The 72089-nt window shown below is 40.5% G+C and overlaps 1 protein-coding gene across 2 annotated transcripts; it reads right to left on the bottom strand.

The window, feature by feature from the left end:
* Nucleotides 1-12837: 12837 nt before the first annotated feature.
* zbtb21 (zinc finger and BTB domain containing 21) lies at nt 12838-66161 on the bottom strand. Of its 2 annotated transcripts, none has more exons than XM_041211298.1 (2): nt 66050-66161; nt 12838-18920 (listed from the first exon to the last, which is right to left on the bottom strand). In XM_041211298.1, the coding sequence occupies exons 1-2, from the start codon at nt 66149-66151 to the stop codon at nt 15672-15674; spliced, it is 3351 nt and encodes a 1116-aa protein (XP_041067232.1). In that variant the 5' UTR covers nt 66152-66161; the 3' UTR covers nt 12838-15671. The 2 variants fall into 2 exon arrangements, with proteins under 2 accessions (XP_041067232.1, XP_041067233.1); XM_041211299.1 differs by lacking the exon at nt 66050-66161 and adding an exon at nt 19628-19691.
* Nucleotides 66162-72089: the final 5928 nt, after the last annotated feature.

Here is a 72089-nt window from a genome sequence, read left to right as displayed (position 1 = left end):
AATAGGCCCATGAAAACCTCCGAAGGATTGCAGAAGGGAAACTGCCTTCCTGGGACACTGATAAACATCTCAGGGCAATGTCCACTTATCAATTTACTTATCAAATCAGGGGAATGGGCAGCTATACCTGGTAAAACGAGTGCCATCTGGGAGACACTTGCATGGGCATGCTAGGGTTGGCTCCATATTATCCTCTTCTAAAGGTAGAGGAGAAACCTAATCCTCTTTTTAGAGTGGAAAGCATTGGGGTAGCAAGTCAGGGCCAGGTGTCACATTATGACCAACGCCCCAGGTATGTGGCACAAGTGGACGAGATTACTTTGGTAGCCCTGGTTTTGTCTGGGTGCGCTCGGAGAGGGGATACTTTTGTTTGCTTGCAGGATGTAACTGAAAATGCAGCACCAACCCGCGGGTTCACTAGGAATCAGGAAGGGTCCAACTGCACAGTTATGGTGACCCAGGAAGCAGAGTTCCCTACACCACCACCTTGTCAAGAGATGTTAGAGATTGGCAATAAATGCCAGCCTTGCCAGCAATGTTCACACCCCATGAATGAATTTTAGAGAGTGCTAAAGAAATGCAACTTCTTGTTACTTTGCCTCAATAACATTTTTCTGACATTGGTTCAAGTGCAGTAATTAGCAACATTATTTACAACTACATGTGCGATTCTATGGGGCAATATCAACAAATGTCCCATCACTCTGTCACACAATTAATTTTTAATTTTTCCTTTAAATCACGAAAAAAGATTTTTTAAGCGTTCACTACTAAACCTGCCTATGATCATTTATCACCGTGGCCGGGATTATTCACCTAGCAGCAGTCTTGGTTGGGATGGTGAGATGACAGTAGGCCTCACTGGCTGCATTTTCTATTATTTTCTGTAAATATGCCCAACATTGAGCAGGATTGTAGAAGGGGGTGATGGATAGAGGAGTGGGATGAAAGTGTTGCAATCACTGAGGACATGATTATTGTGGTGGAGAGAATCTAGGATGGAAGAGTTATGTTGTGATCTTATGCTGTTTTGGGTCTCTTAAAAAATAAAAATGGTTAAAAGCACAGCGGCAGCAGTGTGTACCATCTACAAGATGCACTGCAGGAATTCACCAAGGCTCCTTTGGCAGCACCTTCTGAACCCATGACCACTACCATCTAGAAGGACAAGGGCAGCAGATAGATGGGAAAACCACCACCTATAAATTCCCCTCCAAGTCACTCACCATCCTGACTTGGAAATATATCGCTGTTCCTTCACTCTCTCTGGATCAAAATCCTGGAACTCCCTTCCCAACAGCACCGTGGGTGTACCTGCACCACATGGACTGCAGTGGTTCAAGAAGACAGCTCACCACCACCTTCTTAAGGGCAACTAGGGATGGGCAATAAATGCTGGCCTAGCCAGCGAAGCCCACATCCCATGAATGAATAAAAAAAATTAAAATTCCCCCTTAAATGCAAAATACAAGAATTAAAAAAGACAAAAATCTGTTAAGTTTGAAAACAACTCATTTATTACCATGTCTTTATAAATGTATTACACAAAGACATTGAAGTCAAGTGGTTAATTCGAGAGCAGAACAGTCAAAAGCCTAAAGCTATTGGTTAATCTTTGGTGTCTTTGTGAGCACAACTACTGCATGACAACGTACAATCGGTATTCTTTGTTTTCAAAATACAGTGCTTCAAAATAACCACACCCCATTTAGCAATTTTTTAAAAACTCAATTAATTTATAACCCTTTCTCGTCCAGACAAAACAAAAAGAGGTCCAATTCAGGTTAAAAGATAAGGAACTTGAAGCTTTGTACAGTTTAATTTTGTGCCTAAATACACAAAATAAAAAAAAAATCTAGAGGCCAGAACAATGACAAATGTTAGACTCTTCAAAGATTTAGTCAGATTTTGCAGGTACCTTTTTGACTTCATTAGTAAATAAAGTTATAAAGTAGCAACACTTTTGATAATGAGTTTGAAAGGGCTCAAACAAGTTTCCTTTCTATGCAGTCAACATGTTCTGAGACAGAAAGAAAGCAACATAGATCAAAATGATCTCAAGTTTAAAATACATTCCACATGATCAGTAGTATAGTCTAACATTAAACTTTTCAGATGGACACTGGCATGTAATGCAACCACTGTAAATACAAGTTGACATGCAAAAAATTCCAAAAGGTATAGTTATGATTTAGTTTTTTTTAAAAAATGAATTGGGCAAACAAGCCAGGAAGACTATCAACTGTAAAAGGATTTAACAAAAACATTTCTACAGCAAAGAATCCTTAGACATTTCCAATTCTTCTATGCCAGAACTCAGTGAGACACTTGTGAATATAAAGGGAGCTTTCAAGTGTGATAGGTCTGAACCTATCCTCACCCAAGGGCTACTAATGAAAATGGACAGGAAAGCTGGTTAATTTTCCTTGTCCAGCCCAAGTGCACTGATGGTCAGTTATAGTTCCCAGCTGTTGCCCCGGCACCAACTTCCTGCACAGAAAAATAAAAGCAGGATGAAATCTGGTCTTATTTGAGACCCTTAATAACTTTAGAAAGATGCATGGTTTTTTTTGTGAATTGGCTGGTTCAGAGTTCAGGAAGCCTGAACAAGACTATAACTTTTACAAAGGCTGCGCTCTATTACAAGTCAATATTATATGTGTCGATGCTTTAATTCACTGGGCCTGCAGTGTTATCTCATAGTTTTTACATACACAAAATAACAGGAAATACAGAGGAAGAGCCATTAGATGGCAAACTGAATATCCTAAAAATAATCCTCAACTGAGTTAGTGACCATGTTGCACAATCCCTCCCTTCACCCCCTCCCATATATATTTACATCATAAACTTGAAGATAAAATTAACAAGTGTACAATAAAAATAGTTCATGAAAATCAGAAGTTCTGGAATTACACTGCAGGCTATGTTTGAAAGACAAAGGCAGACTGGAGTTTAGGCCTAATGAAGGTCTACATAAAACATAAACTCATCTTTCTTTGTCAGATGCTGATCGACCTGCTGTGCTTTGCCACCATTTCTCCATTTTAAATGTCAGATTTCCAACTTTTGCAGTTTATACTCATCAACAAAAATAACTGTGTTTAAGTAGATTTACGGTCTGTTTCAGTCCCTCTGAAGGATAACTTACAAGTCCCTTCTTTCACGTCTGAAATAAATTCCATGTTCTCATGACCAATGATTTACTCCCTACACAATGATCTCTTCCGGGCTGCTTGTTGCATTTTTGCACATTTTTAAAAGTATTTTACAAATCATAATCACTCAAACTAAGTGTTTTTTTTTAAGTAAATGTATGTCCAGTGAGGAATCATGCCTCAAAAGTATTGTTGGGGAAAAAAACCCTTCAGCATTCCAAAATCCACATCTACTCAAAACTAGACGCAGTTTTATTTTAAAATGGTTAGTGTTCAAAGGGAAATGCAGGATTTAAACATCTACATTTTTTTCACATGAAGTTAACTGAAATTATATGTCACCATTTTATTTATTAAAAATTTTAAAAAGTCATGAAGTGAAATTAGTCAACAAATTGCATTTATATAATACATTCAACACAGTAAAATATCCCAACATGCTTCACAGGGGCACAATCAGACAAACTCCAGTTTCTGCAGCTACAATATGCACCATTCCCTACTCCAATATGCTAATTCCTGACTGAGAAGACAAATGGAGAATCAATGTTCCGTGTCTTCACCCAGCACTTTTTAGCTGAGTAGGTGGTATATAACAATGGAGAATTTAGGCAAATGCTAGGGAAATGTATACATTTTTAACAAGATGGAGAAGGGAACAAAGGAGCATTGGAAGGCGACTGGATTATCAAATGCCAAGCCCCTGATCTCTTTATAGTGGCAGCCAGATGCCTTGCTATAGTGAGAATGCAGATACTTTTCTCAGCGTAAAGAAAAAACTCAAGAGGCAGTTTACTCCAGCCCACTCTTGCAGGTGCTTTCAGAATGGCACCAACAGAATCTTGGAAAACTTCATTCTCCAGGTATGGTGCATGATTAATGCGAAACAGAAATTAAAAGGATACTTATCCATCTCCCACCCCCTTCCTTTATATACAGTTATGCAAACTTGTTCGAGTTTACGTCATCTCAAGCTTTCATATAAATTTTTTTAAAAGTGGTCAGTTTTTGCTTGTTCTAGGGTATAACTAATGAATACTTCACTGACGCATTTAACTTCTGCCCTTCTAACAGTTCATGGCCTTATGGAGTAAAATAGGAATCCAAACGGGGAAAAGTAGCACAACCATCACTTCTGTTCTGGGTATATTACTGAAATCTCTGCATTGGGACAGAAAACTCCAAATGCTAAGTCCTGGAAACAATTAGTTGAGCTAGTTCATTTTGGTATTTCTCAGGTGGGAAATTCAAACCTTATTCTGGCAAAAAGTGTTGCATTACAGTCGCACAGAGTTCAATATCACATAGGGTGGGAATGGGGTTAAAAGGAGAGGAACAAATGAAACATGAAGAGGGTAGTAGAATTATGATCTTTTATGTACAGGGTAGAAGCGGGGGTGGGTTGTGACCATTACTCTCAAGTTCAGGGACTTGTACTGCTCCTGATAAAGTTCAATTACTGGGAAAACAAAAACCTTCACAGCACAAGGCATTTAAGAAGGTGGGGGAGAAAATGACTTGTTTAAAGAAAAACTTTCAGTGTCCAGTTTAAATTTGGTTGGAAAATTCTGGCTAACCCACAGAAACCTGTGGACTGTCTAGAAATGGAACAATTGGCAACCGAAGCAATGGGGTTTCCGGAATTGATAGGTAGCCTCCTTTCTAGACAATTTTGAGCAGCATTGACAGGGAACTTAAATAAAAACAGACTGGTCCAGGCCATCTTATCCCACCCACCTAACTTGTAGGAAGGGAACACTGAAAAATTGCTGAAATGGAGAGCGTATGTGGAGTATGGTTATAAGCACTGAACTGCATGAGAAACACAGAACCTTTCTTCATGGTCTGGTTGCAATATGAATCATTTAAACAGGAATATATCATTTTCCCCCTTTCCCAGCAGGGGGAAAAAAAATCATCAAAACATTTCTGGAGAGAAAAAAAAATGAAAACCATCTGTCACAATATTGAAAAACACAAAAAAGTTAACTTTTTTAAAAAGTCACTGCAGAGTCATGTTTAGAAAAGTAAAATCTGAAGGAAATAAAGTTACAATAATTAATCCTGACAAATTTCTATAAAAATCTCTTACAACTATACCATCCCAGGTCCCAAAATCAATAACAATTTACTTTCTTGTTATTGCATAGCCAAACATTATTATTTCAAACAGGGACATATTTAACTAAGTACAAATACTGCAATACATTCATTGAATTTCTAAAAGAAGAACATTACATTACACCTGTACGCCATTCAATTGTGAAACTTATCCACAGGCACTTAGATACAACAGTCATCCACCTCTCTATTTATGCAGTGAATCAATCAAGTTTAAATAAATGATCCAAGTCCATTCACCTGTTAAATTTTGTTTTCTGAGGGACATCAGGACTGTGAAATAAATACCTTTTACCATTTGACAATAAGTTTCAGCATCAAGCATTCCAAGCTCAGTTACAGCACAGACTGGGTGCAGAGCATAGAACTATAATCTGCATCACAATACATTCTGACCCAAACTCAAAGAGCACCGATGTGATATTTTCTTACACCCACCAACTTGATGACCTCTCTAAGAATATCAATTTTTAGTGCAAATCTGCAGGCAGTTTAGTGCTGAGTCTGCACCTACTAAGAATTGGGTTGAAGCTACCCAAAATACATTTTCAACTAGGAACATGACTGGCAGCACTGAAAAGGGGAGACATTTCATCGGTATGCATTGGATTTGCATCCAGGTCCCACAGGTGAAAGAAGAATGATAATTCATGGAGCCACCTTACCCCTGCCACCTCCCTCAATTTCCTACACCAGCATTCAAAGTAGTTTTCATTGGCTTGCTTTGACTGAACTAGGCCAATATTTGGGAGTCATCCCAAGTTTTATATATATATAAAAACATGGAGAACGTGCAATCTGTGACACATTAAAGTGTTTGCATGTACCAGAGACAACACCACAAATGCAAATGTTGTGCCGTAAACTGTGAGATCAGACCAATGTAGTGTTTATGGGCACTTTGAAAACAGGTTCACATATTCATAGGATATGATTTATAGTTAGTGTCGATATGACACTGTACAGGAGCTTCATCACATACCATATTATTGTACAGTACAATATAAAAGTAAAAATAACAGTTACACCGATTGGAGAACCTATGTGAGCACAATCTATGGTCTGAAATTATCTAGAACATATCTTCCTAATACATTGCTATAAACAGGAGTAGCATTATAGGCATTAAATTGCAAACATCAATTCAGAAAAATAAAAATTCTGTAAAAATATAGAGGTTTAAAATGAGACTGCCATTTGATTTGTATTAATCTTGGAAATGTAATTATATGAATTAATGGGTGCAATTTATATAGTTCAAAATTGTAAAAGAGAAAGGAGAAAACAAGATCTTGAGAAGAAATGTGGAGCATTCATCCATAGGTTCTGAATATTTGTACTCTTATTCACTTTACAGCCTTCCCTGGCCAAACACATTGCATCACAATTTTTCCTGCAAACATCATTAGTTTCCCTGTCCCCTCTTCTGAATTCTTAAAATATGCCAAGGAAAACAACGTCAGGAGTAATTTTGCACTCTTGGCAAGGAATCATGACCCACAGAAGGCTGTGGGTTCAAGTCCCAAACCAGTGATTTCAGCACAAACAGTTAGGCTGACAATTCTGAGTTGGAGCACTGTCAGAGGTGTTGTCCCATGGTTAACATGTGAAACCTAGGCCCTCCCTGCCTCTGAAGTGGACATAAAAGATCCCATGGCACTGTTTTCAAAAAGAGGAGTTATACCTGATGTTCTGGCTAAAATGTAGTCCTCAACCAACATCAATAAATTATCACATTGCTGTATGTTGTGTCCAAATTGACTGGTGTATTTGCTACATTACATAGGAACATAATAAGAGAAGTTTGCCATTCAGTCCCTTGAGTCTTTTCTGTCAGTCATTCAATGAGATCATGGCTGGGATCATGTACAATAGTGACAACACTTCAAAAGTGTTCTATTGACTGTAAAGTGCTTTAGAACATCCTGAGATTGTGAAAGACAGTACATAAATGCAAATCTTTATCTTTATCCCCAGACATTGGGGATTGTGCATGACGTATAGATCTCTGGCCATTTAAAATAAGCACTGGAAAATTATGTGCAATGCATAACCAATTTCCTGATATGTTGTAATATCCTCCAAGGTCCTATTCAAATAAAACTTCTGTTAAGATAGTCATTTTACACACAGCCAATCCCAATGTCAAAGGGACAAGATACAGGGTAAGACCAGAGTTCTAACCCCACAATCTAGAAAGTTACAGCTGCTTTATAAAATGTATTACATTTTATAAATGGCATAAACCTAGACTATTACATAATATTTAAAGCACTGTTAGAATTTCTTTATATGGAAATATTTGAAGTCATTAGCCACATGATCTTGTATAGTCAAAAACATCAGGGTTGATCAAAGTAAGGACCAAAACTTTAGTTTAAGAGTTTGACTAACAGGTATATGAACTTTCTTGTCCTTTAGTTTGATGTTCTCAATATTTGATGTGCTTCGCAAGCCCACAAAAAGACTTTTCCCTCAATAAGATCACAGAAGGTAACGTTAAGGGGAAAATAAAAGTATCTTTCATTTCTAGAATAAAGTGCAAGCATCAAGCACTCCCAGGTATAATGCACAGATACATAGCAAAGGTTCAACTACACTCACAAAACTGTCATAATACCACCCTCAGAAATGCAATACCTAATGCAGCAACGTGAATTTCCTACACCAATTATCCTGTGGCTTCTCTTGAGTGAAACTCAATTTTGGCTAATCTGTGGCAGTTTGCATTAATGACCTGCATTCACTAAAAATTTGATAGACTTTCCAAAGCTCACCTTATGTGGAAACTTTTCTAGCAAGCTAGATCAGTTTCTGCCTCTTTACATTACATTAACAGATATTGGTACTTAATTCCATAAAATTCTATACTTTAAATCCTCTTTGCAAATAATTCTACATTCTATAACACATGCCTTCACACTCATTTCTTCCCCATGCTCCAATTATTCAAAAGAGACAAGCTACTAAAATAGTTGTTTATACCAAATACCATCAAACCCTTGTTTTCAGTCATTTCTCTATTACAAGATAAATGCAGATGAGTTAATCCCATTTGGAGCATCTTATTTCAATCCAGCAATCTTAATACTCTCCACTGTTTCTTAAAATAATTCCAGGGTTTTTACCTCCATTACTCTATCTGGAAGTTTATTCCCCACAACGATCAGTTTTTCCGGGATAAAAAATCTAGTGAAAGTTCTAACCAGTACCTTTTACTGGTTTCAATTTGCTTCTCCTACTTCTACTTTCAGTTTAGCTTTTAATATATGCTTAACAATCTTGGATGCCGCCATAAGATTACCATTCAAAAGCCTCCTTTCCAGGCTCAATCCCAAGTCTTTCTTCATAACTTAGACCCTGTCACGAAGGAGCAGACTTACAGCTCTTCTTTGCATTGTCTCCTGCGCTTAAATGCCTCCATTGCTTCTTGATAACTGGAACTCTATGCAGTACTCCAGGTGTGGTCTGGCTCGAGCTCTATACAGTTTGATCACTACCTCCTTTGATTTTTTTTTACGGTTGTGTAATTTTACATTCTATTATCATTGTTAATTGTTGCTCAAGACTAATTATTTCTTTGATGGCAAATGGAGCAGACAGCTAGCTTTAGATTATTGGGCACAAGACAGTAACATTGGAAGATGCCAGACTGCAATTTCACTGCATAACTGACATTTTATTTCAAAATACATTGTCATCATTTGCATTCATTTAACTTATTCCTTCTGGTAAGCGACTCCTCGTTGAAATACCAATTAGAATGCCACAAAACTATATTTTCTCATGCTTATCTTTTCTATTATCTGAAACTGTTCGACTAAAATAAGCTTCAATGGCCTAGAGGACAGCAGCCTCCCGATGATCAACAGAGCAATTAAGATAGCAAAATTGGCTCACGTAACACATGCAGCAGAGGCTTCATACCTTGTCATGGTAGACTATTTTCAGAAGATCCGTGAAAATAAAGGCCAACTTCATGATCTGGACCTAATAAATATATAATTTAATTTTCCTTCTCTCTCCGCATTGTATGTTTTCTCTTCTTTCCTAAAGGTAGTAATTAATTCTGATTCAAAGACAACACAAACTCTTCAGTAACTTATCCAAGTGGCTACTTTTCACATGAACCTATAAAAGGTCTTCCAGATAGCTATTCCATCACAGAAAAAAAAGTCATCCATCATCAACCCTAGCGATTTTCCAACATTGATCACTGGATTGTAACCAGAAGTAAGAGTCATGTCAGACTTTCCTCTTCTTAGCCTGAGAATATTGAAGACAACCACAACACTTCCAACAACTCTCCCAAATATAAATCAGCTAAGTCAACAGAAATCAGACCTAGAACTTTCCTGATCTCCTTAGTACCATATCACATGGCGCATTTAAAGTGGAGCCACAAGTTAATTTTTCTTTTGACTGACTGGCAATTTTGCAAATAAAGTTTCAAATATGATTGCCATTTTGACCAAATAAAAGCTGGCATTATGATCTTTATCTAATCTAAATGTACACACCCCAAACTTTGAAAAAATGATTCTATAAATATTCAGTTGTGCTTCGTTGATACAATTTACTCTTCTTTTGATATCTCCTGGGTTGCAAATCAGCTAACGAAACATTAATCAAGATGTATATAGAAAGCCACTTGGTATTAACTGGCATAATGTTATGAAGATCAGTTAATGTTAAGACAGCAGTGTTAAACCAAGCCACGTAAAAGGGTCCGAAGAATTTTTGAAGTTCTCCTATCAGAAGGAATCATGGTATTAAACTTGGATACTCCACCAGTATAAACCAAAAATAAAAGTTGGGATGGTAAAGAATGTCTGCCACTGGCATAATTAAACTCTATTTATACGACATGGCAAATATTTCCAAGATGGATCATCATTAACACACATTTTCTCAACTTGAGTCATGATTAGAAAAAGAAAACGACACATTCTGGAAATAGAATATTAAAATTTTAAAAAAGTATGAGTCTTGCAAAATCATCCCTCCCCCACAGTTCCAACAAAAATTAAAGGATGACTGTAAGCATCACAAAAAATACTGCAGTGACCAACTGCCCATGATATTCAAGGGTTAAGGGAAAGCTAGGATTTCAAAATAACTTGGCCAGAAAATTTACGTAATATATGAGAAGAAGAAGATGGAAGAATGTCAATACAAAATGTTATACTAGTGTTAAGATTTACTTCTGTTTGTCAGTTAAAGGAATATATTGTGAACTGTTGGCAGTCTTAATCTTTACTCTTGCTTAATATCAAACATATTACAAGGAAAAGGATAAATGATCTTCCTCGAATCTTTTCTCATTAGCTGATTAGGTAAGAAAATTATTGGTCTGTGTCAACAATTGGATGATTTGAAAAACTGAAAATATATACTGTATTCCCAGAAATTTCTACACAACCACTGTGCACTGAACTGATCAATTGCAACTGCAATCTCAGGCTGGGGAATGCTGAACCAGCAGGTCATGCAAAGTTTTAAGGAATTATTTCTGTTGCTGTTCAAAGTTGAGGTCTGTGGATTTTGTTGCAACTGGTGAAAATTCAGCTTTGCTATGATATTAGGTCAAACACTGTGTGGCAATATTGAAGGTCAGCTGGCAGAAGGCCTTTGGACAAACATGATCAGGGCAAGATCTCAAAGTTTCATCACAGCATGTGAGTAAAAGCACTTGCACAATTTTTTCAATGCACCAAAAACCTTAAAGGAACATTTCAACTAATTTTGGTTCTCTTACCAGATCAAAAGGAAAGAGGATTTGATAAGAAGATTAATAAACTAGGATAAAAACAGAAAGTGCTGGAGAAACGCAGTAGGTCTGGCGGCACCTGAGGACAGAGAAACAGAGTTAATGCTTTGAGTTGAATGACTCTTCTTCGGAAGTTCCGAAGAATCATTTGACTCAAAATGTTAATTATTTTTCTCTCCACAGATGCTGCCAGACGTGCTGAGTTTTTCCACCAATTTGTTTTTATTTCAGATTTCCAGCATCTCCAGTATTTTGCTTTTATTTTAATGAACAAACTGAGTATATCTTTAAAAATAATTAACAGTGTATACATCAAATGATAAAACAAAACCGTAGCTTGGACTCTTGATTGAAAACATGGTAAAATAAGTATAATGAAAGATGATCTGTTCTGGTTGGATTAAAAGGGTTATTTTGGGCATTTTACAAAAATAAATCCTCCTCTTTTAAATTTCCTTCCTCCTCTCCTGAAGACAGTCAACTTGTCAATCTTCATGCATGGCCTTGGATAGGCTGTAGGGGGCAGATGGGAGGAGATAGGAAAGAGAAGAGAAAAGAAATCACAGCCGAGCCCAATGTTGTCCTCAAATGTTCAGACAAGTGCAGATTTCAGCTAGGGTCACTGAATAGTGATAAACAGCAGGAAAGTGGGGGTGTTGTGGCTAATTGTAACACCTTGTAGTGCTGTCTTGCTAAAGATTAGCTGACTCAGCATACACTAGAGGTGAACCCTGATTTCTTAGCCTGTATGATTCAGAACCACACACATATGTTTGAATGTTGTTTGCTGGTTAGTTAAAAACTGGAGTAAAAATGTTAATTTTAAAAGGCCACAGTGGACAGCAACCCACCCCAGTGTTACTGGAAGGTGCAATGGAAGAAAGGACATTCCATGAAACAAGCTCCCTGTCACCAACTACAATGCACCTTGTCCATTAGAAGCTTCAAAATCATCCGGCTAAAGTACTGTACAGATTCTACTTATGTACAATAAACAAACATGGAAAATAAATAGCAGACTAGTCAATATCTGAGAGATTAAGATTTTGGGATGAAATCCCTCAGCAGGATAGAGAATAGTTCTACTGAAAGGTCTCACCTGAAACACTAATCAATCTTTCCTTTCCAAATGCTGATTGAATTGCTGCTTAACTCCATTACTTTATGTTTTTAATTTCAGAATTCCAGCATGTGTGTTTTTTTTCCCCTCTTTTTATCTTTAGTCATCTAACCTGCTCCAGGAGTTTATATCTGGTTCATCAATTCCCTCTGTACACATAACAGATTTAAAACAGAAGCAAGAGCAAGGGTAGCAGTGAACTTAATGTATAAAAATGAAACAATAATAAAGTTACTCTGGTTATTATGGAGAAAGTTTGCCAATCTTAATTTAAAAATTGCAAGTGAAATCAACACTATAGTGCATACAAACATAGTGATCAGTTTCAGCCATATCTCTTATATTAAACACGCCTTTCTGCAATTTACGTCAAGATCATGCTACTTCCTTCCCCTCTCCTCTTAATTCAGGGGATTACCTCTGACTTGTTTAGATAAAACCTCTGTACTGCTGTATGGATCTTCTCTGCTGCTTTGGAAAGAAATATTACATTGTTCAATGAATGTGTGTAACCAACTCTTTGACAGCATGAATAGAAATATGTTTACTTTTGAATATAGGCTGTCCTTACTTCTCAGAGTACCAGTATACCAGTACTCTCCTACTGTATTCAGACCTAGTCATCAACTAGTGAAAGATTAACCAATGGTAAAGCGAAGCTAGTGCTGAAGGTTAGCAAGAACATAGTAAACCAGTAAATCATTAAAGCTATAATTAGTTAAAGAATCATAGCCAGGTTTCTTTTAGCAGATTGATACAGACATTTTCTTCAGCTGAATCTTAGAAGAATTCTTAATATATGGATTTGAACAACAGTATTAATTATGAAAAGAACCTTTTAAATTAAAAGACAACAACTGGGATTTTGTCAGGCTGATGCCCAACATTAAATAACCTACGGAGAACCTCTGTCAGTTCCATGGGAGAGGCCCAACAGAATCAAGCACCCTTCAGGTATTTAGGTCGCTATCAGCGGGCTCTCCTTGCCATCGAGGGTCCTGACAGCAGAAGTCCCACACACCGAGAACTGCCAGCCAATCACAGGCCGACAGTTTGCCATTGCCACCAGCACCAGTGGGAGTGGTGGCAGCTGGCGGTGCTGCACCCACCAGAGGCCCAGGATCATCATGGGAGCCCAGGCCAAAAGGTGAGTGAGGGCAGAGGGTTGCGGGACAGTCTCCCCCATGATTAAGTGGGCCCAGTTGCCATGTTTCCCACGGCAACCGATGGCATTAAATCCAGCCGAATATATGCCTATACAACTCTCAACATTATTCTCCTATACTTCAATACACAGTTAACAAGGGAAGTTACAAGGAATAATATAGAGAGTTCCAATTCATAAAATTTTGCTGCAATAAGTGACAAGTCCAACCTGGAAATAGGATTTTTAAGACTGTTCTGCTGTAAACAATTTAATTTAATGTTCAGCGTAATATGCAAAACTAAATTCAGAAAACCAAGAATTAAGTTGAGAAACTCCAATACAGCAAACTGTATATTGTCTTTTAAAATAATAACAATTTATAAAATAAATGTTTAGTTATAACAAGGTGAATGGCTTGAGCTCCTCTTGTAACAAAATTAAATAAAGTGATGCATTGATAATCGTTATAATACAATTTATGATAATCCTGTCAGTATTGCTGGAAGTCTTACTACCCTCAATTTGGGAGGATGAGAAAGATTCACTCTGAAGCATTTTATGCCAATCACAACTAGGTGCAGACTGGGAGGAAAAAAACCAAATGGTACGATTTTACATATCTGGACATACCAGTATAATGTTGACACAGTACCATCCCTTTAGCGCAATACTGTCATATGATCTATATTTGAATGTCAAACAAAGGCTAAGCAGATGTCTTTGTTTTAGTTCCATCATAAACAATTTAATTACACGTGGCATTCTCTTAGAGCTGGAGTGGAGAGTGCCGAGGTGATAAATTTGAGCCACTGGCAGATTCTAAGGAAATCTAAATTCTTAGAACCTGGTGCAAATACAAAGGCCACTAAGTCGCCCATTCTCCTGCACTGCACTTTCCCCCTTTCAAGAGTACATTCTACAGAAACAAAGTTAGTGTAACACTCCATTTTCTGTGCCATTACATTTCACCATTACCTTAATTTATAATGCAAAATACTTGTTTACTACAACTTGGCCTCAACAGTAACATTTGGCTCATGATTCTGAAGGACATATTCTCTTCCCTGATGTCACTTGTGTCATTACTACCAAATCAGCCTTTCACTCATTTTCAATTCACTGTACTTTAGTTTTAAAAAAAAATCCACAATCAGCTATTAAGCAAACAAACCCAAAGAGGAGACATTTAAAAATTGCTTGTCAGATGAAGGGGAGCATAAAGTGAGAAAATGATTGTACTTTACTGTGCCTGTTCTACTGTCCTAAGTATAGCTCACGTCACCATCTTTCATGCTAACCCAGTGCTGAAGGAGGACCAATGTGGTTTTGTCTCTTTTCTCTTTAGTTTTAGCTCACACCATTTAGACACTCCTATTTGTTGTCTGCTACCTTTGGTCCTGGTCACAGTATAGGATTTCTAGAATGTCACTGTGTATCCAGCATGACAATGGAAGTACTTTTTCCTTACTAGATACTGTATATAAAAAAAAAATCACAGGATGACTATGTGCGCAGGGATAAACATATGAAAGAGGATAATGTCTAGCCCTCTCTGGTTGCACATCAACTTTTGGAGTCATCTTGATTAAAATGCCTCTGCTTGCCTTCCATTGTGCTAATTGGGGAGGTGTGACTGATAATCAAGCTCCAGTTTTGTTTCCAATCTTCTGATTGGCTGAGACCCAACACTTGCAGCAAACCCCAATAATTCCATGAACCACTTACTAGTAACGCCCATGCTAACTGATCCTTGAGCTACAGGATATACCTTGGGCCTTAACTAGTGTAGAAATCACATTCAGAATCATACCTTTTCTGTGCTGAAAAAAGCTAACCAAAATGGCCACATTCTTCATTCCCACTGTCAGTCTGCCAAAATGGCTGAACCAGTGAAAGTTAACCGAATTGCTGTTAATGGAATACAATTGCTTTGATGAAATTACTGAAACCCCACATATATTACTGAATGTTAAAAACACACAATAAAGGATCCATCCCAATGCATGAGTTGGTTCAATGGTATTAATCCAGTCCCATTAAAACAATGATTGTGTAACACTGGCAAAGTCCCATCATATAAAAAATATGCTTCCACGTAGCACCCGAGTAACAAGTGTGGTGATTTTTAAAAAAATTCTAGGCTTTACTTTGATCCATCAGTAATACCAATTCCATATATTACTTTACACCTTTCTTATCCAACTCTCTTTTTTCCTAAACCTTCGGCGAATGGATTGTACATTATATTGCCATGTACACAGTCCTTGCCCATGGCGCAGCTTCTGTTTCCAGGTTATCTTTATAGATTAATCTGGTGGAATCCCAAATAAATCACATGAGACTGAAATCTTAATTTTAGTTGTGAGTCTGTTCGTGGCTCCACAGACTGAATGCAGTCTTGAAAGTCCTATGGCAAAATTTGCACATGAATGGCCTTTCGAAGGTGGCCGCTGCCAGAGGAGGGGCATGGGAAAAAAGTGTATCTGCTGCCTGTGGGCTACCCGACTTGTCCGAATGATTTGAGGGCTGTTCAGGCTCAGGAGACTGCTCATTGGGTGGCGCAGGGAGTGGTGGTGCAGGGGGAGGTGGACAAGAGGAAGGACTCCTTGCAGGTTTAGAAAATTCAAGACGGTCTGCAGACTGAGAGATATGGGACTGAAAGTGGCTCCAGAGACGGAAGTTGGTACGGAAGGCTTTATGGCAAACGTGGCAAATGAATGGCTTAACAGCACAGAGCAATTCCTGATGGCGCTCCAGCTGCTTGTGTATTGTGAAGATCTTGCCGCATTTTTCACATGGCCAAAGACCACGTTCTCCTTTGCACGTTAGGTCCTCCGGTTCCCCACTGCAACTGTTGGATTCAGATGCCACGTCTTCCAGGTGGATAGGATTTGTGGAGACTACGTCAGGTAGATGGTTATCTTTAGTGCATGTATTTCTGCGGTTAGAGACGCTGAGATCTTCAGGAAAGCAAGAGGAATCTTCAGAATCAACATACATTGGTTCTGAAGAATCACTACAGGCGTCATCTTCTTTTGATGTACTCGGACTGGCTATGGAGTCCTCTCCTATTTCAGTTTGAACCTCTTTGGGCAAGACACCATTGTGACATATTGGATCTAAATTGGATTGTTCCACTGGGGCCATTGTGTTTTCATTGTGAACTTCAATTTGATGACGCCATATGCTGAAAGACGACTTAAATGTGCGTTTACATTCTAGACAGGTTAGCTTCTTGTATTCACACTGACTTTCGTGCTCCTGCTTCAGTTCTCTGGAACAGAACCTAAGGCTGCAGTAACAGCACACTGTAACATTCCTACAGATCCTCTCATGCTTTGTCTTCTCTGCCAGTGAAGACATCTTGGTATTACAATGTTCACATTGATGTTCAATACTATCCTCACTCACATTTTCAGTAACACCTTGTTCTTTTGATTTGAAAGCCTTGTTATAGAGCTTGCAAACAAAGGGTTTCTCACCTGGGTGGGTCTTCATGTGTTGCCTGTAACGTGAAAGGAAACGAAACAGCTTCCCACATGTAGTGCAAATGTACACTCCTTTGGTTGCTGATTTCAAATTCTTTTTGAATCCTTGTTCTGACCGCAGGCCTGGGTAACTATGAGAGACTTGCCTGCGCCGCAACTTGTGAAATAGAGCCTTCTTGATCTCCCTTTCGCGCATCATATCGTTCAGTTTCTTTTGAAATTTTTCTTCTGGAACTGGACTGGAGCTGGTAGCCGCTGATGGGTTGATAACCACTCCATGTTGAGTCTGGCAGTGTGTCCAAACTTTGAAGTTGGTGAGAAATCTCTTGTGGCAGATATCGCAGGCATATGGCTTATCTGGATTATGGTACATGTCAACATGTCGGAAAAGACCTGCTGTTGATCGGAATATCTTGAAGCAGGTCCTGCACTTGAACTGCTTGCCAGTTATTGCTGATTCAGACTCAGAATATTCATCCTTGTTCTCGTCAGTCTTCGACAGATCAAGATTAGTATCATCTGCTGTAGGGCTTGAACTTTCCTCAAAGTTTTGTGATATATTGGGAGAATGTTGGAAGGCTTCTGACTTCTCATAGGAAAACTTTGCATTTTCAGCCTGGAACCTCCTTTTCACTGGCAGCATTGAGGTTCTTCTGTTCCTCTCTACATTTTTCACAGCAAACTCCTTACTAGTAGATGGTGAAGTTTCTCCCACAGTAACCCTAATTATATCGGAAGTATCTGAGACAGGACTGGAGGGTTCTGTTTTTATTTTAACAGCTGTTGTTATTGATATGGGATCAGCTTCAGCAGCTTGAGATACGTTAAGTTGTCTTGGTCGACCAGGCTGATCAACCTGTGGTTTTTCCTTTAGAAGCTGCTGCTTCATTGAGTCGGTCACTGAGGACTTTTGGGATGATACATCATAAGTTAACTCCAGTGGTTCTCGTTTACATATTTGTGAGCCGTAGTTCATTTTTAGGTCAAGAGAGGAGGAGTAGGAAGGAACTTGGCTATCCATGGACAATGACCTACGAAGGAGACTTTTCACCAATGGACCACTGCTGACAACACTCTGGCTATTAAGTGGAAATCTTGCAGGTTGAACTGTGGGCCCTACTTTGGCATAATATAGCAAATTACTCTCTTCCATTTTGCCAACATTTACCGTGTGTCCAGATTTCTGTTGGGAATATGAAAGTCCTGTGGTTCCATGAAATGAAAATGCAGGTGAAAGTTGTGGCCTAGATAAAGACTTTCCATTCACCAATAGGTCAGTTAGACTTTGCCGCGTATCAGAAACACTGCCAGTAAAACTTGTGGTGCCATCCACGCTCATGGAATTTCTCCTATCGCACCAAAACCTCATTCTGTTTTGATCTTCCAGAGATTTGAAGGTTGCACGGAATTTAGTGTCAGCTAAAGCCACACGCATATCTTTTAACAAAGGTTGTCCTTTATCATCCAATAGATGTGTTCCATCAACATCTCTGGATACAGCATTAGAATTTGCCCTTAGGGCATTCATCAAAGATGAGGACTTAAAACTGTGGCTTGGATCTTCCTCTGATGGTCCTTTCTTCTGACTTGAATCCCCTCCCTTTGTTTCAGAATCAACATTACTTTTATCAAGGTCAGTGCGACTCTGACATACAATCACACTCCGTGGCTGGGAACTACTTACATCATCACCAACTTTGCTGAGCTTTTTAACAGGATTTGGGGCGCAGGAAATCTGAGGTGTCTGTGATGGAACACTTGTCAGAAAAGAGATACCGAGGTTGCCACCGAGACTGTGAATAGCTGCAAGGCTTTTCTTCTCTATGAAGAGGGATGAAGAATAGATATAATTCAGAATATTCTCAAAGATAGCTGCTTCACAGAGGTCCAACTGGAAGACCGACTGGCCTTCATTCTCCTTCTTGGTAAACAAAGCCCGGAAGTAGTCACTGCTGGCAGCCAGAACATTCTTATGAGCCCGGAATTTATGGTCACCAACGATTAGGAGAACATCACACAGCTGGCCTTTTAGACGATCCTCATTGAGTGCGCTCAGGAGAGAGATGGCATGTGCTGGATTGATGTAGTGAAGTAATCCTTCCATGGTCTGCTCCACCTGCAAGACAGCAGCAGAATAACAAATGTCAAACTTGGAGGAGTTAACAGAAAACAAAAAGTATGAAAGCATCATGATAATGTAACTGCTTTGAATTGAAGTTTACAGACAATAAACATTTGTAGATCTGGATTCCAAGAGTGCTGGGGGGGTGGTGTCTCAATATTTTCCAATCAGACACTACAGAAAAGCCCATAATTATGCATGTGACCATCTTAGTTACCCTGCTTTAAATGGTAATAGAATGACTATGAATGAAACTAAGAAAAATAATAATTTGGAAATGTTCTTAAAGTTGCATCATTTTCTGTTAAATATTTAAACCAGGTGTGTATGCCAATTCCCCCACCCCAAAGCTAACACAAATTTATGTCAGTATTAGCAACTCAAACACCCTAAAGAATTTTCTCATTTTGTGCACCATCGACTGTGAATAATAAATATATTGGAGTGATTACAATACTGCAATCTGAGCAAGGGTTTGAAAACATTATAAATCATAGTCCAAAAGCCGGCAACCATTACGTGGAAAACAAGATCAACTGTAAGTGCAAGTATATTTGTGCCAAATATAGCTCATCACAATAGGTACCATTTACATTGTAGGCTTAAAAAATGTGGCACCTCACTGTAAGCTTAGAAACAAAAGTCAAAAACAAGAAAGGACCATACAGACTCTCTAACTTGTTTGACTATTTTACACTCACATTCATGAACTGCTCACATTGTCTGCTTCCCTATTTTCTTGGAGCTTAGTCAATAATAATATCCAGCTGCTGAAACAAAAACTGTTAATTTCAATCAATTCTGCATTCTGTTAATGGACTCATTCATTTATAGAATAGATCATCTAAGCGCAAAGCAGTTATTCCTTGAATTATTTTGGCTCACTGTTAGCTTATTTTATAAAACAAATTCCCTAGTTCCCTTCTGCTTCTTGCATTCATTCTACTGATTCCGTCCACTATTAAAAACACTTGAATTGTGACTCATTTTTTTATTCTTTGAGCAATTTTGCTTCTTTACCTTTTTACAGTCAAGTCCTGGGATTCGGATGATGAGCATAAACCACTTGAGCTGCAGCCGTTTGGTTGCAGAATAATTTAAACCCCTAAATGGATTATGGCCATGTAAATTATCCATTAATCAGTTTGCACCAACAACTGATATTCTTTGGTAAGCAGCCAAAGATAATTTCCTGGCAGACTTTTAATGCTAATTGTTCTGTCAACAATATTACACATCAACAATATGGAGTGCACTAACAGATGGCATTGGCATGGACTGCTGCTGAATCCAAACTGTAGATCCACCTTGTCCTATCAACATAAATATATATGTAATGAAATATCCTAAGGCGCTTCACAGGAGCATTATAAAACGGTTATAAAATTATAAAAGTATGACAACCAAGTCACTTAAGGAGATATTAGGTCAGACGACCAAAAGTTTGGTCAAAGAGGTAAGTTTAAGAAATATCTGAAAGGAGAAAAGCAAAGTCGAGAGATGGAGAAGTGTAGGGAGGGAATTCCAGAGTTTGGGACTGGGCAACTGAAGGCACGGCTACAAAGAGCAATGCAATAATAACTAGATAAAGTGTTTTTAGTGATGTTGACTCAGAGACAGGACACCAGGGATAGCACCTGCAGTATTTTGCTTTTGATATCTCCCCTGCTTTTTAAAAATAGTGCCATGAGATCCTTCACACTAAGTGAAAAAGACCTCAGTTTTAACATCTCACCTGAAAGACTGCAATTTCAATTCTAGGCTACACTACCTTCTCTGCATTAAGCATTAAGCAGTCTAATACTGATGGTTTGGTAGCAGCTGTCGGACCACCGGCAGGGAGTATCTCAAAACACCAGGCACTGTTGGGCTTTATACTCCTTATTGGTGGCAAGTTTTTTACTTCACTAATTTGTGGCTGTCTCCCTGCAAGACACTGGATACTGCAGAGGCTAGGGGGTCATAACAACATCCAGTAGTCGTTCTGAAGAGTTGTGCTCCAGAACTAGCCACGCCCCTAGCCAAACTGTTCCGGTACAGCTACAACAATAGCGTTTAACTAACACAAAAATACCTGCAAAAACTCAGCAGGTCTGACAGCATCTGTGGAGTGGAACACAGTTAATGTTTCGAGTCCGTACGACTCTTCAACAGAACTAAGGAAAAATAGAAAAGAGGTGAAATATAAGTTGGTTTAAGGAGGGGTGGGACAGGTATAGCTGGATAGAGGGCCAGTGATAGGTGGAGATAACCAAAAGGTGTCATAGACAAAAGGACAAAGAGGTGTTGAAGCTGGTGATATTATCTAAGGAATGTGATAATAAAAGATACAGATAGCCCTGGTGGGGGTGGGGTGGGGGAAGGGATCGAAATAGGCTAAAAGGTAGAGATAAAACAATGGATGGAAATACATTTAAAAATAATGGAAATAAGTGGGAAAAGAAAAATCTATATAAATTATTGGAAAAGGGGGATTGGAAAGGGGGTGGGGATGGAGGAGAGAGTTCATGATCTAAAATTGTTGAACTCAATATTCAGTCCGGAAGGCTGTAAAGCGCCTAGGCGGAAGACGAGGTGCTGTTCCTCCAGTTTGCGTTGAGCTTCACTGGAACAATGCAGCAGGCTAAGGACAGACATGTGGGTATGCGAGCAGGGTGGAGTGTTGAAATGGCAAGCGTCAGGGAGGTCTGGGTCATGCTTGCGGACAGACCGAAGGTGTTCCGCAAAGCAGTCACCCACTCTGCGTTTGGTTTCTCCAATGTAGAGGAAACCGCATTGGGAGCAGCAAATGAAGTAGACTAAATTGAGGGATGTGCAAGTGAAATGCTGCTTCACTTGAAAGGAGTGTTTGGGCCATTGGATGGTGAGGAGAGAGGAAGTAATGGGACAAGTGTTGCACCTTCTGCGGTTGCATGGGAAGGTGCTGTAGGAGGGGGTCGAGGTGTAGGGGGCGATGGAGGAGTGGACCAGGGTGTCCCGGAGGGAATGATCCCTCGGAATTCCGCCAGGGGGGTGAAGGGAAGATGTGTTTGGTGGTGGCATCATGCTGGAGTTGGCGGAATTGGCGAAGGATGATCCTTTGAATGCGGAAGCTGGTGGGGTGATAAGGGGGACCCTATCATGGTTCTGGGAAGGAGAGGAAGGTGTGAGGGCGGATGTGGGGGAGATGGGCCGGACACATTTGAGGGCCCTGTCAACCACCCTGGGTGGAAAACCTCGGTTAAGGAAGAAGGAAGACATGTCAGAGGAACTGTTTTTGAAAGTGGCATCATCAGAACAGATGCGACGGAGGCGAAGAAACTGAGAGAATGGGATGGACTCCTGACAGGAAGCGGGGTGTAAGGAGCTGCAGTCTAGGTAGCTGTGGGAGTCAGTAGGCTTGTAATGAATATTGGTGGACAGTCTATCACCAGAAATTGAGACAAAGAGGTCAAGGAAGGGAAGGGAAGTGTCAGAGATGGACCATGTGAAAATGATGGAGGGGTGGAAATTGGAAGCAAAATTAATACATTTTTCCAGGTCCAGATGAGAGCATGAAGCAGCACTGAAGCAATCATCGATGTACTGGAGAAAGAGTTGTGGGAGGGGGCTGGAGTAGGACTGGAACAAGGAATGTTCCACATACCCCATAAAGAGACAGGGATAACTGGGGCCCATGCGGGTACCCATAGCCACACCTTTTATTTGGAGGAAGCGAGAGGAGTTGAAGGAGAAATTGTTCAGTGTCAGAACAAGTTCAGCCAGACGGAGGAGAGTAGTGGTGGATGGGGATTGTTCGGGCCTCTGTTCGAGGAAGAAATGGAGAGCGATCAGACCATCCCGGTGGGGGACGGAGGTGTAGAGGGATTGGACGTCCATGGTGAAGAGGAGGCGGTTGGGGCCAGGGAACTGGAAATTGTTGACATGATGTAGGGTGTCAGAGGAATCACAGATGTAGGTGGGAAGGGACTGGACAAGGGGAGAGAGAATGGAGTTAAGATAGCAAGAAATGAGTTCCATGGGGCAGGAACAGATTGACACGATCGGTTTGCCGGGACAGTCCTGTTTGTGGCTTTTGGGTAGGAGGTAGAAGTGGGCCGTCCGAGGTTGGGAGACTATGAGGTTGGAAGCTGTGGAAGGAAGATCTCCAGAGGAGATGAGGTCAGTAACAGTCCTGGAAACAATGGCTTGATGTTCAGTGGTGGGGTCATGGTCCAGGGGGAGGTAGGAGGAAGTGTCTGCGAGTTGATGCTCAGCATCTGCGAGGTAGAGGTCAGTGGGCCAGACAACAACAGCACCCTTGTCAGCAGGTTTGATGACAATGTCAGGGTTGGACCTGAGAGAACGGAGTGTAGCAAGTTCAGAGAGAGACAGGTTAGAGTGGGTGACAGGAGCAGAGAAATTGAGACGACTGATGTCATGCCGACAGTTCTCAATGAAAAGATCAAGAGAAGGTAAGAATCCAGAGGGAGGGGTCCAGGTGGAGGGAAAATATTGGAGGCGGGAAAAGGATCCATTGAACGGGGAGAGGACTCCTGCCCAAAGAAGTGAGCATGGAGACGAAGGCAACATTTTATCTCTGCCTTTTAGCCTATTTCGATCCATTGCCCACTAGGGCTATCTGTACCTTTATTATCACATTCCTTAGGTAGCATCAACACCTCTTTGTCCTTTTGTCTATGACATCTTTTGGTTATCTCCACCTAGCACTGGCCCTCTATCCAGCTCTACCTGTCCCCCCCCACTTTAAACCAGCTTATATTTCACCTCTTTTCTATTTTTTCTTAGTTCTCTTGAAGAGTCATATGGACTCGAAATGCTAACTGTGTTCCTCTCTGCAGATGCTATCAGACCTGCTGAGTTTTTCCAGGTATTTTTGTTTTTGTTTTGGATTTCCAGCATCCGTAGTTTTTTGCTTTTGTCTTGGCGTTTAACTAATAATGTGGAAGATTGCCCAGGTCTGTCCTGTCCACGAAAAGCAGGGGAAATCCAATCCAGCCAAATCAGTCTACTCTTGACCATCTGCAAAGGTATGTTGACGGTGCTATCAAGCAATACTTTCACATGATGTTCAGTTTGGGTTCTGCTAGGGTCACTGAATTCCAGGGGTGAGGTGAAATGACTGCACTTGACATCAAGGCAGCATTTGACCAAGTGTTGCATCAAGGAGCCCTAGCAAAATTGAAGTCAATGGGAATCTGGATGGAGTCATACCTAGCACAAAGGAAGATGACTATGGTTGTTGGAGGCCAATCATCTCAGTCCCAGGTGTCATGTCCCAGTATATTCAGGACTTAAAAATTAGTTTGATATTTTAAAACTGACCACAAAAGGCAGCAAAATATGGCAGCCTAAGGATCACCTGACTTCTTTTGTGGATTGAAACTACTCCAGTGTCTCAAGAGGGAACAAAATGAACTTTCCAGACTGATGCTGTCCCAATGCCCTTTCCTGAAACTAATTCAAAAGTGTATAATCAATTGAATGATTCAGTTGAACACAAAGACACTGGCTGTCTCAAACTTTGAAAATGTCAAACAGGAACACTGGATGTGTAATCAACACACCAACATTTGTTTGGAAATAGGATTTTGAACTTGTGGAGGTGACATGATGAGGAAGCCATGTCCAGAGTCTGTTTTAAATCAGCAGAAGCTGCTTGCAGGCAGAGAGAGTGTTCCATCAAAAGCCATTGAATTATCTGCAAGACATCAAGCAGCCAAGATAGTTTACAGCAAATACCTTGAAATTTGGTGATTCCGACAGAAAGAGAAAGACTCCCTCTGTTCCACTTAAATTTCACTTGAGAACTAACCTTTTAGAAATTTGATTACAGGAGACCTCACAGCCTGCTGATAATCCTTCACTTCAACTACAAAGCATCAACTGCATGAAAGAAGATACAGGCCTGCCACAAAAGAGACTGAGATAATTATAAACTGTAACAGTATATTACCTTTGGCTGTATCTAATCTTGGTGTGTGAGAGTGTGTGTGTGTGTGTGTGTGTGTGTGAGTGATGAGTGAATGAAATATTGAATAATTTTGGGATAAGTGTGTGATCATAGATAACCTCCTTTATTTTTAAACTCACAAAGGCTTGCTGCTGAATTATTTAATTGGGGCACACGCCAAGGATAAGAAAACACACCCTGTTTCATCCCAACTTACTGATCACAAGCAGCAAAATGCAACACAAATTCTCTCTGTGATAAAGCCTGGTACTGCAGTCTGGGATCAATCCATTGCAAATGAGCCAAATTTCACTTTAAAGAAATGGAAATAGAAAGGAAAAGTAACATAGCGAAAATTGTTGAAACAAGAAACAAAAGGGATTACAGCAGTAAGCTTTGAGAGTACTGACAAAAAATAAGATGGCTACTTTTGATGTAAAAACATTTATGCAAAAGGAAGACTTGGCCAAAATTAGCATCCCCTACACACTGAACAGCTAAAAGCCATAGCTAAGCAGGTAGAACTGAATATACGTAACAAAACATGGAAGACCGAGGTACTAAAAATGTTGACTTAGCAACTTGGCCTCACTCCAGATTCAGAACAAAATTGAAACAGGCCAGGTTATCTTAGCCAAAATTTGCAGAGAATAGTGGAGGCTGCAGTTAGAGTTTCAGGCAAGAGAAAAAAGAGGGAAAAGGAATCCCAAAAGAAAAAGAGAATGAGAATTGTAGGAGAGAAAGAAGTGAAAGGAAAGGAAGAATTATACTTTCCAGCCAGAAAAGCTTGGGAGAGAGTTACAGGCACAGAAAGATGGGAGCTAAGACAGATTGAGGCTGCTGGGGAGAACTTGAAAACAAAAATAAAAATACCTGGAAAAACTCAGCAGGTCTGGCAGCAAATGCAGGGAGGAACACAGTTAACGTTTCGAGTCCGGATGACTCTTCAACAGAACTAAGTAAAAATAGACTTAGTTCTGCTGAAGAGTCATACGGACTCAAAACGTTAACTGTGTTCCTCTCCACAGATGCTGCCAGACCTGCTGAGTTTTTCCAGGTATTTTTATTTTTGTTTCGGATTTCCAGCATCCGCAGTTTTTTGCTTTTATCTTAGGGAGAATTTGACTTTACTCAGTTGTAATTTAAACACTTTTAGTTCAGAGACAAGCTTTGACTTCCTAGAGTATTCCCCTTCCTAATGTATTCCCAATTGGTCCCCAAATTTGAAGAAGAGGTTGTGGAAACTTTCTTCAGAGCTTTTGAGAAACTAGCAGCTCAATTACAATGACTCCCGATACAAAGTCAGCTGGTAGGAAAGGCTTATAAGGTTTATTCCATGTTGCCTGCTGAGAGCTCTATTAGTTATGATCAACAAAGGCTGCTATCTTCAGTGCCTATGAATTTGTACCAGGAGAGTAGGAAAGCCATTCAACAACTTTAAAAAGAAAGTACCTGGAAGGTAAACCAGCTGATACTTACCCTGCGTGCTTCCAGTGCAGACAGTCTGGACATATCAAAAAAAAACCTCTTGGCTCGCCAAAAGACCAATGGGGGAAGATGTGGTCAGAATCATGTCCAAAGCTTGAAAGTACCAAGCCCAGACTCAGATGAGACCGGGGTAGTACAGAATACCTACCAAGGCTTTTTGCACATAGGGAAAATGGCTCCTTGTGTATCACAAGCTCCAAGAAAAGAAATAAACTTTTTTTTAAAAAAAGAGATAGAGGGTGTTTTAAACAATCCTTGTATAGGAGGTTGCTGTGATACTGCCCGAAAGCAGGATACCACCATGCTAGTAAAAGGGCTTACTGGCACATGTATGAAGATTAGCCCAGTAAAAATTCATCAGCAGAGTAAATGGGTCACTTGTGTAGTGATTGTTGGGATTGTGCTAAGCTTACTCATAAAGGGTGTGGACCTATTGTTGGAAAACAACTTGGTGGGATACCAGGTACTGTGCCTAGAGGGTCAAAAGCAGTCCACAGAGACTGGAGAAGCAGAAGGAAACCAGGAAAATCCTGCTTAGCTGCAGATGGCTGAGGAAATCCCTATCATCCCACAGGGGGAGATGGAGCCAATAGGCATTAGGGAAATAAAAGGAAAGCCAAAGGGCTTTCTGGAGGCCAGGAGGGGACCAAATGGGGGCAAAAGGGGTCAGGATAGAACTCCTAAAAGCTAAAGAGGGCAAAACAAGGCCAGTAGAGTTTATACAGGCCAAGGCAAAGCCCGTAGAAGTTAAAGGGAATGAAGGGGCTGAACCAGTGGTCTGACTAGCAGACACCTCCTGTCAGGATTTAAATAGGGACAGAGCAAGTTCCAAACCAGCAGACAGTGAGGGAGATGCCTCACCCAGTCAAAGGACCAGGGGACAGTGCAGCAAAAGCTGGTCAGCCACCTGTGGGTAGTAGAGTCCCAAAGATATGGGGCCGAATGGGGACCGACCCATCCCTAAAATAACAAGAAAGGGGAAAACAATACCCCTTAAGACAAACCGTACTTGTGAAAGCCACAATGGAAGGACAAGTAGAACTAATGTAGGAGCATCCACTGAACCATCACAGGATCAGTCTAAAACTTAAGTCCACCTGGACCCAGCAGTATAATTTCCAAGGCCACTGAAGACAAGGTGCAAGGAGAGAACCCAGGTACCTCACAGAGGTTTAAAAACAATACACCCCATACCATCACTCTAGGAAGAATTATCAGTGGACCAGAACAAAATGATCAGAAATGTGGGTTGTAGAAGCAGCCATGAAAGGGTTAAGAGCATTACAGTCAACGCAACAAACAGAGCAATTGACATATCACAAGTTTTGAAGCAGAACCCAGATTTGTGAAATCTGGCTCCTCCTCAAAAATCTGCATGGAGTTTGAACTTATCGCAACTGCTTAATGCATTCAAAATCATACCTGTTGATGTTAAAATTCTAGAAATTTTGAGTACCAATACTAATGAACATTCTCTGGATAATATATATCTGGGGATTTTAAGAAAAAGGGAATGTGGCAGATAGAGAAAACTGTACCAGTATCAGATTACTGGGTGTGATGTCTGTCATGACTCACTGGGGATAGTGCACTGTAACTGTTCCCCTGAACTGTGACAAATGCGAAAAGTTTGACCAAACCACCAGAATGTCCCAATTCTACCTGTTTAATTTAGGTGAACAGAATACGAGCACCAAGTTTATAAACTTAATAAGTGAAGATCTGTTTATTGAACAAATTGTCTTTAACTAGTGGCAAAAGAAAGAAATATAAACTGCTAACTTCTAACACTATAACTTAAATTCTACCCCCTTCTTAGATCCCTACACATAAGACACACAAAACATTGATTTTAAGGGTGGGGTAAAACAGTTCAATAGCACCAATCCAGAGTACAGGATTTGATGGGTTGATTTTGATCGATGTCTTCCAAATTCCTTTCAGTTCTTTTTGATGACACAAGTGGTCTTCCAGCACTTCCAGTCTGTCATTCTCTGGTTGAGCACTTGCCTTTCAATGTTTCTAACAGTGGTTTTCTCCTCTTTGCCTCTTGACAGGGGTTTAGAAAGAGAGCAGGTTATAGAGATATGAGGAGGAAAAAACCAGCTAGCTATTTATTGTGGAATTACTGGAATCTTCCACCTACAGGAGAAAGAGGTTTTAGGTCTTATTCCTTTCAGGCTAAAAGCTATTCTGCTGCACTCACAAAACCTGGTCACCTGATCAGGAGGCAATTAAAATGCTGTTGTCAGGCAGCTCCCTTGGTCCAGGACTCCAACAGAGAAAAAAATGTTCCTTACAACAGTCCCAACAGAAATAAAAAGATATGTTCTTTACATGTCCAAACGTATGAAGAATTGAATATGAGAAAGACAAATGGAACGCTGGACTTTAAGGCACTGTTATCAAATACCTTCAATTTTGACGTTGTGCCCACATCACCAAATTTCTAGTGCACTTCAAATTTCTCTGGCATCACAGAGCAACAGAAAACAAAAGCAGGAAAGCTGATTCTTTTAAAAGAACAAATCATGATACTCAAAGACTTTGCTAGCAAGATTATGGTTTAAAAAACTTGGGCTACAATATAACAAGACTCAATTAAGGAGAAGGTAGTGGCACAGTGGTAATATCACTGGACGAGTAATCCAGAGGCCCAATCTAATGCTCTGGGGACAAGGGTTCAAAATCCACCGCAGCAGCTGGTGGAATTTAAATTCAATTAATAAATCTGGAATTAAAAAATCTAAGCTAATGGTGACCATGATTATTGTAAGAACCCATCTGGTTCACAAATGTCCTTTAGGGAAGGAAATCTGTTATCCTTACTTTGTCTGGCCTACACGTGACTCCAAGTCCACAACAATGTGGCTGACTCTTAAATGCCCTCTGAAATAGCCTAGCAAGCCATTCAGTTGTATCAAACCACCACTGAAAAGTCGATAAGGAATGAAAGCGGATGTACCACCTATCGGCCTAGGCACCGGAAATGACAACAGCAAACCCAGCCCCATCGACGCTGCAAAGTTCTCCGTACTAACATCTGAGTGCTTGTGCAAAAATTGGGAGAGCTGTCCCACAGATTAGTCAACAGCCTGACATTGTCTGTAAGGTATAATTCTGTGAATATGACTATTTCCCAGACATACCCTGTCTGGGTAAGCCTTGTCCCACCAGCAGGACAGACCCACCAGAGATGGTGACAGAGTGATATACAGTTAGGAGGAGGTTGCTCTGAGAGTTTTCAACATTGATTCTGGACCTCAAAGTCTTCTGGCATCTGGTCAAAGATGGGCTGATTACCAATTACTGCCCCCTCAGCTGATGAATCAGTGCTCCTCCATGTTGAACACAACTTGGAGGAAACACTCAGGGTGGCAAGGGCACAGAATGCACTCTGGGTGGGGGACTTCAATGTCCATCACCAAGAGTGTCTCAGTAGCACCACTATGGACCGAGCTGGTTGAGTCCTAAAAGACATGGTTACTGGACTTGGTCTGCGGCAGGTGGTGAGGGAACCAACAAGAGGGAATAATCTACTTCACCTTGTCCCCACCAATTGATCTGTTGCAGATATATCTGTCCATGACAGTATTGATAGGACCATTATAACGTCCTTGTGGAAACCAAGTCCTGTCTACACACTGAAGATAACCTCCATTGTGTTGTGTGGCCCTACCACCGTGCTAAATAGATAGATTCAGAACAGAACTAGCAACTCAAAACTGGGCATCCATGAGGCGCTGTGGGTCATCAGCAGTAGCAGAACTGTATTCAACCACAAACCTGTAACCTCATGGCCTGGCATATCCTCCACTCTACCATTATCATCAAGCTCAGGGGTCAACCTACTTCAATGAAGAGTGCAGGAGGGCATGCCAGGACCAGCACCAGACATACTAAAAATGAGGCCTCAACCTGGAGGAGGCCTACAACACAGTACTACCTGCATGACAAACAGCAGAAGCAGCATGCAATAGACAGAGTTATGCGATCCCACAACCAACAAATCAGATCTGAGCTCTGCAGTCCTGCCACATCCAGTCGTAAATGGCGGTGGACAATTAAACTAACAGGAGGAGAAGGCACCACAAATATTCTCATCCTTAATGGTGCAGGAGCCCAGCACATCAGTGCAAAAGATAAGGCTGAAGCATTTGCAATCATCTTTAGCCAGAAGTACCGAGTAGGTGATCAAACTTGGCCTCCTCCTGAGGTCCCCAGCATCACAGATGCCAGACTTCAGCCAATTCGATTCACTCACTACCTGATATCAAGAAATGGCTGAAGGCACTGGATACTGAGAAGGCTATGGGCCCTGACAACATTCCAGCAATAGCACTGAAGACGTGCTCTAGAACTAGCCACCCCACTAGCCAAGCTATTCCAGTATAGCTATGACACTGGCATCTGTACAAATGTCGGGCAATGACCATCTCCAACGAGAGAGAATCTAACCATCTTCCCATGACATTCAATGGCATTACCTTCACTGAATCCCCCTTTATCAACATCCTGGGGAATTATCATAGACCAGAAATGATCTGGGCCAACCTTACAAATATTGTGTCTATAAGAGCAGGTCAGAGGCTGGGAATTCTGCAGCGCATAGTTCATCTTCTGTCTCTCCAAAGTCTGTCCACCATCTACAAGGCTCAAGTCAGTATTCTGATGGAATACACTCCATTTGCCTGGCTGAGTGCTGCTCCAACAATACTCAAGAAGCTTGACATCATCCAGGATAAAGTAGCCCACTTGATTGGCATCTCATCCACCACAACAAACATTCACATCCTCCACCACCGATGCAGTGGCAGCAGTGTGTACCATCTATAAGATGCACTGTGATAACTCACCAAGGTTCCGTTGACAGCACCTTCTAAAACTGTGACCTCCACCACCAGAAGGACAAGGGCAGCAGGTGCATGGAAACATCACCAACTGCAAGTTCCCCTCCAAGCCACACACCTTCCTGACTTAGAACTATATCACTGTTCCTTCACTGTCACTAAATCAAAATTGTGGAACTCCCTTCCTAATAGCACTTTGGGTGTATCTACACTACATGCCCTACACTGGATCAAGAAGGCAGCTCACCACCTTCTCAAGGGCAATTAAGGTTGGCAATAAACGCTGGGCTAGCCAGTGACACTCAATGAAAGAACAAAAAAAATTATTCTCGATGGGCCGAGGGGCCTTTTTCTGTGCTGTAGGCCTCTATGACTCAAATGGTTTTTTTGCTGTAATCTATCCCCTTGATCATGATTGTCTTGTGATCAGTCTATGGTATTGTACCACTTTCAATATAACTACCAAAACAGTTCATTCAGAAACAAAAATTAGAAATAGTTTCCAACTCACTAGATGTATATAGATCTCAAGATAAAATTAACTACAGTATTCAGTACTTTGGGTGCTATATTTACCACTGTTATTTTAGTTCCAAACTACTTCCTGTTAATCATTTCAGTTTCAACATAGCTGTTTCTTCTTTTTCAGTTTCATTATTTCCAATTCTTTAAAAACTCATTCTTACTTTTTCTTTCTCAGAATTGATATTTTCTTTAGTGTGCTTTAACAATTCACAAGCTTCGTTTTATCATCATCCCTGTAATATAGACGTGTAAAGGTCACTTCAGGTTCTTGCTCCTTCTTTCGCTGCTTCAATATTTAACTATTGTGTTCCTTGCATGAACCACAGGAACATAAAAACACAGGAGGTACATTAGGCCACATGGTTTCTTGAACTTGCTCCACCTTTCAATAAGGTCACGGCCAATCTTCTACCTCAACTCCTCTTTCCTGTGTATTTCCAAATCCCTGCTTCCCTTAGATGTCCAAAAATCTATTGATCTCAATCTTGAGTACACTCAATGACTGAGCATCCACAGCCTGCGGGGATAGAGAACACCGAAGATTCACAGCCATGAGCAAAAACATTTCTCCTCCTCTCAGTCCTCATTGGTCAAATCCCTTGTCTGAAGATTACGACCCCCTAATTTGAGACTCTCTAGCTGGGGAAAACAGCCTAAAAACATATACAATGTCAAACTGGCTAAGAATTTTATACGTTTTGAGAGCACCTTTCATTCTTCTAAACTCTCGAGAGTATAGGCCCATTCTACTCAATCTCTCCTCATGCCCCAACCCTCTCGCCCTAGGCACTCTACCCCAGTAACATTGATTCATGCAAGGATCTCTACTCTGGCATGCAGGAGGGGGAGAAGACAAAATTGGAGAAGTTGAAAAAATAAAAATTAACCCTCAAAGATATGGCATTATAAAAACCAGAAAGTATACTGGACATGCTTACAATCTTCATGCCAAGTTGCCAAGTGGATTTGGTACACAAGGCAATAAATCGTAACCCAATTTAACATATAAAAGCTTATATGAAGATGTTCAACAGGTTCAGTGATAGTAGGCAATAACGTTTTCCCAGAAAGAAAGAAATCACATTGAAATTCTTCAGCATTTTAAAAAAAAAGTTGACTTGCTGTCAGGTTAAATTGCCTACACTGCTTGAAGTACTAACTGTGGAATGGAGTTTAAAAAATGTATTCATTCTTGGGATGTGGGCATTGCTGGCAAGGCAGGCATCCATTGTCCATTCCTAGCTGTCCTGATAGCCTGCAGTGCTGTCTTCATTCAAACCTGTCCTGTGATATTCTAAGTTCACCAAAAGAAAAATAACTTACTTTATTGATCAGTGACAAAGACATGCTTAAATTTTTACAATAACTCAAATCCTCCGGTCCTCAGGAACGGAAGCCAAAACTTCCCAAGAACGGATTTAAATGGATATGGGTTTGGGCGGTGGAGGTAAATAAATTAGCAAATTGTTATGATCCCAACTGATGTTATTACTGGACAAGTCAGATCCCCGAGTGGAACCTGGCTTAGATCCTAACTTTTATTTTTTGTTTAAAAACATGGAGGGTGGCTACTGAACAGTCACAGAGTCTGCTGATGAACTGTTAACAAAAGAATAAAACATTTATTAAACAAGATGAACTATGTTACAATACCCCTTCACCCACAACCATAATTTTACAGATATATATACAGATTCGTAAGAGTAACACAAGTTGCAAAACATCTTATACTCTGATGTTCACAGTAAATACACAGTCCACGTAAACCAATAGGCGACATGTGGTGTGGGATCTCTCATCAACTCCTCCAAATGCTTGTCACACTGTGAGCCAAGCGGTCTCACTGAACACTGTCCTTCACACAGGGGTTTCCAAACCCACGCTCTTAAAGAACTCGCCTTGGAATCTTCTCCCAACCGATGTTTTCTCTTGGATGTCTTCAACAAGGGTCCACCTCCAGACTCCAATTGCTCTGTCTGATGCTCCTCTTCCCTGGAAGGCTACGTGTATTCAAGCTCCCCCTTCAATGCACTCTCCCAGAGACTGAACCATGGCAACAAAACACCACTGCTTCTCAGGCTCATAGAAAGGAGTCACCAACCTTTGGCTGTCTCGTTGGACCTTCTGAACTCTCGCAAGCCCACTTTGCTTTGATTCTGCTCCCCGCAGCTTTCTCTCTTTAATTCGGAGACTTTTCCTCTGCTCCTTACTTTAATTTTACTGAACAGGATCTTGTTCCAGATTCCTGTCCCTGTCCTTTGACTTAACTTAAAGGTCTTCTTGGGACTTACCCCTTCCTTTTAGGACCTGCTCCTTGCAGTTCCCTCTCCTAGCAGACTGCAGACAACTTGGTATCTCCCGAGGTCCAGAGCTCACTTGACATTCACTGTTACTTTAAACTTTACAGCAACTCATCTAAGATCCTTAGACTTATTTTCCTCAGCATTTGCTAGTATGTCCGGCTAGAGAGAGACTTAAACTGCTTCCTTCACCTTAGAGCATAATCACCAACTGAGCTCAAACTGCTTTGTTTCTCTGTGGGCTCACTGTTGCTGGGCAACAGCACAGTTTTCATTACTTTGTTTTAACTTCCTTAACCCATTTCAAGGGCCGTAAAACTTCATTAAAATGTAGGTCTGCAAACAAATCCACAGACTTGCAGACAACATTCTAAAATGACCAAAACCCAGGTTCCCCCTTTCTTAACACACACATACAAAGTAAAAATTAAACTCAAAAGCTATAGCTTATTCCTAACACACACAAATACACATAAAACTTATTTAAAACTATCTCTAGTTTCTAAAAAAAATGAACAAAGTCATCAAATTCATAAAACAACTTGCACCTGAACTTCTCCCCTTTTGTACATTATCACACATTTACTAATGGGTTTCCTATGAAATTGTTCACAAAGTTAGAATTCACAGATGGCAATGTAGACAAATAGTGTTTTAATGGAAAGGCAGCAGCGGGTGAGTGGGCAATTTTTAAAAATTCATTCATGGGACATGGGCATTGGTGCTAAGACCAGCACTTATTCCCCATTCCTAATTGCTCTTGAGAAGGTAGTAGTGAGCCACCTTCTTGAACCTACTGAAGTCCTTGTGGTGTATATATAGCTACAGTGCTGTTAGAAAGGGAGCTTCAGGATTTTGACCCAAAAACAGTGATGGAACGATGATACAGTTCCAAGTCAGGATCTGTGTGACTTGGAGGGGAACTTGAAGGTGTTCCCATGCACCTGCTGCCCTTGTCCTGGGTGGTAGATATTGTGGGTTTGGAAGGTGTTGCCATTGGAACGTTGGAGAGTTGTCGCAGTGTATCTTATTGATGGTACTCACTGCTGCAACTGTGCAATGGTGGTGGAGAGAATGAGCTTTTAAGATAGTGGTTAGAGTGCTGATCAAGCAGGCTGCTTTGTCCTGCATAAAATTACAAACGACAAATCACAGGCCAATATTGCTATGAAACAGGGAGGTGTTTAATTTTGTTATAAATTTTATTTTGGACATCAGATTTTAGTCACCGAGGGAAAACTGGTGGATGAAATTGACATTGAACTAGGATGACCGCTGAGAGATTTCATTTAGGAATAATAGGCTAAAAAGAGGTTGTAGGTGAGGGTGATGGGAATAAGGGCAACAACATCATGTCAGACGAAACATACAGAAAGTGAGTGCTACACAGAAGACTTCAGGTGCTTATAGCGCAAGGCAAGCTTTTTGGCCCATCGAGTCTACATCAATGTTTTTTGCCATGTGAATCACTTTTCCTAATCCCACTTTCCATATTTTTAAAATTATTCCTCTTCTTTATGCAACTATCAAATTATCTTTTAAAATAATTTATGGATTTAAATGAAGGTTTATGCCAGAAAACTACCCATTTCACTATTGTTTGATGAATTATTTCTAATCTCCCTTTAATTCTCATCTTCCTAAATCTGTGTTTTTACATTATTGCCTTACTGATCAAATGAAACAACTAGCTATCATATTATCATAACTTTTTATAATTTTAAATCTTCTAGCCCCCTAATCTTCTCAGATCCAGGTATGAAAATTAACTCCTCAAGTGTCCTTTTTGTAACTCTGACCCTTCATTTCCAATAACGTTCTCGGGGCATATCTATTCAAAGGCACTTGTATTTCTTTTCTAATGGGGTACCCAAAACTGCACACAAAAATCTAAATCCCTAATTACAGGCTTTAACAATTTTAATATTATCCCCTGGTTTTGTACTCTATACATGTACTTGCAAAAACAAGGATTCAAATTTACCATTTTTATGACTAAATTTATTTAATTAATCCTAATGAACTGTGTGTCTGCAATTCAAGGTCCTTTGAATTGTAAGGAAGTGATAAGTGATGCTCCACAAGGCTCAACAAACTACCATATTTATTAAAGACTTGGATAACACAAGAGAAAGTCATCTATCCTAGTTTTCCAATGAGCTAATGAATGATGGGCTAATAATGTAGATGGAAGAGTAAAATCTATCAATATCCCTTTATAGTTAAGTTAGTGGGTAAAACTGCAGCAGGTGGATTTCTACACATGGCAGCATTTGCCATCTATTGGCCCATCCTGCTAGCCTATTCATGTCCTATTTCAGTCAGTCATTCACAGTCCTTGCCAGAATGTGCCGTATGCTAATTTTTTATTTTGCTCCCTCAATTCTGAAGTCCAGATAATTTACCTATATAGCAAATAAAAACAGCTTCAACACCAATCACCAAATCTTCTTAGTTCAGTAGATTTCCTTTTACCCATATCTTTTGTTTTCTGCTCTCCAAATATCCCTCAATTCATGTGACTACAGTTGGCTTAATTTCAAGGGCTACTGGCCCAAACTTCCAATAGGAGTCAGAACCCATGCCTGACGCTGATCAGGCAGAAAGCTACGCACTTACCTGCATACATTGAAAAGGCTTTGACTTCCAGTCCACGATGCAGAAGAACTTCATCAGCGCAAGAATCTTCGCAGAGAACAAGGAAGAGAATCAGCGGAGAAGCCATGCCCCCTTCTTACAGCACCAGCTGCTGTATTCTTGTTAAGTGTTTAAAGGCCTCCAAGCCTCTCAATTTATTAGTGACTGGGTGTATGAGCAAATGCATGGGTGAATGGGTGGGTAGGCAGGTGAAGTAAGCGGGTCAGAGGGCATCTGGGTAGGGTGATAGGTGGGTCAGGAGGGGTACTAGGGGTCGAGGGGCAAATCAGTGAGAGTGATTGGGAGTTAAACTAGGGATTTTCTGCCTAACATTTCCTGGATAACCATTCAGGTAAGTAAGTCAGAACTGCCCAAAGTTTCTGACTCTAAGCCAGAGTCAGAGATTTTTTCGGGAGGTCCTGGAAGTTCAAGCTTCCCAGGCAATTCCTACCATGATTTGGAAACTGGAAGATCTGGGTCATTATTTTTTTGACACAGTACCTTATTAAATGTTTTGGCAAATCCATGTAAACCACTTCCATATTTCTTTTATATATTTCTACAAAGAGCTCTTTGAGGTTGGTCAAGCATGACTTGCCTTTTAGAAATCCACGTTGATTGGTCCCAATTGACTCATGTTTTTTCCATATACTTAATACTGTAATTTAATTTTTAAATATAGCCTCTAGTAGTTTGCCAACTGAATTATTACTAACTGGCCTATAATTTCCTAGTTTATCCCTGTCTCCTTTTTTGAAGAAAAGAGTCATGTTTGTAATATATAGTCAAAGGTCCCAAATCCATGTAATTGAATACTTGGAATCAGAAAATTCAGCAGAGAATCAGCCTGTACTAGTGTTAATTCTACATTCAGGTTATCCACTAATACGACATTTGTGCACTTTCCCAGTATCCTTTAATGTTTTTCTTGAACGTTCATATAATTTTCTTTTAAAATTTCCCAAGGGAATTTTCTTCATAATCGACATATGATTTTGCATTCCTTGTGACAACGTTCTCGTTTTGTTTTGGCTATTAATTCTAATGTCATGCCAATTCACCAACAACTAAAATGATTTACTCTTCAAAATGTCTACTGGATCTTTTCCTAACCTTTCTGCTTTAATGAAAATGTTTTCCAAGTCTAAGGTGTCAGCCTTGGTCCATCTGCCAGTCCAAAGGCTGTAGGCTCAAGTCTCACTCTGCAGATGTGAGCCCGCGATCTAGGCTGACATGTTGGTGCATTACTGAGGGAGTGCTTCACTGTCTTTTGGTTGAGGCATTATCAAGGCCCCATTTTCCCTCTCAGGTGAACGTAACATTAGTTATCCCACAACCGAGGTCTAAAACAGATTACCTGATCATTTATTTTATTGCTATTTGTGGAACACTGTGTACAAATTGGCTGATGTGATTTCTACAAAAGTGACTAGCTTGTGAAAAAGAACTTAATCAGCTGCAAATCACTTCAGTGCATCCTGAAGTTGTGAAAGGCACTACAGAAAGTCAAGATCTGTCTTTCTTTTTTCTGCACACATTAGTTAGTAACCAGGTGTGCACCAGCAACATTAGAAATCATGACACTAAAGTTCCAGCTATGGCACTGCAATATACTTTCAATTTCTCTTCTTAGGCATTCCCTTGGGATCGAGGACAGCTTGCTTCCACTCCAGTTCAATGGGTTCTGAAATAGCAGATAATTCCAATGCACGATCTGCAGAGTCTGCCACATACAGGGCAGGTGGTGCTTGAAGGGTTATTTGCTTCCAAATAACATTGGAGTTATAATCATCCTTACTACCTATTCCCCTAAATCACATCACCTTTACGGTAATCTGTGCATTTAACTATTGACGTGTAAAAAAAAATATATCTGACTGTAAAGGATTAACACAACGTTGGGCATTGAGCCCAAAGCAACAATAATTTCAGAGTTCTGCTGACAATCAGGACAATTTAATTTAATTAGTGCCTTGTAAAATATTACCAATTTAGATTAGATTCTCCAACAAAGTTATTGCACACTGCTGCAATGAATGAAAAGAAATTTGTTAGAAAAATACTATGTTGTCTTAAATGACTAAATCTTGAGATTGAAACAAGAGATTTGTCAGTCTCCCTAGGCAGTGCCCATGTTAATTCAGAGAATACAGTCACTCTCTGTAGGAAAAAAACAAACCCTTTTAAATGAATTCAGGGCAATGATTGACAAGGCTGCCCATGACGTCTTGCAATAAAATGACTTGCACTGCGAAAGCAACTTTTGTACAGTTTCTTTTAAAATAAACTCCGCCAAGTCAAGAGGGAAGAACAATGCTATCAAGGAAAACAACAGAGATTACAGGTTAGCCAGTATTTTAGTTATGAAAACTTTTGAGTTATGAATTGAGATAAGGCTTTCCAGCAAAACATAAACATCTCTTTCTGAAAAATTGACTATAAGGTACTTCACATCATGGAAAATTACTGGGGAAGACAAAAGATGAACAGTTTTCTGGGTGGCTTCGATTCAACTTTTTTAAACAAAGACTGCAGAAAATATTGTGCTTTTAAAATAAACTTCATAGGACAGTATGGCTTGTGAATATAATAAACTAATTCCACCCCTGAAAAAGGGTATAAAAGATTGAACACATTGGGCGTTTGTACTGCAGTCACGGAAGATGACCCCACTAATTGTTGGAAGGAGGTCTCAGAAAGATAGAGAAAGAGTCCATCTGATCATCGGAGAACAACTTGCAACCACAGGAGCTGGGCATTTCTGGTGATTGTATGACCACAGTTAATAGGATAGTTGAGTCAGATATTAGTGAAGTGCTTACTTGCTGAAAGTAAAGTAACATTATTGAACATTCTGATGCTAGACATCGGTGAAGAGTTGATCTAGTAGGAGTGAAGTAACAGAATAACTGCTGTTTGTTTTTTTTTAATTTATTTTTTCTCTTCTTTTCTCAACTTGTTAAATCTGTAACCAGGGGTACAAATAAACTAACCCCATTAAGCATAACAGCATTTTGAGTGAATTGATTTGTTCTCTTATAGTTCTTTGACCTGCGAATTACAAGTAGGGTTTTTTTTAAAGATAGAAACTCCTACCTGTCTTTGATGTCTTTGTGTTTCTCTTCATTTTCTCCCCTGTTGCTTCTTTCCTATTAACTCTTCCTTTTGCTTCCCCCTCTTCCTTTTAGGTGAGGGGTGATGAGTAGTTTGGCAGGGAGGGGAACTTTAACAGCTGCCGGCTGTATTTGGAATGGGGGAGGGGCGGTGGTGGATTGCAGGGAAAGTGTGACCCTCAATCATATGCTTCCCCCATTGCCTCAATCCCATTGTGTCCATTATGTAAAAATGCAGGAGGATGTGGCCATCCTTAATGTTCTCAATGATGTCAGATGCTGCAGGTCCTGTCACAATCAACCCCATAATGCTGTCGTCATGTCCTTTGTAGGGCTCAGGATATGCAGGGTTCCTTGTCCCTACCACCCTCAGCTCTGCTCCCTTCTATAACATGCCATGTTATCCTGTGTCCATATCACACTCATGTTCATTTTCCCAACACAGATTCTTTGTCCTAGCAAAAATATCAAGTCCAAGCCAGGTTTTTGGAAGAGGCTAAGGCCTTTGAGTTAAAGTTTCAATGAAGGTGTTAAAAGATGATTTAACGGATTAATGCAATTTGTTGTGAAATATAATGTTTTATTCAAACACTTATTTTGGATATGAGAAATTCCGGTTATTGGGGAAAAAGGGTGATGATCTCTGGAAACTCAATGGCCAGACAACTGAAGATTAAGTTAATAATCCATAACAATAAAATAGCAGCCATTATGCTTCATATAGTGTGATACCTTTAACATTAAAACTACCTATCACAGTGATACATCCAACAACTTGCATTTATACAAACCTTTAATACAAGAAAACGCCTCATCCCAGAAGTAGCTATAAACCAGGAAATGGAAGTGGGGAAGTCAGAAAAATTAGTCACCAGAGAAGTGGTACTGAGTAAATTGTTGGAGTTGCAGGCTGACAAGAGCCAGGGTCCTGATGGGCTTCATCCTAGGGTGTTAAACAAAGTGTCCAGTGAGATAATTGATGCATTGGTTTTAATTTTCCAAAAACTCCCTAGATTTGGAGAAGGTCCCATTAGATTGGAAGATAGTAAATCTAATTCCATTATTCAAAAAGGGAGAGAGAGACAGAAAGCAGGAAACTACAGGCCAGTTAGCTTAACATCTTTCAAGGAGAAAATGTTAGAAGTTATTATTAAAGAAGTTACAGCAGGGCACTTGGATAAGCTCAGGGTCATCGGGCAGAATCAATTGTGAAAGGGAAATTGTGTTGAACCATCTTCTTGGAATTCTTTTCAGCAAGTAACATGTGCCGTGGATAAAGGAGAACTGATGGATGTACTGTACTTAGATTACCAGAAGACATTTGATAAAGTGCTACATCAAAGGTTATTGCGGAAAATAAAAGCTCATGGTATAAAGGGTAACATATTGGCACAGATAGAAGGTTGGCTGGCTAACAGGAAGCAGAGGGTAGGCATAAATGGGTCTTTTTCTGGTTGGCAAGATGTAATGAGTGGCATGCCACAGGGATCAGTGCTGTGACCTCAACTATTTACAATTTATATAAATGACTTGGATGAAGGGTTTGAAGGGACGGTTGCCAAGTTTGCTGATGACACTAAGGTAGGACGTGTAAAGAATCTATTTTTTATTTTTCTTGGGACTGTGGCTTTAAAAACTACCATGGCTGCAGTTGAAAGACATGTTCACTGGAATAGGATGAGGAATATTTACAATATTGCTATCATGGAACATAGTGTGCCATAAAAGAACAAGATGGTGCAGAAAGGAGCCCTGGACTAAGGGAAACAGCCTCATGACAGCATTTTAATTGACTCCTGACCAGCTAACCAGGATTGTGTGTGGTAATAGTACAGGGATTACAGCTCTGAGCCTGTAAAGAGGGAAGACCTAAAACCTCTCTCCTGTGCTTGTAAGATTCCAGTAATTCTGCCATAGTAGCTAACTGGCTATTCCTCACACCTCTGTAACCTGCTTTCTCTGAAAACCCCTGTCAAGAAGAAAAAGGGAAAAATCACCAGTAGAGATATTGATAAGCAAGTTTTTCAACCAGTGAACCACAGACTGAATGTGCTGAGAGACCACCTCATGTCATCAACAACAAACTGCATGGAATTTGGAAGACATCAATCAAAATCAGCCTAGCTAATCCTGTATTCTAGATTGGTGCTATTGAACTATTTTATCTCACCCTTAAAATCCACGTTTTGCGTGTCTTGTGTGTGTGTTTATATACAAGGATTTAAGAAGGGCTAGAGTTTAAGTTATAGAGTTAGAAGTTAGCAGTTCATATTTCTTTCTTTTGCCACTAGTTAAACACAATTTGTTCAATAAACAGTTATTTACTTATTAAGTTTACAAACCTTGTACTCATATTCTGTTAACCCAAATTAAACAGTTAGATAGAATTAGGGCAATCTGGTGGTTTGGTCAAACTTTTCACATTTGTCATGACTCGGTGAACAATGGGGCTTAATATCACAATGCACTATCCCTGGTGAGTCATGACAGTAGGAAAGTAAGTTGTAAAGAGGACATAACAATGCTACAAACAGATAGAGATAGGTTGAGTGAGTGGGCAAAGGTCAGGCAGATGGAGTACAATGTGGGAAAATGTGAACTTATCCATTTTGGTAGGAAGAATAAAAGAGAAGCATATTATCTAAATGATGAGAGATTGCAGGGCTCTGGGGTACAGAGGGATCTGGGTGTCCTACTGCATGAATCACAAAAGGCTAGTATGCAAGTGTCAGGAAGATATAATAATTTTCATAATGTTATTGGAATTTATTGTAAAGTAGAGTAACAGTGGGGTCTGTGTCTATGTCTCTGTGTGTATGTTCATGACTTAATTTAATTAAAGCCAGCTGGTCTGAAGGCTTTGATGTATCAGAAGATAAGCCAGGTTTGAAATATTAAGTTGGTAAACATGGGAGAAGTTTTAGAATGTAAGGTGTAAAGGATTTGCATTTTTAAATAAACCAGACTAGCTTGAATTAAAAAAGGGGGGGGGGGGTGAAATGTGTCATCTAACCAGAAGTTAAGAAACAGTGTGTTTATTTTTCCCAAAGATTACTGGTAAAATTGGTACTATGATAGTTTTTTTAAAAATTGAGAGAGGTAAAGAACAAAGACATTGTGAAACAATAGGAATTTTCATGTATAAAAGTAAAGAAGGCTGTGTGCAATGGGAGGCATTTTAAGATCTAAAACAAGTGTGAAAAGTCTCCAGTATCTAAGCCTCAAGCTGCCATCTACAAAGAGCTGAAGTTAAGAAAACTCACATTGAATTAGACTGTCCAGGGTATCATGCTACTTTGCCCGGGTCTTTTAAAATCTGTGTGTCTTACTGTTGCCTTAACGAAAGTGTAACTGGGAGTTGGATTAACTAGGGGATTTAGAAGTTATCATAATAATAATTGTGTAGATCTATGTATGTACTTCAAATCATTTCTTCTACTAATAAATGTTTAATTTAGCTTTGTAAGAAACCCATAAGACTCGATGGTCTTATTACTACTGAATTCAAAGTCCGTATCTCGAAACACATACAAATTGCAAATCATTGTGGCAGCTGCTTCAACTTTCCCTCTGGGATTTGAGCAGCTCAGCATTTACCATCAGATGTGCCATAACAGCAAAAAATTAGGAAAGCTAACAGAATGTTATAATTTATTGTGAGGGGAATATTAGTGTGTAAGGATAGATCAGCGTGGAGTGTGTTTGAATGTGTGTTAGTGTGTAAGGATAGATCAGTGTGGGGTGTGTTTGAATGTGTGTTAGTGTGTAAGGATAGATCAGTGTGGGGTGTGTTTGAATGTGTGTTAGTGTGTAAGGATAGATCAGTGTGGGGTGTGTTTGAATGTGTTTTAGTATGTAAGGATAGATCAGTGTGGGGTGTGTTTGAATACAAAAGTAGGGAGGCAATGCTTCAGTTGTACAGGGCACTAGTGACACCACATTTGGATTACTGTATACAGTACTGGTCATCTTATTTAAGGAAGGATGTAAATGCATTGGAAGCAATTCAGGGGTTTACCAGGCTAATACCTGGAATGGGTGAGGAAAAGCTGTATAGTCTAGGCTAGTATCCGCGGAGGTTAGAAGAGTAAGAGATGACTTGATTGAAACAAATGAGATACTGAGGGCTCTTGACAGGCTGTGGAAGAATCTAGAAATGGGGTCATTGTTTAAAAATAAGAGGTTGCCCATTTTAAACAGAGATGAGGTGAAATTTTTTCACTTAGAGAGTTGAGAGTCTTTAGAAGCAGAGTCTTTGAATATTTTTAAGGCAGAGGCGGATAACTTCTTGGTAAGCAAGGGGGTGATAGGTGGGATGCAAATTTCAGGTTACTATCAGATCAGCCATGATCTTATTAAATGGCGGAGCAGGCTCAAGAGGCTGAATGGCCTACTCCTGCTCCTTGTTCATACATTCGTAAGACACGTCACAGGAGCGTAGTCAGACAAAAACTGACACCGAGCCAAAGGAGGAGACATTACAGAAGGTGGCCAAAACCTTGGTCAAAAGGATAGGTTTTAAGGAGTCCCTGAATCAGGTGGAGAGGGAATTCGGGAGTTTAGGGCCTAGACAGATCTGCACATCCTGGTCCAATAACCCTGTGCCCTCCAATCATGCTTTTCCTAAAAATGACTTTTGGTCTTTACTATCCATGTGCAATGCCAGGTGAGATCACCTACTAGGAAAAGGAACACTGCAACGACATTGGATAATTACGACTTCTTTGGTCAAACATTACACAAACATAATCAGCAAATATCCCCTACGTATTGGATAAATTACTTTTTGAGGGAAAAAACCCTCCTACACAAACTTGATACAGTTTGATGGGACATGCCCTGAAAAATAATAGTTTATGTAATATCATTGAATATAAATGTTATTGCTGACTACCCTATATACTCATGTAAAAGTCACATTTTTGAGATCAATTTCTTAGGCCAAAAGACAGGGGGTCGACTTTCACGTGGTAATGTTGAGGACTGACATGCGTGCTTAATTTGTGCCCCAAAAAAGACAGTTGCAATGGAATAAAAACCAACAACACTAAAGGATTCATTTGAATTTTCTAACATTTACTTACTTTATTACATTACAAACCATGTACATTTCATTCAACACAATATACCATAATGAATTAGCTACAACACTTCACAGTGAAATCTTTCAAAATCACTCTGAACACTATCTGAATCACCGAACAATTCATCCCAATATTCTGGTTGTATTACATCACCATATGGATTTTCCTCATCATCATCATATGTGGTATCAGTAACTTCAGCATCATCATTCCATAAGTAATTGCCCCTGATACCATCGAGCGCATTCCATATTCAATATTTTAGAAATGATCTTTTGGCAATATTGGGATCAAGTTCATTCCACACATCCATGACCCAATGACACAATGTTGCTCATATTTCTGCCCTTAGTGAGTGAATGTTTTGCTACTTTCCAACATCTTTTGGATACTGTCCTTGAGAGGTTTATTTAAACACACCTCCAAGGGTTGAACAACACTTGTAAGACCGCTGGGGATAGCTACCATGATGGTGTTGGTTGATCTCACATCACAGACTACATAGTCGGCAAGGTGGGTTTCAAATGTATCCCAGAGGAGCAATCTTCTATTTGCGTAGTTCTCCTTTGATTCATTCCTTGCAATCGCCTTCATCCATCCAGCCTCTCTTGCGAACATGGATGTCAATAGTTTTTTGAATTTTCTCTTTGGGGAGAGTTTTGCGCTTCAGTGTCACCATTGGCTTTAATTTTGTGCCATCCGCCGTAGAAGATGGAATCACTGTCTTCTCGTAGGCAGTCGTCTTTACAAGGGCAGTTTTATCACCAATCTTGATAATGGTCTTGTTTGCTGGCATGTGGAAGTTCATCAGTGTATCATTCATATTTCCAATGCAGGTCAATCAATACGCATTCTGCTCTTGATAACAGTTTGATCCCTGACAATCAAGGGCTGACTTTTACACAAGGTATATGGAAAAATCCCATTTCTTAGGCTCAATGTCATAGGTCATTTTTTATGGGAGATTGGCTATCACATGAGTATATACAGTAAATTGACTTCCCAGTGCAATTATTCATAAGAGAGATTTTAAAGTCTGGGTGCATCTTGCAGTGTTGCTCAATGTTTCCTTCCCAAAGAAAAACAGACTTTTTCCTGCCCCACTTGTCCATAGCAAAATTGTCAAGAACAGAAATTTTTGAAGAGAACATAAGAAATAGGGGCAAGAGTAGGCCATTTTCCCCCTTGAGCCTGCTCCGCCATTTACTAAGATCGCTGATCTGTTTGTGGCCTTAACTCAATTTTCCTGGCTGTCCCTCAAGTCACCCTCGGCTCCCTTATAGATTAAAGATCTGCCGAACTCAGCCTTGGATATATTTAATGATTCAGTCTCCATTGCTCTTTGGGTAGACAATTTTGAAGATAAACGACCCTCAGAAGAAACTCCTCACCTTCATCTTAAATGGGAGTTCTCTTCTTCTGAAACTGTGCCCTTAAGTTCTTGATTTCCACACGAGAGGAAACACTTTCTCAGCATCTATCCTGTCAAGCCCCTCAGAATCTTATACATTAACCTCTCATTCTTCCAAACTCCATTGAGTCGAGGCCCAACCTGCTCGACCTTTCCTCATATGATAACTCCTTCATCCCAGGAATCAGCCTAGTGAACCTTCTCTGAATGTCTCCAATGCAAGGATATCCCGCCTTAAATAAGGAGGCCAAAACTGTACAGTACTCTAGATGCGGTCTCACTATATCAAAACTTGCCTACTTTTATACTCCACTCCCCTAACAATAAAGGCCAACACTCCATTAGCCTTCCTAATTACAGTAAGTCTCTGTTTTAAGTCGCCTTGTTTTAAGTTGTTTCGTTTTAACATTGGCCATTTAATGGGGGCCTTATTCTTGTTTTTTATCGTGAGTTTCATTTTAAAGTCATTCGGTGCCATTTTGAAGTGGCCTCTGCCACTCCCTGACCCTTTCTCTCTGGCTCACAGCCCCATCTACTCCCTGACCCATCCTTTCACTGCTGACCCTTCGGCTTGCAGCCTCTTCTACTCCCTGACCCACCCTCTCACTGCTGACCTTCTGGCTCATGGCCTCTGCCATTTGCTGACTCTCCCTCGCGCTGCTAACACTCTGGTTCATAACTTGCCTCCTGCAATTCTAAGCTGCTACTCCTGTCTTGCACCATTCATCGCCAGAGCCCTTGCTCACAGCCAGAGGAAATTGGTAAGCTGGAGGTTTGGCAAGAGGGAGGATCAAGTAGTAGCAGAGGTCACGAGCTGGAGGGCTGGCAGGGAGAGGGCGAGTCAGTGAGCGGCAGGTGACATGAGCCCAGAGGGTCAGCAGGAGCAGCAGAGACCGTGAACCAGATGGTGACAGCGAGAAGGAGTGGGATGTGTGGTGAGTGGGAAGTTAGGGAAGCAGGAAAAGAGGCCAGCAGGTGGCAGCGAGCAGGTGGCAAATAAAAACTTAGCATATGACTTTTATGCTGTAACTTAAAATTTATTTTTATTTTGAAAGTTATTTAATTTACTAATATAGGAATTTAGCAATATAAGTATTTCAACTTACAGCGTATAATATTTTAATGGGAAGGTCTGATTCGCTTCAAGTCATTTCACTTAAAGTTGCACTTTTCAGGAACACAACTACAACTTTAAGTGAAGACTTGTAGCTGCATACTAACTTTGTGATTCAACTACCAGATATTTTGGTACTGCAACATTCTGCAGTCTCTCTCTATTTAAATAATATTCTGCCTTTCTATTCTAATAATATTCTGCCTTTCTATTCTTTCCACCAAATTGAACATCACATTTTCCCACATTATGTGCCATCTGCTGAAGTTGTGCCCACTCATTTAACCTATCTGTATCACATTGTGGACTCTCCTCATAATTTGTGTGGCACCTTACCGAATATCTTTTGGAAATTCAAATACATTACATCTAATGGTTCCCCTTTATCCACCCTGCCTATTACATTCTCTTAAACTCTTGAAAGAATCAGATCAGAGTGTTTCAAAAACTATAATAATTTCAAGCTTTCCCAATCCCCAAACTGATATTAATCCATAGAACAGAACACTTAAATTTGATTCCTCCAGTCTGCGATAAGTCAATTGATCTCAGCCAAAATGCTACCATTCTGAGTGCCTGAGAATTAAGAGAAGTCAGTTGGTTTCTCAGCTCCTGATCATTATCCAGTAACTTCTACAGGAAAATATACATGTGCAACAGTTAGATAAGAACAATCCAAGCTTGTGATGACCACAGTGGTTGACTATCCTGCTGGCAATCTCTATAAGGATTGCCATGAAAAATAGCATATGAGTAAGAAACTGGGGAGTGCTACCAGCACCCGTAGAACCATACCTCATCATTAGTCAACATCAGGGTGGGGAAATTTAAAAGATTATCAAGAGAATTTAAAAGATTATCAGGGTGGGGAAGAAAAAAGATTCACCTAATGCCTCATTACATCTTGTGAAAACATCTCAAAATACTTTTAATGAATCTCATTGCCTATATAACAATTCACAAGTAATTTACTGTTTGTAAAATGCCTTGGGATATCTATTTGGGAAGTGAGAAGGCGCCATGTAAATGCTTTACGTAGGTGAATGTGAAAACCACAGCAAGGTCCCACAAACGATGAGATGAATGGCCAGTTAATCAGGTTACTTTTAACCCTGTTAATTAAGAGAAGAATGCTGGCCTGAGGAAGAAAAATAAAATTGTTGCAATGCTCTTTCTGATTTAATCTTCCAGCTTATAAACAAGATAATTGAGCAACACAGTGGAATAGGCACGCTGATTTAACATGGGCTGTCCTCATGATGTTGGATTGAAACAAAAGAACATTCCTCATAAAATCACTGGTAAATTTATGTAGACCACCTAGTTTCATAATTTAAAATTCAACCAGTTGATAACCCAATCAACAGCAGAAGCAAACAGTTTTTTAAAAAAAAAGAATAGCTGCTTATCTCTTCCACACAACAAATAAACAATTACAAGGAAGTCTTAATGAATTAGGTCAGATAGAACATTGCACTTTTCTTTAAGCTTTTCAAGTTATTAAGATGAACCTTGGATGTGGGGCACACAGAACACCCAGGAAAAGGGATATTGTTTTTTTCAAACATGCAGCTGCACCGTGACAAAGCGTACATTCATCAGCTGAGCCACACAGCAACATTAGCTCCCCAGTAACTATTTCCGTTGATGAGTCACACAAGTGTGATTTATTACAAATGGCAACAATCCAAAAGCACAGTGATTTTTCACTTTTTCCAGCAGCCAGAAACCACCACCGAAGGCTGTAAGCTTCTGAAGCAACTTTAAACAGTGATGACACATCTACGTAAAAATACCTGTTTGTCCCAACATTAAAAAAAATCATAAGATGTACTTAACTGAAGGAGAACAGTGGAATGCTTTTCTCAACCTCATAAACCCATGAGTCACCGTTGGCTACATGGGATAAACTTAATGTTTCACTGTTTCCCCACTGAAGGCAGGGCAGCTCAGGATTAGAAAAATAGCAGCTGTCTTAAAAAAAATTGTATGGATTTTAAAAATGCCAAAAGGAAGCTGACCATGCGTGTGGCAGCATTGTGGGAGGTGGAGTCTGAGAGGATGCAAAAGAAATCTTGGCAGAACCTGGACAGAGGCTTTAACGTTGCTTTGAAAGAAAAGACAGAAGCTGAACACAGCCCTAAGGAAATTGATGTAGAACCTTCTCTTTTCTCTGCCCTCCATCCACATCAAATTTGTGGCACCTAACGGAATAAAAATGCTCAAGCCATTGGGATAAAACAAAAATTGGATCTTGAACAGGCAGCCTTCTCAGATTATGTTTCTGGCTAAAATTTCTGCAGTGTTGCTAACAAATTGAAAAATGCATTCAAAGATTTACAATGCTCAGCATGTAAGAGAAATTAATCAAAAGAGCATGAGATACATGGGCTAGACACCTACTCTGCCAACCATGGCTGCTCAGGCTCACTCTATTTGAATAAGAGACCCAGAAGTGCCCTGCACCCCAGTAAATACCCAGTGCCTTTGCAAGCAAAGGGGATGGAAATAATTTTTAAAAACATACAAGATACTGTAACTGCAGAGCAGGCTAGTCAATATAAGAACACAAGAAATAGGAGCATGAATATGCCATTTAGTCCTTCAAGTACACAACACCATTCAATAAAATCATGGTTGATCTTCTCCTCAGCTATACCTTCCTGCACTATCACCATAAACCTTGATTCAGTAAGTATTCAAAAATCTGTCAATCTCTGTGACTGAGCATTCACACCTCTGGAGGTAGAGAATTCCAAAGATTCACAACCCTTTAAGTAAGGAAATTTCACCTCACCTCAGTCCAAAGTGGCCAACCCCTTATTCTGAAACTGTGACCGTTAGATCTAGACTTACCAACAAGGGGAAACAATCTCCGAGCATCTACTCTAAAAAGCTTCTTCAGAAATTTATATATTTCAATGAAGGAATATAGAGTTCCGATGAAAGGTCATCATCCTGAAAAGTTCCTTACTCCAAAGATGCTGTTCGATCTGCTAAGTATTCCAGCATTTTCTGTTTTATGCTAGGGAATATAGACCTAGTTCTATTATCACTCCTCATAGGTCAACTCCCTCATCCCAGGAATCAGTCCAGTGAAACTTCATTGCAGTCCCTTAAAGGCAAGTACACCCCTCTTCAGGCAAGGAGACCAAAAACTGTAGAGAGTACTTCACGTGTGGTCTCACTAAGGTCCTGCATAATTGCAGTAAGACTTCTTTACTCTTATACTCCAATCCCTTTGTAATAAAGGCTAACATACAATGTTCTATCCTAATTGATTACTGTATTCATATGTTAGCTTTCTGTGATTCACTTACAACGACACCCAGGTTCCACTGAATGCCAGTCTCTCACCATTTTTAAAGATGTTCTGCTTTTCTATTGTTCCTTACTGAAGTGGATAATTTCATACTTTCCACATTGTATTCTATCTGCCATTTTATTGCCCACTCACTTAACCTGTCCACATCCCTTTGGAACCTCTTTGTATCCTCCTCACAACTTATCTTCCCACCTAACTTTGTGTCACCTGTAAAACTTAGATGCATTACACTCAATGCCCTTATTTAAATCATTGATTTAAATTGTAAATAGCTAAGGCCCAAGCACCGATCATTGCGGTACCCCAGAAGTTACACCAGTCAACCTGAAAATGGCCTGTTTATTCCTACTCTGTTTTCTGTCTGTCAACCAATCCGCAACTCATGCTAATATAATAACCCCAACCCCATGATATTTTTGTGATTGCTTCTTGGGTCACATCTTATTGAATGCTTATTGAAAATCCAAATACACTACATCCACTGACCCTGCGAGTTACAACCTCAAAACCTTAGAGGTATGTCAAACACAACTTCCTTTTCATAATTCAGTGTTGACTCTTCCCAATTATATAATGTTTTTTTTGAGCATCCTAATTGAAAATTCTAGTTTCTTATGATGCATGTGGTCACTCATTGAACATGACAGTTTAGGAGAGGTGCCAAAGGGCAACCTGCAGTCAAGGCACTGTATTCTGGTATCAGTCAGCATCTTCAGGAAAGGAAGAGAGAAAATTGGATGGGCAGGGCGAAATGGGGGATTTGACCCTTGAATAAATTTCTTTGCTACTTATTTAGTGGAATTAATTTACAAAATTGGGGTGCTGCACTTTAGAACTAAGATGCTCACTTTAGACCTATGTTCAGATTCAGGATAAGAATTTGCATGTATTAGCTTCCAGTTTGCCCACTCCCAGTTTTAAAAAGTCTCAATGTATTATTTTCTCTCTGCATCTTCTGTTTCCTTATGCCTGTTTTATAGTGGTACTTTAAAATCTAACACCTCTAGCAGCTTGGCTCAGTGGATTGTATTCTGGTTCCAAAATCTGGCCTCTCTTGGTTCAAATCCCAATCCGGGACTGAATGATGTAGAAGTACCGTCATTCAGCTGAAATTTTATGGATGTTAAGATGCCCATGGCATTTGTTGAAGGAAATCAACAAGCACTCCCACTGCTCTCTTTTAAAAAACACCACCAAAATAGATTAGTCATTCACTTTATTGCTTTGTACAAATTGCCAGACACATCTGCCTACCTAACAGTAAATTCAATGTATATATAACACTTTGAGAGATTGGTAAGGTGTCAAAAGTGTAAACCTTTCTTTTCACTCTGCCCTCCCCATACATCTTCTCTTAGCTGAAGATATAACAACCAGTCTAAATAGCAACATTCCAGTATTCAACGTAAATTAATCTTTTAGCCTGAAGGACACTTCAGATGACCTGCTTTTCATTCCGTTTAATTTTGTCCATCCCTGTTCACACTAGAATTGCAGAGCGGAACATCATTCTCTTTACCATGGTAGTCTTGGCTCAGTAGCAGTAGATTTACCTACGTCAAATGGGGTTGCTGATTTAAGCCTCACTCCAGGGTTTGAACATATAATTCAGGCTCAAACTTCAGTGCAAAGTGCAATGCTGGAATATATTGTCAAAGATGTTTTCCAGATGAGACATTAAATTGAGGTCCCTTCTGCTTGTTTAGGTGGATGTAAAAGATCCTTAGGCACACTTTCAAAAGGTCAGGGAGATTTTCTGCTATCCTGGCCAACCAAGTGGTCATTTTAGCAGCACCACCTTTTACCTCGGTGTGCACACATTGACTTCTGCACTTATCTACAACACAGTCCTAAGTAATTGACTTTTGGATCACGAATGGACCAGTCAGCCCTGCCATTCTATTACATCATGGACTGATCTGTACCTCAACTCCATTCTGTGCTTGTTCTCTAGTTTCTTGTGCATCAGCCATTGACTGCTCTGTTAGTAGCACTCTCGCCACTAAGTCAGGTTATGGATTAACTCCCACTCCAGGGATCTGAACACAAAAATCTAGCTGACACTTCAGTGCAGTCCTGAGGTAATGGTGCACTGAGAGAGATACCATCTTTCAGATGAGATGTTACACTGATGTTACTGTCTGCCCCAGAGGTGGATACAAAAGGTCCCATGACGCTATTTTAAAAAAGAGCAGGGGAGTGATCCCCAGTATCCTGGCCAATATTTATCCTTCGATCAGCATCATTAAAATAAACTATCTGGTCATTATCATTTCGATGTTTGTAGGAGTTTGTTGCACACAAATTGGTTGCCATATTTCCTGCATTACATGGTGACTGTACTTCAAAAGTACTTCACTGGCTGAAAAGTGCTTGAGACATCCTGAGGTCATGAACAGCACTACAGATATGCAAGTCTTTCTTTCTTTCTTTACTTTACCCGTATCTGGTAAAAGCATATCAATCTCAGTCTTGAAAATTTCCATTGACTCAGCTTCTATCCAGAGATGCAGGGGTTCATGGAGAGGATCGGGGGGGTGGTTGTTTTTTCACTTTGTGAAAAGAAAGCTTCCTGATTTCACTCGTGCACCAACTTTTAGTGATTTTTATACCAGGCTACCCAAATCCCTTTGCTCTTCCACAGCTCTTAGTCTCTCACATTTAAGAAAATATTCCATTGTCTTTCTTGGATCCAAAGTGGGTAATCTCACACTACTGAACTTCACCTTCCATTGTTGTGCTCATTTAATGTCTTTGTACATTTGTAACTTCCTACCCCAACAACTTTGTTTCTTCTAAAATGGTGTAAACTTGGTTATGTATCTCTCTATCCTTTAATACAAGTCAATAATGTATATGGTGAAAAGTTGAATTCTTCAGTGCTGAGGTCCATAACTTCCACATCCTACCAATAAGAGGATGTTTCCTTTATTTCTTCCCTCTCCTACTGCTCAGCCTATTCTAACCCACGTCACAAAGTTATCCCCAATTCTGTGCACTTTTATTTTTGATCATCCTATATCCTGAATCTGGACAGCTTTGGAAAATTGAGTAACACATTTGTAATTTCCTCACCTATTTCCTTTAATACCTAGGCTGGAATCCATCAGGCCTTGGAGATTTGTCTAAGCACCTCAGAACCCCTGGAGGGTGTGAAAGTCACGATATAAATTCAAGTCCTTTATTTCTCCAGCAATGATCATGTCCTCTCTTTATTTTTGCATGTATTCACACCAAAGCCCAGTGTATAAATTTGCACCTTCACTTGCTTTTTAATAATCTGAAGAATTTAATTTATGAACTGACAGAAATGGGCCTTTGCAAAGCATTAAAAATAGCACAACTGCCATTTACACAAAAGGCAAGTTTGGAGAGTGTCTGACACTTCAATGTGTCAAAAACATTTTAAAAATAAAGGCGTACTGTTTTTCTTTTCCTGACTTAGAACAGGAGATTTACAAGAACCTAGCAATCTGTTAACTTCTCTCACCAAACAGTAATGACACCGGAGTGTCAGCCTTGATTTTTGCACTCAAGTCCTGGAGTGGGACTTGAACACAGAGCCTTGTGACTCAGAGGCGAGAGTGCTACCAAATGAACCATGGCTAAGATTGAGGTTTAGTCATGATAGTGGGGAGAAAGGGTACAATGAATATCATACACATCCATCAGACCAAATACACCTTATAGTGTTGCGAAGAATAAGAGAAAGCCTGAGGATTGGGAGCGTTTTAGAAACCAAGTTATTTCCCGCTGTGCTTTTAGGCAACGTCAGATGCTGACTGACCTGATGTTTTGCCACTATTCTGTCTTTATTTCTGATTTCCAGCAATTTCAGTTTTTACGACATGATCAAGTACATTGGCAAACAATACAGGTTGACTAATTGATAGGTAATTGCTAAGCTCACTCAAATGGGCCACAGTGAAATGGAAGAACAAGTCATGCTGGTAGACGGTAACCTTGAGGGTAGGGCTGAGGCACATTGTTGAGGCAGAGTAGTTGTATGCATTTGGGGAACAGTTTCTGCTTTACACAGACCTCAAAATTTTAGATAGTAAAATTGGGTGTTGAGACCTGATCTGGCCTGAAGCAAGACATAATACCTCCTCCAAGGACCTCACTCCTCACATTTTGAGTTCAGGCTGGGCCCTGACTCTTGCTGCAGAATTTGTGAAATGAATCTGCTTTTCACTGTTACGATTATATTTGTGTATTCATCAAGGAATGAGATGTTAGCAAAAATGTTTCAAAGCAGTTTAGATAATAATGTGCTTGTAAATATTTAAATGGTGTTATCACGGAATGACTGTTGCTAGTGTAGTACAGTGGCTGGTTGAAAGTATAAGCCTCCCAAAGTCTCACTTACAATTTTATTATTTCTTTATGGATAATTATTTGAGTTTGGTTCTGATGTGTTGTACTGTCCATTTCTATAGCTGGTTTCCTACAATTCATATGGTGTACAAGCTTTACAAAGTCATTACATCAACACAACTTTTTTTTTTATCTGGGGTTGGCACAAATCAACTTAAAGATTAGAAGGTAAGAAATAAGAGCTGGAGTAGACCACATGGTCTCCCCAGCCTGATCTGCCATTCTATACAATTATTGCTGATCATCTGCATCAACTCCACTTTGCCACCCCCTCCTCCTATCCCTTGATTCCTGGCCTATTGTTCCTTGTTTTCTCTCCCTTCTTTCTTAAATAGCAGTGTTATATTTGCTAACTTCAAATCGCTAGGAACTTTCTAGAATCTAGGAAATTTTGGAAAATCATGACCAGTGCATCCACTATTTTTGATCTTCCTCTTTTGGAGCCCAAGGCCATCAGGTCCTGGGAATTTGATGGATTTTAATCCCCTAAGTTTCTCTAATAAAGTAATTATCAACTGAGAAAAATTAAGTTCTTCACTCTTATTAGCCTCTTAATTACCCTCTATTTCGGGTGTATAATTTGTGTCTTCTACTGTGAAGTCAGGCACATTGTTTGTTGAACATTTGCCAGTTCCTCGTTTCCCATGATAATTTTTCATGTTTCGGCCTCCAGGGTCCGTTTACTTTAGCAACTCTTGTCCTTTTTATATACTTATAAGAGCTTGCACAACCCATTTTAATATTCCTGGCTAGTTTACTCTCATTCTATTTTTTCCCTTATCAATTTTTTGGACATCCTTTGCTGCCAACAGTTGGTAGTGGTGGTGATGACAGCGGGCAGGGGAGTTGGTGGAGAACAAAAACAGTGGAAAGTAAGGGGAGCTCAACAAGTTTGTCTGTGGGATTGCTTCCATGAGGAATGGGATGGGATTGCATGGGGCGGGTGAGTGGCGGCCATGGAAGGAATGGGATGGGAACAACCTGGGAAGATTGGAATAGTGTGGGAGGGAGGAGCTGAGATGATAGAATTGATTAACTACGACAAAATGGCAGGGTCAATTATTTGGTACAAGTTATTATTGGAAAACTATTGCTTGCACTAAAAATGAAGGTTTACTTGACTTGAATAAAAGCTGTCAGGCCAATTAAAAGAATGTATCAGCATTGGTTTTATAGATGAAGATGAGGAGAACAGTCTGTACCCTTCAAAGTTTCTACACAGCCTAACTCCAATGAGCACGCCACTACACAAATGTACACTCAAGGAAGAAGCAGCTAGAATATTGCTACAAAATTTGAATACTAAACAGGGACTTTACAATGGAACAATATTGGTAATTAGGAAACTGTTTTCTTCAATGATAGATGCTGAAATTATAACAGGCAGATTTCAAAGGAAATAGAGTGGTTACTCCTCAAATAACATGAAGCTCATCAGATGCAAGCCTGCCTTTTCAATTCAGGAGAAAACAGTTCCCAAAAAGTGAAGAGGGCACGCAGTAAAGTGCATACCGCTGCCACACTGTTGTTAGCTTAAAATTATTACAATTACTTAGTTCTTCCTCAAAGCTTTTCCCTGCTTGGTTGATGTTCTATAACTACAAAGCTGAGAAAAGATATATTTTAATTAAGGGGTTCCACTTCACTGAGGAGGCTTCAGGCCAATCCACATCCAACAACCTGCTCTGAAAATTCTGCTCACATTTTGACAGCTGTGACAAATTCCACCACAGCTGAATCAATCCACAACACTCTAAGACAATCAGCAACATTCTAAAATAAACAACCCGCAACATTCTAAAAGAAAGTCAATTTGCCCTATCTTCTAATGTTAACGGATCCTTTAAAAAATTCCAGGATCTGAATCCACATCTTTGCCAAGAACTAATCATGTCTTCCTTGGGTCATAGCTAGTGTACCAAGTTTCATTGAAATCTGTCCATTAGTTTTTAAGATATATTGCTTACAGGCTAACAGGGGTGAAAACATTGCCTTCACCCACCTTCAGTGGCAGAGGTAATTAGACTTTCATATTCTATAAACAAGTACAAGGCCAGACTCTTGACAAAATTTAAATTTAAGTTCCTAGGCTTGTTTTGACACATGGGCAGCTTTATGTAGTTTTTCCCAAAGCAAAAAGTTCTGATTCCGTTAAAGTTTTTGGTCAATGAATAACTAAAAAACCCATATTTAAATACGTACTTTTGCAATAAAGATATTCATTTGACTGCAAATGTTTTGTGGTTCTCTGCTAGTTTAAAAATACTCTTGTTTTCTTTTTTAACACCTGGTTACTAGTTTATTAAAAATGTCTTTTCTTTCAGTGGAGTCCATGGCTGGATTGTGTTGCTCTTCCATGAGCTGTGTTACTTTGTGTGATGTCCCTTACACATTCAATAATTACCCTAATTGCTGTTAACTGAACACGAGAATTTACCCATGTTCATATCAACTTTTGTTAGTTTGGTATGCGAAATATCAGCATACAGGTCTGGCCTTTGACAAGCAAAAACCTAACCACAGTATTTTTTTCATAATTGAAAGAAGACTATGAAATAGGACTAGTATTTGGTGAGATTGTTAAATGGTCCTTTTCAAAGTTCACAGTGACTCATTTCACTCTAAGTTCTCCTCCCATAAAATAAAGGAAACAGTCCTTTGTCAGTTTAAATCATGAACAGCCCATTAAGCCATCCTCCGGGACTATCGTTTGGGATTTTTTTGGCATCTTCCTCCTTCCTGAGACCAGCAGTAAAATTCAAGCCTGGTTGCCTCATGTTGCTCTTTGCAAATACTGGTCTCATGATCCAACAGCAAAGGTCATATCATGTAACAAGCACATGTTCCCTTTTGATCTATGCATCTGCAATGGTATCATGTTAACAGCTTTTAGGACATTCATTTGCCAATGAAGTTGAGTGATCCAAGAATCGCTTTACATACATCCAGACAATAAAAAAAACAATGCCTCATTAGATTATATTTCAAACATGGATAAACATTTCCTATTGAAATGCAGTTTCTTTCAAATAAGTTTGTAATATAAACTTTCAATCCGTCCTAGGTGCAATGCCTAAGGCTTGTAAAAGGCCAGACCTGTGTGTTATTTCACATACCAAACTAACAAAGGTTGGTATGAACATGGGTAAATTCTGGTGTTCAGTTAACTGCAATTAGGGTAATTATTGAATGTGTAAGGGACATCATACAAAGTGACACCTTCATGTCTGTTGAATATCCTTCTTGTCTGTCTGTCTTGAACATCTGTTGAATGACTCTTCTTTGTTCTGAAGAAGAGTCACACGGACTTGAAATGTTAAACCTGTCTTTCTCGCCACAGATGCTGTCAGACCTGCTGAGTTTTTCCAGCACTTTTTGTTTTTGTTTCAGATTTCCAGCATCCGCAGTATTTTGCCTTTACCTTCACGTGTGTTCATATAAGCAGCAGCTTATGGCATTACTCAACAAATGAAATGGCCGACAACTCATCATTCAATAAAAGCAAAAGCTCTGAAGAGGAGACATACGGACTCGAAACTTTAACTCTGTTTCTCTAACTATAGATGCCCTCAGACCTGTTGAGCTTTTCCAGCGTTTTCTGTTTTTAAATTGTTGTTCAAGCTGCTTTTAATACATGAACAAAACATAAGATCATGAGGAGTAGGCCATTTGGCCCCTTGAGTCTCCATTACCATTCAATAATATCATGAATGATCTAGTTGCGGCCTTAACTCCACTTTCCTGCTTGCTCCCATAACCCTCGATTCCCTTGTTCAGCAAAATCTTTCAAACTTAGCCTTGAATATATTCAATGGCCCAGCTTCAACTGCTTGCTGGGGAGAAGAATTCCAACACTTAACGTCCCTCAGAAAAAACTCCTCGCCTCTGCCTTAAATGGGAGATCCTTTTTTCTGAAATTGTGTCCCCTCATTCTAGATTGCCCCACAAGGGGAAACATCCTCCCAGCATTTTCCCTGTCGAGCCCCCTCAGAATCTTACATGTTTCAATAAGATCACCTCTCAATCTTCTAAACTCCATTGGGTACAGGCCATAGTCAAGTAACAGCCTGACATTGTCCGTAATGTGTGATTCTGAGAGTATGACTATATCCCAGACACCACCATTACCATCCCTGGGTATGTCCTGTCCCACTGTCAGGAGACACAGCAGAAGCGGCAGCACAGTGGTATACAGTTGGGAGGGACTTGCCCAGGGAGTCCTCAAGATTGACTCCAGACCTCATGAAATCTCATAGCACCAGGTCAAACATGGGCAAGGAAACTGCCTGTTGATTACCACGTACCACACCCCGCCCCCTCAGCTGATGAATCAGTGCTCCTCCATATTGAACACCACTTGGAGGAAGCACTCAGGGTGGCAAGGATGCGGAATGTACTTTGGATGTACTTTGTCCATCGCCAAGAGTGGCTTGGTAGCACCACTACTGATTGGGTTGGTCGAGTCCTAAAGGGCATAGCTGCTAGGCTGGGTCTGCAGCAGGTGGTGAGGGAACCAACAAGAGGGAAAACCACACTTGAGCTCATCCTCACCAACCTGCCTGCCACAGGTGCATCTGTCCATGACAGTATCAGTCAGGTGACCACCGCAGAGTCATTGTGGAGACGAAGCCCTGCCTTCACATTGAGATTACCCACCATCGTGTTGTGTGGCACTACCACCGTGCTAAAAGGGACAGATTTCGAACAGATTTAGCAACTCAAGACCGGGCTACCATGAGGCACTGTGGGTCACCTACAGCAGCAGTATTGTATTCAAACATAATCTCTAACCTCATGGCCTGGCATATCCCTCACTCTATCGTTACCACTAGTCCAGGGGATCAGCCCTGGTTCAATGAAGAGTGCAGAAGGGCATGCCAGAATGAGCACCAGGCATACCTAAAAATGAGGTGTCAACCTGGTGAAGCTGCAATACAGGACTACTTGCGTGCCAAGCAGCATAAGCAGCAAATGATAGACAGAGATAAGCAATTCCACAACCAACAGATTAGATCTAAGCTCAATAGTCCTGCCACATCAAGCCATGAACAGTGGTGGACAATTAAATAACTCACTGAAGGAGGTGGCTCCACAAATATCCCCATCCTAAATGATAGGGGAGCCCAACCCATCAGTGCAAAAGATAAGGCTGAAACATTTGCTACAATCTTCAGCCAGAAGTGCTGAGTGGATGATTCACCTTGGCCTCCTCCAGAGGTCCACAGTATCACAGATGCCAGTCTTCAGCTAATTCTATTCACTCCATGTGATAAAGAAACAGCTGAAAGCATTGGATATTGTAACGGCAATGGGCCCTGACAAAATTTCAGCAATAGTACGGAAGGCTTGTGCTCCAGAACATGCTGCATCCCTAGCCAAGCTGTTCCAGTACAGCTACAACACAGGCATCTACTCAGCAATGTGGAAAATTGCCCCGGTATGTCCTGCACACAAAAAGCAGGGCAAATACAACCCGGCCAATTACTGCCCCATCAGTAGACTCTCCATCATCAGTAAAGTGATGGAAGGGGTCATCAAGAGTGCTATCAAGCAACGCTTGCTTAGCAATCATCTGCTCACTGATGCTCAGTTTGGGTTCCCCCAGGGTCACTCAGTCTCTCAACTCATTACAGCCTTGGTTCAAACATGGGCCAAAGAGATGAACTCCAGAGGTAAGGTGAGAGTGGCTGCCCTTTACATCAAGGCAGCATTTGACATAGTGTGGCATCAGTAACCCTAGCAAAACTGGAGTTAATAGGAATCAGGGAGAAAATTCTCCACCGATTGGAACCATGCCTAGCACAAAGGAAGATGGTTGTGGTTGTTGGAGGTCAATCATCTCAATCCCAGGACATCACTGCAGGAGTTCCTCAGAATAGTGTCCTAGGCTTGCTGGTGTCAGGCATGTTCGGTGGCATGAGCGGACATTATGGCGTGATCAGTTTCACAATGGCCTGAAACCAGTTTGCGATCATTCACTCAGCCCACCAATGGACATCGGACGTCGGGAATCGCATTGTGATAAAGAAGCATATCATTATATGGCCAGCTTGCAAGAATTGCCCCCTCCCCTCCCCGGATCATCCGTCTACATCAGCGGGAAAACACGCTGACATGTTTCACAATGGCACCTAAGCCAAGTCCACCTTGCAGGCTGTACTTCACTCAGCACTCCCAAAGTTTGTTTGCTTACCTTGTTTCAGTCAGCAGTCACAGTCATCAGCGCTAGGCTTCACAGACAGCACCACATCACTTTTAAGAGAGCTCATGGGTAGGTCTCTGCCTACCAGATCAGCCATAGGTGGGTGGTTTTTCAACAGCTGCAGGGCAAAGTCTTGCTTGGGGAAGGGGGAAAAGTGGCCTCAGGCAAGGAAAGATGCTGCAGGACAAGAGCTGTACTGGGGAAGGAGGGTATGTCAGGGTGTGTGGGGGTGCACATGTTAAAATGTGCAAGTGGCCTCAAAGCTTTGAAGGCTGAGGAGGCAGTCTCCAGAGGAGATGAGGCCAGATGGAGATGTGAGGGTATGTGTGCGAAAATGGGTGGTGATGTCCCTTGAGCTGGCAGTGAGTGAGACACCTAGAATGTGTAATGGGCTGGAGTGAGAGAGTTTAGAGTGATGAGATGGTTGCCAGACCCTCGCTGCATGGATGAGATCATTCACCCTCTATCCGCACTGGGTGGTGAACTTCTTTCGTGCTGGCACTGACCACCACTGCCATTGCTACCAAGCCGGAGTGGGAACATAGCTGCCTCTCCTGCAGCCAGAGCAGAGGTAGAGGACATCACAGTGGGCCACCATGGCGTCCAAAAGGCGCTTGAGGGTCGCAGTCTTCTTGCCTTTCGGGGCCATGTCTTCTTTGCTGCATCACTGAGCGCGGCTATACTTTAAATATGGTGCCTGGTGTGACGAAACAGCAAGGTGATGGCATGGCAGGCAAATGAGAGCCCGCCCACCATGGAAACGATGTGTTTCCAGGGAATGTATAAGTAATGCAATGAATTTGGGATGATACTGCGTGAAAACCTGCCAATGCAGCTGGCTGGTAAAACATCATTTTACCCGCCCGCTACCGCACTTAGTACAAATCTGGGATGATTCCGCCCTCGGCCCAACCATCTTTAGATTCTTCATCAATGGCCATGCTTCCATCATAAGGTCAGAAGGGGGATGTTCGCTGATGACTGCACAATGTTCAGCACCATTCGTGATTCCTCAGACACTGAAGCAGTCCATGTCCAAATGCAGCAAGGCCTGGACAACATCCAGGCTTAGGCTGACAAGTGGCAAGTAATATTCATGCCACACAAATGCCAGGCAATGACCATCTCCAACAAGAGAGAATCTAACCATCACCCCTTGACATTCAATGGCATTACCTTCACTGAATTCCCCACTATCAACATCCTGAGGGTTACCATTGACCAGAAACCGAACTGGACTAGCCATATAAATACTGTGGCTACAAGAGCAGGTCAGAGGCTAGGAATCCTGCGGCGAGTAACTTATCTCCTCACTCCCCAAAGCCTGTCCATCCTCTACAAGGCCCAAGTCAGGAGTGTTATGGAATACTTGCTGCTTGCCTGGATGAATGCAGCTCCAACAACACTCAAGAAGCTTGACACCATCCAGGACAAAGCAGCCTGCTTGATTGGCACCCCATTCACTTCCTCCACCATTGACAAACAGTAGCAGCAGTGTGTACCAGCTACAAGATGCACTGCAGAAACTCACCAAGGCTCCTTAGGCAGCACCTTCCAAACCCACGATCGCTACCATCTAGAAGGGCAAGGGCAGCAAACACATGGGAACACCACCACCACCTGGAAGTCCCCCTCCATGCCACTCGCCACCCTGACTAGGAAATAGCAGCACTGTGGGTGCACCGACACCACAGAGACTGCAGCAGTTCAAGGAGGCAGCTCACCACCAGCTTCTCAAGGGTAATTAGGGATGGACATTAAATGCTGACCTAGCCAGCGAAGCCTACATTTCATAAATGAATACAAAAAAACAAGCTCAAACTTTCCTTATAAGACAAGCCCTTCATCCCAACAATCAGCCTAGTGAACCTTCTCTGTACTGCTTCCAAAGCTAGTATGTCCCTCCTTAAATGTGGCTAAAACTACATACACTACTCTAGGTGTGGTCTCACCAATGTCCTGTATAGTTCTATACTCTATCTCCCTTGCAATAAAGGCCAACACTCCATTTGCCTTCTTAATGAATTGCTGTACCTGCATGCTAACTTTTTGTGATTGCTGTACAAAGATCCCGAGATCCCTCTGTCCCGCAACATTCTGAGCTCTCTTTCCATTTAAATTTAATATTCTTTCTGCCAAATGGGCAACCTCACATTTTCCCACTTCGTGCTCTATTTGCCAAATTTTTATAAGTCATGCAGCAATACCAAAATAAACTTGCCAAAATCACGGCGGCCCAGGGCTAGAAAGATTCTTCTTTTAAAATCTGGATCTTCTCAGCTGATTGTCTGTTTTCTTTAGTGCAGTGTGAAACCAGTGTTTAATATCCCAAATAGAACTAGTTAACCAGCCTCAAGATCAATGAATCAAAATTCTTGCACGAAGATGGTGGAGAGCTGATTGACCATTTGAATATGATCAATAGTGCAGAGTGTATGATGACTTTACTTCAATTTGCTTTAAAAATATGGATAATCATAACAGGACGCAATTTCAGTGTCCATTACAAATCAACAAAAAATAGATATGAAAACTGGTAACGTGCTTTCCAAATGCCAGAATTATTTTGTCTGTTTAGCTAGAAATTGAACTTGCAGCATGTTATAAAGGGAGAACCCAAGATGCATTTCCAAACAGCTTAAAAAAAACACTGCCCACTCTCCTCATTCATGGCACTGGAATTGAACTTGACACCATAACCGTGGGTTTTTCCACAAAGCCCCCATTCCCAGGTTGCCTCCATGACTAACCGTTGGCCTACTTTCAGATTTTTTCACTAATAACAAGTTGTTGTCAACTATGGTTTATTACAAAAAAAACAGATGGTGATAGCATCTAAGTGTGGGTGACAGCCTTGAAACAAGAGGGAGTTGGAAAGTCTGCATTGGCTTGCTTTGTGCAGTAAAATACTACTATATTTGTGGAGCATAAGCTACACCATAAATTTCCCACAATCACTGCAACACTTTGCTTTGTAATGCAAGAAGGGATCTGTGTCAATCCCAAGTAAGTGATGGGGAAAGATAAGCTTTGTACAGTATCCCTGTAAAAGCATAAATAACAAAATGATCAACACACACAAAAGTTCTTTAATTATTTCTTCCACAATCCAGAAAAAGAATGTACAAATTAGTAGGTGATTATACACTCCTTCTGATTGTATTAATGCAGCATGGCTTTTCTTTTAAGTATTGATGATTTGATTAGTTGTATCAGGACATATTTCAGAACCAGCAGTCTCACCCTCCACCATAATTTTAAACTGCCAGTAATGAAATTCAATAAACATAGACTGAGTGGATTGAAATTCTTACATTCCATGTAGTTTTATAATATTATTGTACAAGTTTATCATTGGTGTCATATCTCTTGCCAGGGTGTCTTACTTAGTTCCATGATCAGTTTGGGCTCTGACTTCAGATTCGTGCTGTGTTCACTCTATAACCGCAGTAATAAATGTGAAGCTAAATCATCGTGAACTGATTCTACAGAATGTTGTGCAGGGGCGTTTTAAATTTTAATTCACATGAAATGATGAACATTTAATATTTTCAGATTAAAAGTGGCCACACTTTAAAAATGTTTGTGAAGTATTTGGTTGTCTTAAGGTTGTGAACCCCAAATCATATTGCCCAACTAAGAAAATCAAATTACAAAGTTAACTAAATGTTGCAGTGAGCAAAAATGAAAACAAATAGTTGAAGCATACTGTGAAGTTTTGTATATGGGTAAGCTCAGCCAGGCATAACTGTTTCAGCTACTGAAACATCACTAAGTAGACTTTTGCTACACACAGTACATCTTCTGTAACACAAACATTTAGAAGAAACACATTCCTTCCAACTTGATTAACTGATAAGTTTAGAGAGCGTGAACAATGATTGTGTGAATCAGAAAAATTATACTACCCCCAACAGATTGAGATTTAAGTTTGCTGAAAATGCAGAAGTAATTAACCACAGAATGATGAATACACTGACATTTTGCTGCACCTCACTGCAGGTTTTACAACTCACATCCAGGACTAACCCCTGCCTTTCACTGCAGCCTCCCTTCAAAGCTGCAGAAGCGTTTATTTCAGGGAAATTGGAAACTGGACTTCATTTGCAACATTTCAAACTCACGAATAAATTCTCAAAATCATAAATGCAATTGGCGGAGGTGAATTCCGAAGGGGACTGCAGTTTGGCAAAAATAAGTGAAAGTGGGAACACTCAAAAATAAATTTCCTCGCTTATAAAACATTTAAAATGAAAATATTACAGAAGGAATTCTCCCTCGTTATGTAATGGACAAGGCGATTTTTGGGACAAAGCTCCAAATTTAAGAAACGTCAATGAAAAATAAGTATTCGGAAGAAATAAAGCATATTTAATAATTAAATAAACAGAAACAATAATACCAACTTCAGCACAGTGGCTGCTGCGCGCATGCACAAACCTTCCAACCCACGTGGTGCAAATGAACAACGCATGCGCAGTGTCGACAATACCGGCCGACTCCCAGCCACGTCCAGTGCTCATGCGTCCGGACGTCACGGCCGCCTGGTGACTCATGCGCAGTGGGGTACACGGAGCCGCAAACTAACCGCCGCCGCTGATGGGAGGAGGGGAGAAAACCGCCTCGGAGTTACGTCAGGAGAGGCCGCTTTTTTTATATATATATATATATATCGCTATCCCCTGACACACACTCACGCACAGAGACACACACCAGTCTGAGAACTTCCGGTCCCTCGCATTGCATTGACGGTTAATTTACTCACCTTATTCACGGGCGCCTCCGGTTTGGCCGTCAAATCCCCGCTTCCGGTGATTATATTTTTGGCTTTAGAATTTGGTGCCGCGCGCCGCCGCAGTGATTCCATCCATCTTGAATTTGACGTCATCCCACACTAGGGATGAGGTCATTCCATGGACCGCTCGTCACGCACGCTGTCCCCTGATTGGCCGAGGCCCTGGACGGGAAGGGCGGGATCTTTGCGTCACATCCGCTCGCACCCGTCAATCAGCGCTTGGGGCCGGCACCGCTCTCGCGCTCTTAAAGGCAGATTCCCTTTCAAATTTCCATCTATAGACGTAAATTTAATTCTTTTTTTTTGATTTCTCCAGTGATTACAATACACTGAGCAGAGTACGCATCTGCCTTGGAACTTAGACTTTTTCAGGTCCCTGAGCTTGAGAGGGGACAAATCCCAACCAAGGTTTCCTCTTGTTGGTTCCTGTCCTGTGATCCCCTCCCTCTCCACCCACATCCACAGCTTTTTGCAGGAATGTGTGAGGGAACGCTGGAGCTTGGCGATGTTACGTGAACGACTTAATTGTCAAGAAACATAAGTGCCTCAGCTCAACTTGTAAACATTACTTCTTGAGTGAGGTACCCTTGGCGGAGTAGCTGAATCTTGTGAAGGTCGTACTTTGCTCATCATGAGCCCAGGAAGTGGGAAAGGTTACCCGGGTTCTGGGCTAGGAAAGAAAGAAAGAAAGAAAGAAGGGAGGGAGAGGACCGAGGGATCAATAAGAACATAATGGGGAGCAGGTTTAGGGCACTTGGTGCCTTGAGTCTGTCCCGCAATTCGATGAGATCAAAGAACCAAAGAAAAGTTACAGTGCAGAAGGAGGCCATTTGGCCCATCTTGTCCATGCCAGCCCGAGGACACCCAGGTGCCTTTTCTAATCCCACCTTCCTGCACCTGGCCCATAGCCCTGCAGCTTACAGCACTTAAGGTGCAGATCCAGGGGCTTTTTAAAAGAGTTTAGAGTTTCTGCCTCTACCACCAACTTGTGCAGTGATTTCCAGACACCCACTACCCTCTTCGTAAAAAAGTTCTTCCTCATGTCCCCCCTACACCTTCTGCCACTTATCTTGCACCTATGTCCCCTGGCTCTACAATTCTCCATCAAGGGAAACTATTTTATCCTGTCCACTTTATCTATTCCCCTCATAATTTTGTACACCTAAGTCACCTCTTAGCCTTCTTTGTTCGAAGGAAAATAACCCCAACCTATCCAATCTCTCCTCGTAGCTACACTTTTCTAATCCTGGCAACATTCTTGTAAACCTGCTCTGCACTCTCTCCAGAGCTATTACGTTCTTCCTGTAATGGCTGATCTGATGGTGGCTTTAACTCCACTTTCCTGTCTGCCCCCACTGCATCCCCGTCCCCATAATCTTTGATAATCCCTTGATGAAAAATCTGTCTAATTCATCCTTGAATACTTTCAATGACCTTGCCTTCACCGATCTCTGTGGAACAGAATTACAGAGACTAACCACCCTTTCCAAGAAGAAATTCCTTCTCATCTCTGTCTTAAATGGGAGACCCCTCAATTTGGAGCTGTGCCCCTAGCTCTTGATTTCCCCCACAAGGGGAAATATCCTCTCAGTATCTATCCCGTCAAGCCCCCTCAGAATCTTTTATGTTTCAACAAGATCAGCTCTTGTTCTTCTAAACTCCAATGAGTACCGGTCTAAACTGCTCAACCTTCATCATAAGGCAACCTGTTCGTCTCAGGGATCAACTCAACCTTCTGTCTCAACTACTTTCAATACAAGTATATCCATCCTTAAATAAGGAGACCAAAACTATTTACAGTACTCCAAGTGCAGTCTCAACAATGTCGTGTACAATTGTAAAAAACAGTTTAGAATAGGAAGATTAATGGTGGCAAAAAACTACAGTCTTTAACATTCCAACTTTTGTCAATAAGTTGCTAACTTATAACACTAGTGTTATGTGTAGTTGAAATTTTACTGCAGTTGACTAATGAATCAACAACTATGTACAATACATATAATCCTATAACTTACCTGAAGAGACAACTGTGCAATACCAGTAATCTATCTTCTGATATCAAAAGATATTTGATGAGTAACATATGCCTGCTGACATCACACTAAACAAACTGGGATGATTTCATTACTTAAAACTGCCACTTGTTAATTTAGTGCAAAGTTAAAGATAAGTAGGCAGTTATCTTAGACAGTGAAAACAGAGCTGGGGATGGGGAAGAACATTTGCAAGCCTTGAGCAAGATTAGAGATGAGAAGAATTTCTTCCACTCCACAAAAAAATAAGTGTAGTGGATATGTGGCCAAAAGGGCATTAAATTTGGGTCAGTTGACATTGTTGAAAACAGAATTGGGGTAATACCTGTTGAGAATGGTGTGCTGGGTTTACAGAGATATTAATAGACCTGTTTGATTAAAGTGGAGATTGGGAAGATAGAAAAGAAGCTGAGGGAAATGGGAAGAAACCATGACTGAGGTGGAATTAAATAGATTGTGGACCAAGTAGCTAAATGGCCACAGTGCTATTTTTTTTTTCCGTATTTATCTTTTAAGTTGAGGTTGTAGTGGGATCATGGCTTGAGTTCCGATTGTTGGTTTATTCTTTGATCATATTTATTGATAATTTTAGTAAGTAATAAATAAATTTAGTAATTTATTAATGCTACCAACTCATAAGGTAACATAAGTAAGTCTCCCACTAGAGACACTGATGCTAATTGTAATCTGCACTATCTTAACTTGTCTGTGATTAGTTAACTCAACAAAAACCAAAGATCAATCTGGTGCTCCTTGCTATGTATATCTCTTTGCCTGATAAATCTTTTAAATGTAAAGATACCTCTTCTGTTTCAAAGGGTGAGAGTTAAATTTCCTGCTCTTCAAATAAACTCATTTGTTTCAATTATATCAATGTAATACCTGCTAGTATGCAACATATCAAATTTATGAGGGATTTAGACAGAGGCCAGAAGCATAGAGGACCAGAGGACACCGATTTAAGGTGATTGGCAAAAGAACCAACGGTGACTTGAGTGGCGAGGATCTGGAATGAACTGCCTGAGAGTATAGTGAAGCTATATTTAATTGTGGCATTTGAAGAGAAATAAAATTGCACAGCTATGGGGTAAAGATGGGGGAATGCGACTCCCATTCTTGCTGAGAACTGAGTTACACTTGCTGAGAGCTGACGTGGACATGAGGGGCTGAATGCCCTTCTGTGCTGTAACCATTCTATGATTCTATATTAAAATCAGGACCACAGAGCATTAAAAATGGTCCTGTCAGCCACCTAGATTCCACTCTATGGAATTCCCTCTCTAAACCCCAAGATTAATGGTCACCAAGGTTATGGTCACCCCCTCCAATTTCCCATTTTGTCTCAATTTATGCTTTCCTCAAACCTCTGTGAAGACCTTTTCCATTAAAGATGTTCTATTAATGCAAGTTGTTGTTAAGGAATAAATTTAAGCCTTTATTTTTCATCCCTGTTAAATTATATAAGAATAGAAAGAAAGACTTGAATTTTATAGCACCTTTCCAAACCTCAGGACTTTGCAAAGCACCCTACAGCCAATGAAGTACATTTAAAGTGTCATCACTGTTGTAAGATAGGAAATGCGACAGGCAATTTGTGCACTGCCACTTCTCACAAACAGTAATGCGATGATAACCAAATATTTCTGCTTTTTAGTGATATTATTTGAGGATGAATATTGGCCAGGACACTGGCGATGATTCCCTTGCTCTTCGATATAGTGCCATGGGTTTCTGAGAGAGCAGATGGGACCTAGATTCATGTCTCATTGAAAAGACAGCACCCCTGACAGTGCAGCACCTCCCTGAGTACTGCTTAGGGTGTCAGCCTAGATTTTTGGGCTCAAGTCCTGACGTGGGACTTGAACCCAAAGCTGACTCAGGCGAGAGAGCTCATCACCATAATTAAGAAAGAAAGACTTCCATTTAAATAGCATCTTTCATGACCTCAGGACATCCAGAAGTGTTTCATAGCCCATTAAGTACTCTTCTTCAAGTGTAGCCAGTATTATAATGTATGGAACCATAGCTGTGCTCATTACTTTTGGTTGAAGGAGCAATGGTCACAAACAGGAAGTGCTGTACAAGAAATGCAAGATCTTCTGCTGTAAACAACAGTGACAAAGAAAGCAGTGGAGAGATAGGCTTATGTCACACGCATGCACAGACACTCACAGACAGACATTTTTCACCAAATGCATGGAGTATGAAAGAAATCATCCTGTACATCATGATGACATTTGGCGGCACAGTGTGGATCGTGCAAACTGGATTAACACAAACTGCTGAGGTTCCTATTGAGGATGAGAACTGTACTGAGGCAAATAGACAGCAGCCAGTACGAGCAGGTAAACTTTGTTGCTCAGATATCAGAGATTGATATATTTGATAAAACCCAATGAACAAATTTAAATAAGCATTCTTGTTAGTCTTGTAAGCGTTGCTGAAAGTTGGGCAACTGATAAGCAGGTTTTAGTCTGGGTGCTCAATTCCCTTAATGTAGTGTGTTGATGGTTTTGGTCTCAGCATCAAGGAGATAAAATGGAAAAGTTGAACTCTAAATAGGATAAGAATTGGAATGACAATTGACAAGCCATACTGCTAATGAGATGATTATGCAATAGGAACCTGCTTTAGTCACAGTGCTTATTAACCTTGGAAATAATATAAACATTTTATGATAGTAGGGATAATCCCTACTACATCCAATAACACTCATCTCAACCCAACTCCACATTTTCCCCATCATTTCTGACTGTGCCTTTTATTTTACTTTTCAACCACCTATATACAAATTGTTCAAAGGCTCTGAGTTTCCACAGCTGCCTCGCTCCATTTCTTGCCCTCTTTATGCTGTCAATAGTTGCTGGCTGTGGGATAAGCTAGTTGTACATTGATAAACCACTAAACTTTACCTGCTGTGGTCACTACATCCAAGCTTTTTGAATGTCTGGGTTTAAGGCAACCACATTTTTCATTTAAATGAATAGAGCTGTGTGAAGTTGGAATGATTTGCAGTATATAAAGTGGATACTGAGCTTTATTTTTGAAAACTATCAGGATTAGTAAATATTTGGCACTTCCAGAGGCTGGAGATGGTTAGTTGATTTTTTTCCTGATGGTCCTGGACTAAAGCAGTTTTATTCATTTTTGTTTATGGGATTTTGCTTTGCGCAAGATAGCTGCCATTTTTAACATAGAAACTACAACAGCTGGTTGGCTCAACCAGTCCATTGTTAGTCTTTACCTTCTGCATGAGCAAGTCTTAGTCCCATTTTTCCATTCTTTTTGTTACTGAATTTCAACGTAATCCATTTGTATGTTAAGTTATCCATTGAGACATTTTTAAGCAACACAATAAGATTCTACACAAATACAAGACTTTTTTTCAGAAGCCACAAAACTCTGAAGCTAGCTAGTAAGCAAGTCATTAGCCATAGCCCACAAAGGACCATACTCATCTCTGTCTATTAGACAGAGAGAGAGACAATTGGTTATATATAGCTTGAGGGGTAGCATTCCACAAGTAGGTAAAAGGGGGAGGCAGGCCTCCATGAACTACCACAGCAGTCCATTCAGCCTGTCCCACATAACTGTGGTGGTTCTTTATCACAATAGATATACTTCCCATGACCTGAAAGCCAAGTGATGTGTGCCAGATTGGGTGTCAGCCATGGCTCAGTAGGTAGCACTCTTGTCTCTAGTCAGAAGGTTGCTGGTTCAAGTTGAACTTCAGAACCTGAGCACAAAAATCATGGCTGAAAATCCAGTATAGTACTGAAGAAGTGCAGCCCCACCTGCCCCCTTAGCTAGATTTAAAAGATCCCATGGCAGTAATTCAAAGAAGAGCAGAGGAGTTACTCCTCCTGTTCAATACTTATCCCTCAGTTGGCAGCATTAAAACAGATTATCCAACCATTCTCACATTGCTTTGCATAAATTGGCTGCCACATTTCCTACATTACAGCAGTGATTGCAAT

The sequence above is a fragment of the Carcharodon carcharias genome, chromosome 18 (assembly GCF_017639515.1).
Source record: "Carcharodon carcharias isolate sCarCar2 chromosome 18, sCarCar2.pri, whole genome shotgun sequence".
Classification (NCBI taxonomy): Eukaryota; Metazoa; Chordata; class Chondrichthyes; order Lamniformes; family Lamnidae; genus Carcharodon; species Carcharodon carcharias.
Note: the sequence above shows the minus strand (reverse complement) of the source record. Positions and strands in the feature narration are given on the sequence as shown.

Coding starts and splice junctions, on each gene's coding strand:
- zbtb21 (XM_041211298.1), bottom strand. CDS start 66,151: ATGGAATCACTGCGGCGGCGCGCGGCACCAAATTCTAAAGCCAAAAAT. Junction 18,921..66,049: donor CGGAGGCGCCCGTGAATAAG/GTGAGTAAATTA, acceptor GCTGTCTTGCAG/GTGGAGCAGACCATGGAAGG.